Here is a 72,089-nt window from a genome sequence, read left to right as displayed (position 1 = left end):
GATATTGTGGGCGAATGAGGCAATCACCGCCGCGACATTGATGGATCCATTCCACAATGGGTCAATGCTCCGTCCGGGCATTCGAGAATCAACCATCACATACGTACGGTCCTTGTTACCCTTTGACTCACCGAGGCATGGACCGAGAGGGGACGCTGAAGAGGGGCACTCAAGAGGTAAAGAATTGGACTCTTGGCTACAGAACATTATGTGGAAAGTCCAACCAGCACGTGAGTCAACGAGGTCGGCGTGGGACGAGTTCAACCAATACCTAATGGAGATCGTGCCTAATGAGGGAGTGTTCACTCCACTATCTTGGCGGGCCAGCACAGGGGCGAAGTGTTTCCCCTTACTTGCAACCATTACAAGGGAGCTGTTGTCCGTGTGTGCGACAAGTGCTCCTACCGAGCGCATATTCTCGGTGGGCAACGCTATTGTCACGTACAAGAGATCACGTCTATCACCAATAAGCATCAAAACACTCATCGATGTGAAGTGTTGGCTCCGTGCAGACAACAAACGATGGTACATTGACGTTGAGCTGGTTTCGGATGGCGATAATGGACAAGATGGGGTAGTCGCATGTGCTCGAGGTACACATGAAGTACATGAACTACATTTTTTCCATTTTTTACGTAATCATCATTATTTATTTCTTATCTTTGGCTATGCAGATGATGACAAAGTAAGCACAAACCTCTGACAGAGTTGTGGGTAAATTCCTAGGGAAAGGGCGTGTTTTTGACGGTTATATATTACATAAGGCCTTAGTTGTAAATTTAGACTTATCCATTTATATAAAATTATATTTTAATTTATTGAATTTTGCAACATTCTCCTGAAAAATTATTGAATTTTCCAAAATTAATAATTCGCACTTAACAAAACAAGTAAAGTACTTAGTTCAAATCTTCATTTTATTTAATAATGTAAATAATGGTTCCACAACCCATGTTGAAGCACCAAAAAGTGGGGGAGAATTTATTAAATACTTTTGCAACATTTTCCTAAAAAAATGTTGATTTTTCAAAATTTTATAATTCACACTTTACCAAACAAGTAAATTACTTAGTTCAAATCTGCACTTTATTTAACCATATAAATATTGGTTAAATAAACTTATTGAAGCACCAAAAAATGGGGAAGAATTTATTTATTGAATTTTTCAACATTCTCCTGAAAAGTTGTTGAATTCCCCAAAATTAATAATTCACACTTAATGAAACAAGTAAAGTACTTAGGTCAAATTTGCACTTTATTTAATAATATAAATATTGGTTCCACAAACCATGTTGAAGCACCAAAAAGAGGGGGAGAATTTATTAAATACTTTTGCAACATTTTCCTATAATTTTTTTGAAGTTTCAAAAATTAATAATTCACACTTAACCAAAACAGTTACAGTACTTACTCGTATTTCTTCTTGCATGCTTCAGATTGGTCAGGACCAGTAACGAGGACGGTAGGATCCCTCATCATACGACACACAATGAAGAACAGATGATGGGGCAATAGGGGTGCATAAAAAATAAGAGAGGTCCATGGATGTGACTTGATTGCATCGATTGGATCCATTACATAGATTTGGTAGAAATTAAGGCAGAAATACTATTTTGAATCTATTTTCATAGATCAGCCTCATTGAGGCATTTCATAGATTGACATTTTATGCATTTGATTTTCTCTTATTTTTAATTTTATTCATATTTTATATTATTATAAAGATTCAATTACAAATTAAATATAAAAAATTATATGAAATGTAATATATTAATATAATCTATGAGTTACCCATTAATAATACATATACTTATCTCTTAACTATCGCCATTCTTCTACATTATCTTCTAGCTCTTTCTCTATCTGATTTCTTATACTCTTCCAAAAATTCAAATCTCACTCTCTCTCTGTCCCTGTCTCTCTGTCTCTATCTGGGTGTCTCTCTCTATATGTGTCTCTCTCTCTATTGCTCACATTCTCTCTCTCTTAATCTGAAGCTCTTATCCTATATCTATAATCTACATCACCCAAATAATCTTTAGAAAATTAGATAATCTCTTCCCTAATCAATCTAATTGTTATCCCGTTTCTTCTCTGTCCTTCCTTTTATCTTCTACAAAAGATAAATACACCTCCTCACTATTTTCAAAATCTTTATATCCGTCATTACTATATTTCTCTATCCTATCCTATATATAATCTTAATATCACTCAAAATAAATAATCATTATAATTAAATATCATGCTAAGCTTAGTATCCTTACTCTTGTATCTTAATTGTAAATCTAAAATAACCCTTCAACTAATACCTTACACTCTCCCCTTATTATTAAACCATCAGATTTATTATTCCTCTTACTAACTATTTCTAGTATCTATAAAAATTTAATTATATTATGCACTTTTCTTTTCATAAAACTCCATTATATTAATTTCGTTCAAACATTAATTGTAGCCCACAAAAATGTCACAATTTTGACATATTAATTTGGACATTTGACAATAATACGTCACAAGTATGTTGCAATTCCAACATATCTAATTTTTTCAAGACGTAGCATCTGTGGGCGCGCGCAATGGGATTTACATATATGACGGCTGAGGCAAATTTAAACATCAAAAGATTTTAGAAATTTCCCATATGAGGGAAACCGATATCCGGATATCGAAAACCGATAGCCGGATATCGAAAACCAATATCCGGCATCCGGTATCCGTCCCGGTCCCTCTACCTACGGTTTCTGGTACTGATATCAGTCTACCCCTCAGAGACGGATATCCTCTGGTATCCGATATCCGACATCTGGCACCGTCCCATTTTTTCCTAAATATCGGATATCGGTTGTCTGATACTGTATGACGGACTAATATCGATGGCGGGAACACTAAAACTACTGGCGGGCATTGATCGGAGGCCGGGAGGAATCGACATGTGGAATCTAAGCGTTGAACTACTCCAAGGAGTCAGCCGGGGAATCTGCCCGGAGAAGTGGTTTTCTTAGAGGGAGAGGGTGCGGAGGCGGTAGAGATGGCAGATTTCTAGGGAGATTGCGCCGGAGAAGGTGTTGCGGGCGAGATTCAAGCGGATAAGGTTCTTCAAGGAGGCGATGGAAGGGGAATGGGGCCGGAGAGGAGGTTTTCATCGAGGTAGAGGTTGCGGAGATGGAAGAGGGGGGGAGGGGGAGGGGCTCGTAGAGGCAATTGGAGCGGAGGCTGAGGGTGTCGAGGGTGGTGAGGTTGGTGATGGCGGGGAAGGTGCTGAGGAGGTTGGAGGTTGCTCTTTAATTGTTTTTTCTTTCTACATTTTTTAATGGTTGATTCTGTGTAATTTTTTTCAACATCTTCTTTTTTCTTTTGTTTTTGTATATCTTGTTGTGTATTTGATCCAATGGATACTTTCTGTTTTTTTGTTAGTTCCTTGAGACCTTCGGATTTTATCAAAGGAGTTCCCGTTGGTTGTCGCATGAATAAAAGGAAGCAATCAGTCAACCTGGGGACAGAAGACGCTAAATCGACAGATCTGAAGATAAGTTCTTTTTACAGATTTAGCGAGGCGGAGGGCAGTGACGCGGCTGGCGGAGCGGGCGACACAGTGCCAGGAACAGCGACGTGGCCGCGCTCCAGGTGAGGGATGGCCGGCCGACGGCGTCGCGGAAGGCGAGGAGCGCCACCTTGTTGGACTCCAGGTTGAGCCCCGCGGCTATGGCAGAGGCGGCGGCGACGAAGAGGGCGGCGGCGCTACGCTGCGCTCCCGCCATAGCCAAGCTTCTTCTTCTTCTACCCAAATTTCACATTTCAAATTTCAAAATTCAAAATTCTTCTTCATCTTCTTGATCTTCTTCTCGATCTTCGTCGCCTTCTTCTTGATCTCCTACTCCCCTCGCTCTCTATCGTTTTTGTCTACGAAGAAGATGCTGCCAAGTCCCAAGGCGAAAAAATGAAAAAAATGCAATAATTTTTTTTTAACGGCGTTGCAGGCGTATTTCCGATTTTGTGCAAATTCGTGCGATGTGTCGTGCAAATTTCCTCACGAGTTCGCACCACACATCGCACAGACGGTGAGAATTTTCGCACCCCACCGCACGACGTTCTCTATGGATGAAGGGGGAGAGGGGGGAGAGAAGGGAGAGAGGGGAGAGAGTGGAAGGGATGGAGAGAGAGGTGGCAAAAAGAGAGAGAGCAGGTGGGATGGAGAGAGAGGGGGGGAGAGAGAGACAAAGAGAGCGGGAGGAATGAAGGGAGAGAGAAAGAGAGAGAGAGAGAGTGATGGAGGGAGAGAGAGAGTGGGATAAATAGAGAGAGAGAGAGAGGGAGAGAGGGATGGAGGGAGAGAGGGATGGAGGGAGAGAGAGGTGGAGAGAGCGATACAAAATGACGCAATAGAAATGCTCGTAAATGTATGGAGAGACCGATGGTCTTCAGATATGGACATGGGGCTGGTATCTCTCTCTCTCTCTCTCTCTCTCTCTCTCTCTCTCTCTCTCTCTCTCTGTCTGTTGATTCATCAAAACTATGACAACAACACTAATGGTTTTCAAATCATAAATAAATTATTTCTTTAAGTTAGACTGTATATTTAAATTGTTATTTCTACTTATTTTTTAGACTTATCTTTATTGGGTCATCATATTGATGGATTCTGTTGCATTTGACTGATGGAAGGAAATCATATTTCATGTAGTGGAAGATATAAATCAATTCAGACCTTATCTATAAAATCACATTACCTTGTGGGAGCTAATCCTCCCCCCCCCACCCCCCCGACTTATCCTTGGAGAATCTATTCAAGGCCTTCACATCTCCAGCCTCCAGAGATCCACACGATCGAGGTGATGGCGGATCGCATCTTCTTATCCTCAAACTCTTGTTGAATATATAGTAGAGCTCATTATGAAGTCTTTCAAGTGGAGAGAGTGGAATGATAAGTGAAAGAAGAAAAGGGCCCCCCCTAGCGCGTGCACCTAAAATTGGTGTCCCCTCTATTAATACTTTTTCGGTACTTTTATGCAAAAGTCCTTACAACACAACGTCCAGATATTCTATGATTGTGTCCCTCTAGGCCCAAGTATCAGTCCAGTTTACACATATATTTATTAATCAAGGGTCAATATAACCCAATCAGTAGGTTAAGGTTCTATATAGTGGCCCACAAAGCTGCACCTACAGTAGAAGATACATAGTAGTGATTTGATTGTATCATGGAACTTTTACCTCCATTTTTTACCTTATTTGTATAATCCTTCGTTTGCACGAGACTCCCTAATGACTAAAGGTATGGTAAACTATGATCATTCAATTAGTACTGATGTATAATGGCGATCATTAGAGGATGTCTTCTCCAATATCTCCACTACCTTGATAAGGGATTTAATGTATCTTTTTCCTTAAGTTGTCTCATCCTATACTGAGGGCAAATGGTCTCATCTTGACCACTCAATCACATTCATCCATTTCTTACCATGTCTGAACTAAGACATGTTTGAATCGTGTGATAAGAAACTAGTACATCTTAGTCAAAACATAGCCATCTAGGTACAAGATCCTATTGTCTCAACTCCACAGATCACTTATTTGACTGTGACACGAATCAGGTTGATTGATGTTTAGATATAATACAATTTAGGGATTCAAGCAGGTTAAATTAGTGAACTCTTTCTCTAAAGGTCACCCACCATCTATCCGTAGTGTTTCCACACCAATGACCACATGATCAGTCATACTTATCATATAATTAGGATTGAATAGTGTCATTCTTTATGGATAGTTTGATGTCCATCTTGAGTATCCTTTGACTAGGAATATTTAGAATACATGTATTGTGATATCCTCATAATTCACTAAGGCATTGCATGAATTAATCAACTTCATAATAAACATCACATTATAAAATTCATGAATTCATGACATAGGAGTGTACTATGTGATGCCCACATGATGTCCATCACATATTATGTATTTGAATGGATCTAGAATGGTCCAGAGAGGGTAGAGTAGTGAGTCATAGTGAGGAGCAGCCTGCATGGAATCTGTAAATTTGACACATTATGGATTGAGTTAACCCATAAATATGTCGAGGGTTTATGACTAATTAACTAAATTTCAGGGTTTTTTATTTTAATTCATTTTTGGTTTTTGAGTTCAGTAAATATAATTTTTAAATAACATTACTCACTAAACTAAATAAAGCTAATGATGACAAAACTCTTTAAGAATGTTTGTAAAACTCTGTTAAGTGGTAATTAATGATATGGGACAACATACGTCTAAAATAGAAAGTGGTGATGAGTTATGTGAAGATAGTAGATGATGTTTATAGAATAAAATGAGTTATGGATGATAGTATATAGTGTTCTAGGGAGAGTATGGAAAAGAGATACGAACAATGAAGTGAGGAGACGATGATGGGTTAAGAAAGGGAATTGGGAGACACATGCAAGTGTAAATGTATGAATGGATGTGAATTTTTATGAGAGTTACATGAAAAGAGGATGATGAGGTGAATTTATGATAAGGGTGATGAGAAATGAGTAAATCAGAATATCATGTGATAATGATAAAGATATGTGTTAATAATGATGATGATTTTCCATGGACCTTAGGTTGTGCTAGAGGCAGACATTTGTGGTTTAGAAAAGCTTCTCCACTTCTATTTTTCTCTTCCTCAACCACCTAAGGCAGTAAAAAAATCTGGATGGATCTCTAAAACTCACTCTCTTTCAAATGTCCCTCAGATGTAGGAAGAAATTTATGGATGGTTTTTATGATGATTAGAATCTCATTTTATAGATCCAAGAACATGGATGGTAATTGGGGAGATAGATGAAGCTGAAATAAAAATTTCAGCTTGATTGGCCTTCTGGATCATCAGGTATCCAGTCTTGAAGTTGAAGGAATCCTAGCTGTTGATTTAACTAGTTATTATTTCTCCTCACCAATGTCCCTGTCACTTCCGATTTATGAATTGATAATTTTAAGTCAATATAATTTTCAAATGATGATGTCCTTGTGTAAAAAAGAGACAAAAATATTTTTTAAATGATGATGTTGTGTAACATGGGAATATGTCACCACATGAGTAAAAAGCTCAGAAATTAGGGTTTTAATTCGTGGTTGGAGTTTTTTGACTCTAAACAATAAAAATATAAACATGTACCCGCTTTAGTAAATCTAGATAGAGATGAGTACAAATCGTCTCCACAAAGAACGATGGTTGAGGATTTATAATTCTTCTAAAAGTGGTTAGTGTCATGATATGATATAAATACAAAATACAGAATCTAGAAACGAAAAGTGCGAGGTGAGACAGTGATAATTAGTCTATAATGAAGATGATTATAGTAATTGGAGATAGTGTTAATAAGGATTGTAAGAGATCGAGCAAGAGTGACGATTAATTGATGGTACCGAGAGGAAAGCGCAGAAATAGTGTAAAGAGTAAGTCGTGTATGGTGACTAACGAGTAAAATAATGATAAGACAATGATGTGAAAATGGTAAGATGTGATTAGAGACTGTAGGAATGCAATGTGATGGTGTGCCATGATGGTGAAATTGATCTAAACTAATCATGATGTCGAGAAGAACCATTGTACGGTGAAGATACTTATTGGTGATCCTTACGTTCCACCAGGATCATAGTGATTTTCAAGTCCAGATAAGCTCGCCCCATTCTATTTTGCCTGTTCCCATACTCTAAGGACACTAAGAACTTAATTTGATCATTTCAATCTTAATAATATGCATATATTAAAATTTCAATGCATGAAAATATGTAAAATACATTATCAATGACATTTAAATGTGTTCCTTTTCTTCCGCCCTCATTTTGTAGTGAGCTCTAAGAATGTGATTAATGTGAAACCACAAATAATGGAATCATAATGGACCTTCAAACCTAATGATCTACTAATTACTTTGGCACAAATCAGAACTACAATTTTCTTGGTTTCTCAAGCTGAAAATATTGTGTTCTAGGGTTTTGATTGAAGGCTAGAAAAAATATTTTCCAAGTAGGAGAAGATGAAAGTTATTTAAAATTTAAATAAAAAATAAATCAAACTTAGGGTAACTTGTAAGGAACTTTTCCCACCCTTAACTTTCACCCTTGGAGATTTTTTTGAAGCTATTCATATGTTTGACATCTAGAATTATCCACTTGATGAAGGCTCTTGTATATCCTCTTCATATTCTCCAACTTTTCTTTAATCTCTTATACATTTTATCATCATGAGACACTCTTCTTGGTTCAAGGGAGACAATGAGATGGAAGAAAGGGGGATGCCAGCTCTAGCAAAACCTAACTTCCTAAAATGGGTTCCCGTCTGCTATTTATACTTTAATTTAAATATTTCAACAAAATTACTTCTTAAGTACAATTATATCCACCAATGCTCCTTGAATTTTATGTGACCTCTAAGCCTAAAATGGGGGGCATTTCCTCCGATATATGAGAGTAATTTTCGGACCCTTTTTTATTTTTTTTTAAAATGGCGTGTGGGGGCATTTCCTCCGATATATGACAGTAATTTTCGGCCCCTTTTTTATTTATTTATTTATTTTTAAAATAGCGTGGGGGGGGCATTTCCTCCGATATATGAGACTAATTTGCGGCCCCTTTTTTTTTTTTTAAATGGCGTGTGGGGGGGCATTTCTCCGATATATGAGAGTAATTTGCGGCCCCTTTTTTATTTTTTTTTAAAATTGCGTGGGGGGGGGCATTTCCTCCGATATATGAGAGTAATTTGCGGCCCTTTTTTATTTTTTTATAAAAATGGCGTGGGGGGGGGGCATTTCCTCCGATATATGAGAGTAATTTGCGGCCCCTTTTTATTTTATTTTTAAAATGGCGTGTGGGGGGCATTTCCTCCGATATATGACAGTAATTTTTGGCCCCTTTTTTATTTATTTATTTATTTTTAAAATAGCGTGGGGGGGGCATTTCCTCCGATATATGAGACTAATTTGCGGCCCCTTTTTTTTTTTTTTAATGGGGGTGGGGGGGGGCATTTCTCCGATATATGAGAGTAATTTATGCCCTTTTTATTTTTAAAATTGCGTGGGGGGGGGCATTTCCTCCGATATATGAGAGTAATTTTCGGCTGCTTTTTTTTTTATTTTTTTTTTTTTAAATGGCGTGTGGGGGGCATTTCCTCCGATATATGAGAGTAATTTTCGGCCCCTTTTTTTTTAAAAAAAAAAAGGCGTGTAGTGGGCATTTCCTCCGTTATATGAGAGTAATTTGCGGCCCCTTTTTTTTTTTTAAATGGCGTGTGGGGGGCATTTCCTCCGATATATGAGAGTAATTTTCGCCAGTTTTTTTATTTATTTATTTGTTTTTAAAATGACGTGTGGGGGGGCATTTCTCCGATATATGAGAGTAATTTGCGGCCCCTTTTTTATTTTATTTTTTAATGGCGTGGGGGTGGCCTTTCCTCCGGTATATGAGAGTAATTTTCGGCCCCTTTTTTATTTTTATTGTTTTTTAAAATGGCGTGTGGGGGGGCATTTCTCCGATATATGAGAGTAATTTGCCGCCCCTTTTTTTTTTTTTTTTAAAATGGCGTGGGGGGGGGCATTTCCTCGGATATATGAGAGTAATTTTCGGCCACTTTTTTATTTATTTATGTTTTTTTAAATGGCGTGTGGGGGGCATTTCCTCCGATATATGAGAGTAATTTTCGGCCCCTTTTTTATTTTATTTTTTAAATGGCGTGTGGTGGGCATTTCCTCCGATATATGAGAGTAATTTGCAGCCCCTTTTTTCTTTTTTTTTTTTAAATGGCGTGTGGGGGGCATTTCCTCCGATATATGAGTGTAATTTTTGCCCCTTTTTATTTATTTATTTGTTTTTAAAATGGCGTGTGGGGGGCATTTCTCCGATATATGAGAGTAATTTATGCCCCTTTTTATTTTTTTAAAATGGTGTGGGGGGGGCATTTCCTCCGATATATGAGAGTAATTTTCGGCTGCTTTTTTATTTATTTATTCTTTTTAAAATGGCGTGTGGGGGGCATTTCCTCGGATATATGAGAGTAATTTTCGGCCCCTTTTTTTTAAAAAAAAAATGGCGTGTAGTGGGCATTTCCTCTGTTATATGAGAGTAATTTGCGGCCCCTTTTTTTAAAAAAAAAAATGGCGTGTGGAGGGCATTTCCTCCGAGATATGAGAGTAATTTTTGCCCCTTTTTTATTTATTTATTTGTTTTTAAAATGGCGTGTGGGGGGGCATTTCTCCGATATATGAGAGTAATTTGCGGCCCCTTTTTTATTTTATTTTTTTAAATGGCGTGTGGGGGGCATTTCCTCCGATATAGGAGAGTAATTTTAGGCCCGTTTTTTATTTTTATTTTTAGAATGGCGTGTGGGGGGCATTTCCTCCGACATATGAGAGTAATTTGCGGCCCCTTTTTTTTTTTTTTTTTAAAATGGCGTGGGGGGGACATTTCCTCCAATATATGAGAGGAACTTTCGGCCCCTTTTAATTTTTTATTTTTAATTTTAAATGGCATGTGGGGGCATTTCCTCTGATATATGCGAGTAATTTTCGGACCCTTTTTTATTTATTTTTAAAATGGCGTGTGGGGGGCATTTCCTCCGATATATGAGAGTAATTTGCGGCCCCTTTTTTATTTTTTTTTAAATGGCGTGGGGGGGCATTTCCTCCGATATATGAGAGTAATTTTCGCCCCTTTTTTATTTTTATTTTTTTTTAAATGGTGTGTGGGGGGGCATTTCTCCGATATATGAGAGTAATTTGCGGCCCCTTTTTTATTTTTTTTAAAATGGCGTGGGGGGAGGGGCATTTCCTCCGATATATGAGAGTAATTTTCGGCCGCTTTTTTATTTATTTATTTATTTTAAAATGGCGTGTGGGGGGCATTTCCTCCGATATATGAGAGTAATTTTCGGCCCCTTTTTTATTTTATTTTTTAAATGGTGTGTGGTGGGCATTTCCTCCGATATATGAGAGTAATTTGCGGCCCCTTTTTTCTTTTTTTTTTAAAATGGCGTGTGGGGGGCATTTCCTCCGATATATGCGAGTATTTTGCGGCCCCTTTTTTATTTTTTTTTAAAATGGTGTGTGTGGGGGGTATTTCCTCCGATAGATGAGAGTAATTTGCGGCCCCTTTTTTATTTTTATTTTTTAAATGGCGTGTTGGGGGCAGGGGTTTGATCCCACGACCTCCCACCCCAGACTTCCCCCAAAGTTAACTTGACCAACCCAGCCACTAACATTTTGCGAAGAAAAAGGATACTTTTATTTAATATAAAAGAACTCCGAAAACTGAATGCGGAAACGGATTTTGGAGATCCTAATGACGAAAATCATCACTCTTGTGATCAATTTTTGTCGATCTATCATGCTCTGATGCCACTTGATAGATCAAAACAAACAAACATACCTTCCATTTGGATCTCTTCTTTTTTCTCTTGAGGGTGGAGGGTCATTCTTGATCCTTCACCGAGGAGCTTCTTCCTCAAGTATGATGGCACCTTGGGGACTCCCCTCGATGGTGGACCAAGGGGACCCGAAACACCTTAAAAAGAATCCCAATAGGATTCGAAAGGGTGGCAGTTGCAAGCCCCTCCATCAAGGTCTTGCAACCGCCGGTATACCAAAGGTTGCAACCGTTAAAAACAACGGTTGTAGCCCACTTTAATGGAGGAATTCAAACAAGAGAGAGAGAGAGAGACAGACGCACACCATGACATAGACCAAACGAAAGAAACAGAGAGGAGAGTCCGAGAAAGAAACAGATACCAAAAGAAAGAAACAGAGAAAGGGCGAAGAGAATGGAGCAACACAGACTGAAAGAAGAAAACAGAGAAAGCGCGAAGAGAGAGAGAGAGAGAAAAACACACACGCGCATACCATGACAAAGTGACGAGAGTCTGAGAGAGAGAGACTTTGATAGAGAGAGAGAGAGATCCCGAGACTGAGAGACAAAGAGAGTGAATAAGTGAGTGAGAGAGAGAACCCAAGAGGATTCTCGAAATGCCTCGTAGATGAACTAGAAAATGCGGCCATGGATTGAAGGAGAAGAAGAAGATGCGGCCATGGATTGCAGAAATCGAAACGGACTCGCGCAGAGAAAAATGAACAAGAAAATGGAGAGAAAGAGGGAGAATATTCCACGGTTGCACGCCAAAGCCTTGCGGAAAATCCAAAAGAGAAAAGCAAAGGATCAAGATCATTACCGAGTCTGACGAAGGATTGGACTCGGCTCGGTGTTTGCGTCCACGGCGATCCATGGCGAGCGGCAGAGAAAGGCAGTGCTGGAAGAAGTGGCGAATTGCGTAGAAAATCAAAGAAGACGAGAGAAGATAGTGAAAGAGAGGGAGATTATGTTGATACCATGAGAGCCAGAAAACGAGGAGCGAGTTATCCGGGATCCAACGACCAGAGACGATAGTGGAAACTCTTTGACGCTATTTTTGCGGGTGCCATGAAGAACGGACGGCACGAATTGCAAGCTGATCGATCTCATCTGATCAATCTAGAGTTGTTAATGGGATGACCGGCCGTCTTCCGTCCTTGCAGAAGCCGGCATCCGTGTGCATCCGGAGCCAAGGACGGATGACTGAAGGATTTTCTTTCAGTTATCCGTCATTAGTCATCAATCATCCGTCACTAGGATGATTGATGACAGAAATGACAGAGAGTGAGAGAGAACATAATAGAGTGGGCGTGAGAGAGAGAGAGGCCTTATAAGAGAGAGAATCTGGTGAGATTTGGATAAAAGATAATGGAGAACAGAAGAAAAAAGGGAATATCAGCAAAAGGTGGTAGAAACTAGAAATGAAAGCTTTGGAATTCTCATACAGTGCGAAATTATAATTGAAATATAAGATGCTTGAATTTGAATTAAACAGTCTTAATGTCTCAAATCTAATAAATTTAGCTTTTTAAAAAAGTTAGTTTCAGTATGTAATTGTCAAATCTTAGTATGTAATTGTATTTCATTTCCATCGGCCTAAATCCAATTAAAATATGAAAATTGACATTTTAAAGGTGTTCATATCTAGAACCACGTTTCCCAATATCTAAGTCAATTCTACTTTAAACATTGCCTTTAAAATTTTATCTCAATTATATCTCAACATGATAACTCACACTTTATCAAATTTTACCTTACTTTCATTGAGATATCAGTCACTCATTTTTTTCTACTTCTGAATTTACCACTATTGTTTCACATTCTATCTTAATGTCTTCACTCTTCATTTCTTAAAGCCTGTCTATTTAAATTAGAATGGCAACCTATTTATTTTTCAGTACTTTTTTTAAACTCTCCATCTCAATATAATGATAGAGTTTTCATATTTATTCTAAATTGTTATATAAGTACAATTATAAAGTCAATTCAACGCTCTCATGCTATCGAATTTAAATAAACTAACTGTTAGATTTATTCCACATTTTATATTATTTAACTATTTTTCAGTACATTTTTTAAAGTCTACATCTCAATATAATGTCAAAGTTCTTGTATTTATTCTGAATTCTTTTATCAGTACAATTATAGAGTCAATTCAGCGTTCTCGTGCTATCTAATTAAAATAGACTAACTTTTAGATTTATTCATACTTTTATACTTATCTTTTTTTTAGAAAACTTATAATTTCTCCATCTCACTATAATGAGAAAGTTCTCATATTTATTCTAAGGTCATTATATAAATACAATTATAAACTCAATTCAGCTCTCTCTTGCTATCTAACTAAAATAAACTAACTTTTACATCTATTCCAACTTTTATATTTATTTTTCTATTCTTTAGTACATTTGCCAAAGTCTTCACCTCAATATAATGATAAAGTTCTAATGTATATTAGAAATTATTATATAAGTACAATTATAAAGTCATTTCAATGCTCTCACATTATGCGGTTTCAAATCAACTATCCTTTAGATTTGTTCCAACTTTTATATTTGTTTAACTATTTTTCAGTACATCTTTAAATTCTCCATCTAAATATAATGAGAAAGTTCTCATGTTAAGTTTAAAAGTGTTATATAAGTATAATGATAAAGTCAATTGAACACTCTCATGCTATGAAATTAATAGAAACTAATTTTTAGATTTAGTCCAACTTTTATATTTATTTATCTATTCTCAATACATTATTTAAATTCTCCATCTCAATATAATGAGAAAGTTCTCATATTTATTCTAAAATCATTATCTAAGTACAATTATTAAGTAAATTCAATGCTCTCATGTTATCTAATTAAAATAAATTAACTATTAGATTTGTTCCAACCAACCAAGAAATATATTTCATTTTATCTATTTCAGTATCCATTCGTCAAAGTACCTGATTTTTATTTATCATAATAGCTCTCTTTTTTATACATTAAACCAACTACACCTGCAAGCCGTAGCTGCGGACGCAACCACAGCCACGGTCGTCAGCCCACGCTGCCGCCTCAACTGCAGCCACGGCCGCCAGCCTGCGCCGCCGCCTCAACCGCAGCCGCAGTCGCAACCTATTGTTGCGACCACATCCCAGCCGCGGCCGCAAGCCACAATTGCCGGTCACAACTACGTGTCTCATCTTCGTCGACCATCGTCCCTCGCCACTACTACGTCGCCATACCTAGGCAATGCTCTATCGCCGTGCCTTGCTGCCATCGCGCCATTGTGTCGCCGCACCTGCTGTCACCGCGCCTTGCCACCAATGCGCTTTCGCGCCGCCCCACCCTATTAGGGTGCCGCCGCATCTTTTTGTAGCGCCTTGCCGCTACCATTCTGCTGCCCGGCTGCACTCTGCTGGCGCCACACTGCCAAAATCCATCGTTGCCGCCCTGTCACCTCGCGGCCACCGTGTCGTGTTACTATTGTTCCACCACGCCAGTTGCGCTCTGTCGTTGTCCCGCCCTATTGTTGTTGTGCCTTACAGCTGTCGCGCCATATTTTTGGTAAATTTTTCCCTTCAGCTGCTCTAAAATATTGGCAAAATGTTTACCCATTTGATGCTTGAACATTCTTCCTCGTTAGCAATATGTAAACGCCATAAATTTTACATCACACCCCCCATATTATAGGTGTTTTCAAACAATGGGAAGTATATTTTGGTTTTCAGCAAAATAATTTTGGTTTTTATATGTTGGTATTAAGCCTAGGATATAATAAATTATTTTACCTCAGTATACAAATGTTGGTCTACTTTAATTTGTCTTATAATTGCTTTCATAATTCTTTGGAAATCCTAACAAAATATGAGTAATTTAAGCCTTTTATAAAGCGCTAACTCGTTTTAGGCCAACTATCTATAAAATATGTAGCCTGCCTCCCTGTGTGTTTTACTGACAACACATCAATGTTTCACCCTAGCAAAGTTTTCAAATTTTCACTGTAAATCCTAGTCCACCTCACATGCTGGGGTTTATCCACTTTATTTCCTTTATGCATACATTCCTTTATCTACATATGATTCCCTCAAAAGCCTCTTGAGCCACAAGTCATATGATATAAAAATTGATGATGCATATGATATAACAATTCCACAAGTCACATTTGATACTCTGATCAAAGTAAAGGTATTATGTAAAGAGTCATCTTTAACTTTATATTGAAAAATGATGTAAGTTCTCATTTTTTTACTACATTAATCCTCAATCATATTCTCCTTATTTACTCTACCATTCTTCTATTGTGATCTTCAATTATATTCTCTTTTTTACTATATCATTTTGAAGGTATAGTTCAAGAAGAGGATTTAGATACGAACGTTGCTTATATTTTAAGGTCAAAGGGGGAATAGGATTGCCCAAGAAATGTGTGAACAAAAATATTTTAATTTCCCAATAAGGTACAAACACAACGAAAGGTCAGACTCATGGATTAGAATTAACTTACTTATCTTATCCAATAACCTACTATCTAATCATACAAAATTTATCATCAATAACATGGGAATAAATAAATAACTTGGTTTTCATAATAATTTGCTGATTTTTTCTGAGTTTGACTCCATACCAGTCATCCACTGCAGTAGAGGCCTTGAATTAAGCTTCTTTTCCTCCCTCTATTTGAAACAAAATCATAAAGTTCTTTATCCACCACAAAAAACAAGTCATGTACTGCAGTGAGGGTAGACATCCCTCAAAGAGACTAAAAACGACAACAATGGGGTAGACATTATGTCAATAAATCAAAATTTAAATATTATATTGCGAACAAGTTTTGTTCTATTCTTGGGTTCCATTAATAGATCACAAGGCACAGGTGATAAGCCTAAATTAGGTGTTTAAAAATGTCATTTTGATTTCGACTTAGGCAATAAAATTTATAATAGCTCTTCATCACTAAATAATATGTATGGAGCAAGCAAGGGGTCTAACCACAGGGAGGCACTCTGTGAGAATTTATCCTATTTCAAATGAATTAATTCAAGAACGAATTAATTTTGCATTTAATGGGCCTTAAATATGACTAGTTTTGTTTTGTAATTAATCAAAATTTAGCAAAGGTTTTATTTTGATCTTAATATTTTTACGGTCATGCCAATATAGATAGGATAATTTTGATTCTTATATCATATTGATGCAGATTGTCAAGATTCCAATGAAGATGATTTACGAAGATAATTGTTATTGCATTAAAATTTGGGAATTAATAAGCAATAAAGGGATTTCTAAAATTGGACTAGAAGATTGACAAATTTTTCGATGAAATTTTGGATTTAGGTTTTTATATATTGAATCATATTTTGAACCAATCAATTTCTAGATCTAGATAGAGAAAATAGATGAATTAACTTAGAGAGGGAAAGTAGAAGAATTTGGGAAAAATTAAATTAAAGATGAAATTTGACCCTTATCTAAAGATCTGAGATGCAGTATGACATGAAAATCAATGTAGAACTAAGAATTGAGACTCAGATCTTCAATCAAAATCAAATTGCAATACTAATCGCCATAAAAATAATCTCCAAGGGCATGTACATTTCGCCAATGCCTTGGCATTTTAGAATCGTTCAAGAAGAAGTTCAAATAGTGAAGAAGAAACTTACAGCTTTGAATAATGAACGAAGATCTGTCAATTTCAAAAGCAGCACCTGTGTCCTTATTGGCCAATTTCTTGGGGGAGAGATTCCAAAGTGATTTTCTCTTCACTCCCAACCTTTATTTCAAAATCCAACCGTACGGATTGTCAAGGGTGAGGAGACAAACCTACCTGCAAAATTTGGGCGCAATCGAACAACTAGATCTTAAGATATCGCCATTTTACTAGCGATTAATCCTGGTCGTTAGATTTATTTCATCTCTCCTCCACACATATATAAGTGGCATTTTCTAATTCGTCTCCTTGTTTTCACCGCCCTCGAATCGCGCGTTGCCATGTTTTTGCATGCTGAAATGGCACAATCATCGCCATTAAGAGAGATAAAAATGTCCGTTTATGTGGCTGAGATCACCCCACGTCGACCCGCATCAGCGCCTGTCATATAAAAAATAAAGGAATCTTATAGTTTTAATCAATGCACGCAGTTATCGCTTGTCACATGCAATCAATGCATGTAGTGAATTGATTCTGCGTATGTTTAATACAAGGAATAATATTCTTCCATAAATGCACGTGGAGATCAATTGCCCAAGTGCATTTATTGCACGAAAGAAGCCAATAAAACAGAAGACAAAATTTACCTTTTCCTCGCCCCCTGTGCCATGTCCTTTTTGAGATAATGATTTGCTCATTATGGCATTGTGCATTGCGATGCCATAATGTGACAATAAAACACATATTTAACGCATCTAATCATTCGCTGAATTTTTTGGGTGAATTATGTGGATAACACAAAATTCATCAAAATATTCATTTTAAAATTATAAATAAACCATAAACATATTATTTTAATTCTAAAAATTATTTCTTGGCTATATAATGGTCAGACAATTATAAAAAAATATGGAAAAATTCCAGAAAATTTACTAAAACTATTAACAACCTCTAGCCAAGTGTTTTATGCCCTGAAAAAAAAAAATTCTTCATTGCATTGAGGTTAATATTGTGTAAAAAATACTTAGAAATTAAAAACAATCATAAAACTATAATTCAAAACATTTATGTCCATTTAATTATGATAACATGCAACAAGGGCTAGTAAAAACACATACATGTAATGTAATATTCCTCAATTTAACATTATAATTTGCAAGTTATCAATCAGGGAGGGAGAGATAGAGCGAGAAAGAGAGAGAGAGGGGGGGAGAGATAGAGAGAGAGAGAGAGAGAGAGAGAATGAGAGAGAGAGAGAGGACCCTGCCCTGCTTGAAACTACATCTTGATTTTCTGATATCGAACTGAAGTTGGATAGATGCAAAGCATCATAATTATCTCCCTCTTCATGCAAGTCTGCACTGTTGGCTATGGTTGGTTTTAAAAGCCACACATTAGGCACAGAATGAGCCTTTATATCCCTAATGATGTCAAGCTTGAGCTACATCAACTTTTTTGCCTCAACGCATATTACACAGTAAAACATAATTGTAAAATCAAACACCGACATGTGATTCTTTAAGAAAATGTTCAATAATGACACCACTATGCTGCTTTTTTCATAAAATGCAGGACTATTATGGCACCTCTCTGATTTTTTATTGATTTATCCCTTGCTTAACCCAAGTATCTATGCATTTAAAACTAGCAAGTTAATCAGGACCGTCAAATTCAATAACCCAAAGATAAAAGAAGCCACATGTCGTTGTTCATTCTCAATCATGAATTAAGTTGTTAATACATATATATATATATATATATGTTTTTACCTTTCAAACTTCTTTAATAGATAGGGAAGAACAATTTCACAACTCTGTTGTGTTATGCATGAACTTGATTCATTAATGCATATATAACTATTCCTATAACCTCCATTTTTTGTATTTGTTTTTAAAGTTTTAATTTCTTCCTTTTTCATAGAGAATGCATCAATAATCAAGAAATGTCCCATCCCCCTCTTCTCATAATTCAAAGCAACAACGATAAACTTCAAGGCAGTACCAACTAAGGAATCTGTGTTGCCATCATATCAACTAACTTAAGTATATGGATACATGAAATGAATAAGTGAATTACACGATGATGTCAAAATATGATGATGATTAGTATTTAAACATGTGTCCTAAACATTCCTATTTGAAGGATGCTCGAAACAGATCAAAATATCCAAATTTAATATAATTATTGAGTCTGACTCGTATGATAAGTATGAATGCTCTCGTAGACTTTAGCTTGGTGTCACGCGATCAAATCTGAAGCCAGGAAAAATGCTCAAATTGGGTGCGTGCTGGCCTAAATGATTGGAATATAACATTTAGAAACCTTGATCCTTGCAGCAGAAGTCTTTGCAATAGTATAACTATGCATCAAAAGGTTTAGAGAAGAGGGTGGGGAAGATGATATCATAAAGAGATTACATTGTAGTAATGAGCATTCTATGGGAGAAGATGCGGGATGATACCGAAGTAAAGAGACGATGCACAACACACCTTGGTAGTGTCGCTCTTGCACCTTGAGGCCCACCGCTCTACGTGCGCGCCTCGCTGGCCTTGCCGGTACACACGTGCCCCTAGGCCAGGCGCCGCGCCCATGGGCCTGGCATTCACACATGCCATCCCAATCTTGGTGACCACACATGCCATTAGCACCCACACTGACACTAATGGTGACCACAACAACGCACCAGTACCGGACGTGCCTCCACCTTCTCACGAGATGTCCCGCATCATGACACGTCGCCAACGCCAACTTCAGAACCGTCCGTTGGCGTGACACGTTGGCATGTCACCAACGTCGTTTAATATTAGGGTTTTTTAAAAAGTTACGGTTATCTTATTTTCTCTTTCCTCCAAGGCCTATACACAGGCCAATGTTGTAAGAAAAACTTGGTGAATTTCTTTTGAAATTGAAGTTTATTCTTCTAAAAGGAAGTTGCCCTAGTCGTCTCCCATCTGAGCTGTCACCGCTGCCTCTAGCTGTCGCCGCTGCCTCTAGCTACAGCCGCTGCCATCGAGAGAAGGCCACCTGTCCTCCTACTCATGCGCACACTACCGACTGCCCGTGCCTGTCGTGTGCACTGCCGCCAGCTTGCGCTGGCCGCAAGCACAGCCGCCCGACCACGGGGTCGCCCGCCCACATAACCGCCAGGCGCAGCTGCCCGCCCACGCAGCCGCCACGCGCAGCCGCCTGCCCATGCGGCCGCCACGCGCAGCCGCCTGCCCACGCGGCCGCCACGCGCAGCCCCCCGCCCAAGTGACCGCCGCGCGCAGTCGCTTGCCCATGTGACCCTTGCATTCATCATCTAGGGCTTCAAATCCTATGTCCTGCAACATCGCACCTCGTTTACCATTTAGGTTTCGGGGTGCTTCCCCGAACCTTGCAAGGGGGCGACTCCCCCCTTGACCCCCGCCAACTGACTGCGTAGTTGGATTTGCGACACCCTGTCAAAGCGGACATCACTCGCCCCCGCCAACAATGCGTCGAGAATTTCCTGCACTGCCACAGCACACTACTCTAGTGCTGAGGTAAATTCTATCCTCTTTGGTGTCGGCGTTCTTCATCCAGTGTTCCTCGACTATTTTTCCATTGCCGTTGGATTATCTGATTTGGATTTTGAATCTTCTAGCGATTAGATTTTTTTAAATAGCAAAAAACACGGTGCTGAGTATGGCCAAACCCTGTGGTTGTGCCCGTAGTCCAATCCAACCGTGCCCTGAACGCCACCTAGGGGGATTTTATATATAAAGTGGAGTGTTTATCATTGATTATAGGCGTGGAGCAAGCATAAATATCCCAATTACACTCAGATCCCACTCGTCCATGCCAATGTGCAAGAAAGGAAAAGATACATAAATGATAACTAACAGGAGCTCGGAGAAGTTCACGCGTGCCGACGTCTCACTCGTGTGTGCTCCCTCCGAGAAAGTGGGGGCGGAGTGTGCGGTGGCCGTGGAGCAGCTACGATGGTGGAAGTGTGTGCAGTCTACCCCGCTATTGTGATGTCATAAGTCGTCTGATCAGGCGAGAGGTTGGGCGTGCCTACCTCAAGTGTTCCATGCAATCTGCCACTCCTGCGGGCCCTCCTTCGATAGCATGCGACGCGTACGGAGAGTCAGTAAGCCGAGGCATTCCACACGATAGCATCCCCGAGCAGAGGGAGTTAGGGCCTGCCAAGAAAGAAAAAGAGAGGAGGGGTGTCGTGTGTGTACCGCATGGTTGGCCAAGGCATATGCTGTCTGATTACCTTCTTGCAGCTGGTGACGTATACTAGTTGTGCAAGGGCAGCACCGCATGATGTCCTGCCATACGCAATGTAGGCGCCAGTAGGAGCATTTACATGCACGAAGCATGTCAACCAACACTTGTGAGCCTGATTCTACGACGACGTGGTGAAGGTTTTGTTCCTCGTAGAGGAGTAAACCATGACGTATCGCCATAGCCTCAGCTATTGTATTAGTTTGTATTCCATAGAAAGAGGCAAAATCAAAGAGAATACTCCATGTATGATCACGGAGGATACCACCTCCCCCTGCTGGCCCCGTGTTCCCTTTGGCCGCACCATCTACATTCAATTTGAGAATGCTGATTGGTGGTGGAAGCCAATGGACGACCTATAGCTGAATACGGACAGGGGCAAGGGTCATCAAAATACCCCAAGACCGAAGGAAGCCGCACGTGAGGGCTGACATGTGATCGCGAGGCGAGATGAGATGGTGGGTGCGCTATATCCAGAGCTTGACCCGACGCGTGATATCTGCGGCGCACATGGGAGTCTCTGTATAACGAGAAGAATTTCGCCCTTTCCATGTCTCCCATAGTAAGTAAGCTATGGTGATGTGTAGGATGGGGCTTCATTTATTCTAGCGATTAGTTGATTAGCCCTTTGAATCTTCTAGCGATCGGCCGTTTGATTTATTGAAATTGTTGCTTTATTTTCACCACGATGGTTGTAAGACAATACTCCTGCCCTTGAACGAGGAAAAGGGCTACACCATCAGTATTTACACCAGACTTAAATCTTCAAATTCGATCGTGTGAATTGTTGTCTGATTTATCCCACCCTACACTTTATAGCCTTTCCTACCCAATCTCCACTATCATCCTACAACAGACACCTATCGTGTGGTCTGCCCGGACGCCAACGTGATCGACGCCTCAAGTTGGGTGTTGCGTGTCCAGTAGTTCCCCCAGGGGCGCCATGCGCCCGCACCATCTCAACGCTCTCTATGCGCCAATGCCTTAGTCTCCTAACAGGATGCCTCCCGCCTCGAACCCCGCACATGTGATGCGCACAAGGCGGCCATGGCCCCGCAGCTCGCCCACACGACTTCGGGCATAATGTCACGGCACTACTGCACAGCCTGTGTGTCCCACGCACGCGAGCACGCGTGGGCCTCCCCTGGTCCATTACGCGTGAGCGATGACGGGCACGCACACCATAAGGCCAATGGCCTAAAAGATCAGGGTTGGGCGTCGTCGCTCATAGTGTGTGTTGTGATATGGCACTAAAGGACTCAATCTCCAAATCATGAGTCCTAGACATGGACATGTCCCCATAGTTAGCACGCATGCCTCTGTGCAGGAATGACACATTCTTTGAGCCTTACACGCCCCACCACCTGTACTTGTTGATGCCCTTGTTGACGCCAATTGCATCACTTCATAACCCCGTAGCTGGCCCTCAAATTGTCACATATCTGAGTCATGCTCCCTTGTCATTGATTTGGCTGGTTTGTTCTTCCACTTGATGAGATACTCAATCTTGTGCTAGCAAGTATGTCGTCCTCCCTGGTCAATCTCCATTTTTGTTAGGACCGCCTTTGCCTCCTGGTCGAAATGTGCTTGCACATTTGGTGGAGCACGCTGGGGCTGATTCATTGTTGCATCATTGGGCTTTTTCAGCACTAATACATGGAGGACCAGATGGACCGCCAGCCGTCAGGTATGTTGAGCCAGTAGGCAACTCGTTCGATCATTGCCACTACTTCAAATGGTCCATCAGAATGGGGTACTTGACGTTTGTGCCTTTTTGCATGTTTTATTTTTAACATTTGGGTGTTTGTCTTCAACACAACCAGATCACCCATATGGAATTCCACATCCCTTCTTTCTTGATTTGTGTGTTCTTCGTTCTTTTGAAGCTCATTCCCATGCCTCGCAAGCTTCCTCAATATGAGCATGATAATCGCAGAAAGCAGAAGGCCATGGGGAAGTGTCCATTCCCCTTTATTTTCATCACTTCAGTAGGTGTTAACCGATGTCTTCTCGTTGCAATCTCAAATGGCGTATGCCCATGTATCCAAATTGTGCTCTGATTGATATTGTGTGCAAATTGTGTGGCATCCAACAGCTCCACCCAATTCTCTTGGTTGACTGATGCATATTGTCGTAAATACTCTTCAACATTCACATGCTCTGTCTGGCCACCAATTTGGGGGTGGAAGCTCGTTGAAAACTTGAGCTTGAATGTACTTGAACAATGACTGCATGAAACGACCTGTGAATCTTGTGTCATGGTTGTTGATGATGTCCAATGGAAGACTCCAATACTTTGCCACGTGGGACATGAAGAGTCGAGCCACATCATCCATGTGCACTTCTGACGTGGTAGGAATGAAGGCCGCGTATCTTGAAAAACTGTCCACGACCACCAAAATAGCATCATGCCCACCAACACGCGGAATACGGGTGATGAAATCCATTCAAATGGACTCCCACAATCTGCTCGCCCTTAGGAGAAGTTCTAGCCTTCTCAATTTTATCTTGTTGACATACCAGGCATGAATAGACATAAGCCTCCACATCTCGCTCCATTACTAGCTAGTGATAGCTACTAGACAAGACTGCGAGCGTACGAGCTTGTCTTGGGTGTCCAACGTGGGGTGCGTCATGTGCTTTGTAGAGGAGCTTGTGACGCATCTCATCTGCGCACGACGCATACAGTTAGTTTCCTCTTGTGTAGATTATATCTTCAATCTAGAATCTCCTTGTCTTGCCTACAACAATGCATTTCATAAGGCGAACAGCTTTTGGATCATTTTTCATCGCCAACTTGATTTCATCTAAGATGCTTCCTTAGACGGCCGAACGTGCAACTACAAAAATATATGGTTCGTTGCGGCTCACGACATCGACAACTTGATTGGCATGCCCCAGCTTGTACTTCAAGTCGAAGTTAAACTCTGCCAAGAAGTCTTACCTTCTTGCTTGCTTTGGGGTCAGATTCTTTTGGGACTCGAAGCAACTGGTGGCCACATTGTCGGTGTGAACAACAAACTTACCTTTAAGGATATAGGGGCCACACTCTTCGGCAGTGTGCCATGGCTGTCATCTCCTTCTCTTGTACATCTAAAGATATTAATATCCAATACTGATATACCTGAACTTTTCATATTATTTTAAAGATGAAATTTTTGGCATAACGGCTCATTATTACTCTTAACATTTGAGAAGTATTTTGAACTTATGGCAAAATAGTAAATATAAAATTCAAAATTAAATGGATTCATGCTTCATATTGTCAAATCATAATCAATACATATGATTGTTGGACTGTTGAAAAATTATTATTATGCCCTTTCATATTTCTAAGTCCATATATACAGTTTTAAGCCCTAATTTCAAACCACCCTTTCTCCTTGCCTTTTGAAAATCGCAGTCTAAAATTTAGACAGATTTTTCAATTCATGAAGACATTTTCAAGTAATTGTTCAGCATTCCTACAAGAGAATATTTGTTGCTAACATTAATAAAAGTCCATACAACTTGGAGTCATGGTTTTTGGTGGAGAGTGATTCAAGATTCAAAGGAAAGAAGGTAGCCTCTGAATTTGAGATTTTTTCAAAGCACAGCCTCGACGTTGTGATAAGTTTGACATCTTTAACATAGTTTTTTTTAAAAAGATTTTTTAACTTATTAATAGTTTCTAAAATTCATAAAAATCTGTAGAAATTAGATCACATCTTTTGGTTGACTTTTGAAAGAGTTCCAAGGGTTTGAACTAGGACACGGAGGAATCTAACGGTCAACTTAGAAAGTGGAAATATTGACCTCTGGAGATTTTTTTCATTTAATTTTTAATATTTTTGTGAGATAAAAGTTCTTTTTAATTGTGTAATAAAAATATTCTCGTTAGAATCATGTCATTTGGTGTAAGAATGAAGAAGATATTTTAATTTTAAGCACCAAAGGTCAAACACGAATCAAATAATTTCACCCAAAGAGAAACTTTAAGCAGAAAATGATTTAAGGAAAGAACAACAACAAACAGGGAGGCATTGCTGAAGGAAGTAATAATTAATATTTGATCTAAAAAATTCATGTTGAAATAAATGCAATTTGGCTTTATCTTTAATAACACTGAGTGGTTAATATTGTGCTGTTGAGCATAGGATATTGTTCATAATTATATTATTCTTGCTATATCTTTTTGGTCATTTAGGTTAAGGCTTTGGTAGCCATAAGAAGAATGCTTTGGGGACCCATTTGAATTAGGTCAGACAAAGTCTTCCATGGAAGACTTTGGAGGTTGAGGACGACAAAGCTTCAGTGACTTTTTCCTTTTTTTGGTATCCTTGTTCAGCCCTATTACCAAGTGACTTGCTTGGAGGGCATTCACACAAACATGGTTAGGGCCAATCATCACCTTGGGATGGATACCCCCAAACAGCATTAAGAATTAGCTTAAGTTGTCTAAAGAAATAATTGTCTCTCCTATTTCCTCTATCTCATTTTCTGGTAGAAAAATCCTAGGTTAATTAAAAAAGAAAAAATAATATAGTTAGAGATCCTAGTTCACCCCCCTCTTCTTCTTCCTTAGCCACTTAAATTAACAGTATGAAATCATAAATTAGGCTTGACTTTTAAGTTAAGGTTCTGATTAATGGTAAATTAGGTCAAGGTTTGACTCTACAAGTGGCGGGTAATGGGAGATCAAGTTTTGAGTTCAAATTTATATTATAGTTAAACACAATGAAGGTGGAGAAAACTAGGTTCGAATGATGACTAAATATGTGTGTTTTTTTTCAAATCACTTATCCAAACTTGTATAATTTTTGGAATTTTCTAGAGCTCAAATAGATGGAAATAATTAAATCTTCCCTTTTATGGTTGATTGGCAGCACCACAAAGTGGTTTGGCTTCAATGGAACGCGGTGGACAAGTGGGTCGGTGTACACTGGGAAACAAACACAAATATATCGTTTAATGATTTGTGGTGTGAATTGAGATTGTTGAAGCTTCTATTGGAGCAAAAAAATGTCCATGGTGCTTCACTAAAGATGGCGTGGAGGTACTGACTCATAAACTCAAAATCAGGAATTTGATTTGTCAATGGTGTTTCTAGTTTAATGAAGAAAAAATAAACATGTACTCACTTAGGTAAATCTAACTGGTGAAGGGCACAACTCTGCATGGAATGGTAATTAAGGATTTAACATTTTTTAGGAAGTGATTGATAAGAAGAGACATGTATAAAATATGGGGTAGGGAGAAGATAAAAATGTAAGGTGAGAGGGTGATAATTATTATGAAAAGTAAGATTATTTAATTAATTAATGGGAATTATGATAATGGTTTTGAGATCATGAAGGGAATGATGATAAAGAATGATGCAAGGGTAATATGTGATTGAATGGTAAATAGACAAGTGTAACATGATGAAAATAAAGAATGATGTTAGGGTGATGATGGGTGAGATGATGAAGTATGTGAAAGGGGTAAGAATCGATTTCAGGTCCTCCTCTTCTTTGTTGCCTCCTCTCACACACCCATGAAACAAAGAAAAAGCTTGTGGACAACCAATGTGAGATACCAAAGATGTCTTGTGGATGGACAGTTGAACTTTGACTATGACCTACGAGTCCCTTCATGGGCTTCTAAATAGTCTTAGTTCAGGTGTATCAAGAAGTTTTCAAAGACAATTGAGTGGTCAAGATGGGATCATCCACCCTAGGTATACGAGGTAACAGCTAAAGGAACATGATACGATGAAGTCCTAGGCCAAGCCATTGAAATATATGAGAAGAGTTCTTTGATGATTTCTGGACGCATCAGTACTAATTCATATGACCGATTAGGGTTAACAATTGACTGCACCCTAAGTCATCCTCGGAGCAACAAGTGGATTTGGGACTATACTTACATGGTAACTGATGATGAACAGATCCCATGAGTAAGTTGATACACACTCTATATCTTCTAGAACACGAGGTGTAGCTTGGCATCCCACATGTTGGAGACTCAACCTATCAATTCGGTTAAATTGATCTGACATTAATTAATATATATGATGATATTGGGCTGCTTGAGTCATTAACTAGACTGATCCATGGATCTAGAGGGTCACAAGCAAATGATCCTTTGGACATCAAAAGACATACATAAGTATTGAGGGTTTTTATTAAAGTACCCACTCAGTATAAATAGGGAAAAGCTCTAACCAAAATTCACCCAGGACAGAATTGGTTAAGGGCCTTCCCCTTCTTGTCCTTTTTCCCCATGGCTCCTCTCCATTCCCGGTGTGATTGAGACAACATAACAATGGCTACGGATGTTGAATAGAGCTCGTTAACGTGAAGGAGGAGATTTGATGTGCCGAGGACTACGTGGATACTTCTAGAGGTTGCACACATAAGCAAGCATGCAACTCGTTCGAGCACTGAAGGAATTACAAATGCGATCCATGTAGAGGTTGTTCATTTTACGATTTTGTTGATGTCGTTACAATTCGTTTAAGTCTTCCACATATTTTTTTGAATTCTTAATCTTAATCCAGGTCTCTAGGACGTATACGAGCTGCACACATGAGCAGCTCCACTCGTCTCACTCTAGGATCTAAAAAAACATAGATGTGATCCATGAATAGGTGATTTGTCTCACGGTTTGTTGATGTCATTATGATTCTGTTATAGGTCTTCCGCTGCATGGAATCATCATGTTCATTCATATTAAGACCTCTAGAACCCAAGACAAGGCCCATGTATCAATCTAGTCAATAACTATGATGTCATGATAACAATTATTAGTCAATCTTATTAATTATAGATAACAATTATTTAACTATATGAACATATAGATTAATTACATAAGGACAGATTTAACCCAATGGATAGGATAAGCTCCAAGCATGTGGGTGCCACGCTATACCTCCTCTAGAGTATACAAAGTAGTATTTAAACTCTCCCGTGAAACCTTTACCATCATTGGTTACCCTATATGCATGATCCTTCATCCTCATGAGACTCCCAAATTACTTAGATTATTCTTAATCATCAAACCCTAATCATTCATTTAGGTAATATTGATGCATAATGGGGATCATTGGAGAGCGCCTTCTTCAATACCCTCAATACCCTTCCCACAGATTTAATTACACCATCTTCCTTGAGTCAATCTCCTCTTATAGTTAGGTTGGATGATCACATCTTGACCACTTAATCACCTCTGTGCACTTGTTACTATATATGAGTGAAGACTTATTTGAATCTTTTGAGTAGACTCCTAAGTCATAGTCAAAATATTTATGAATTCAGATAGTATTATTCTATTAGGATAATTTAATGTCCATGTCAAATGTCCATTAAAAGGAATATTTAGAATACATTTTTAAATGCTAGTGATCATTGTATTAGGATTTCATTTTTAAATTCTAGGTTGTTGCACGTACCCATGGACTATATTTTAAACATCACATTGAAAAGATACGAATAAAAAAGTATTTCAATGAACTCAATCAAAATATGGTGGTTCAATTGGTTTTACATCATTACTTAACAATCTCATTATTCTGTAGTGATGCTAATAAATATTATGAGCTAAGGGCTTCATTAGTGGGTTTGTTATGTTATTTGTCGATGGAACTCTTTCCATCATAATATCTTCTTCAACAATGATCTCCCTAATCAAGTGAAAGCAACTCAGAATGAGTTTCAACCGCTATTAAGACCCTGACTCTTTCGCTTGTGCTATTGCACCATTGTTGTCACACAAAAATTGAATTGGTTTTGATATAAAAGTTACAATACCAAGCTCACTAATGAACTTCTTCACTCATAATGCTTATGTGGCCACTTCAACGACTACAATGTACTCAGCTTCTATCAAGTCCACAATAGTACTCTACTTGGAACTTTTCAATGATATTGTGCCTTTGTTAAATATCAATAGTGATCCAAATGTAGATATACTATCATCTAAGTCTAATGGGAAACTCAATTCAGTATAACCTTGAAGCTTCAGCTTTTCTCCTCAATAAATTAGAAATAAATACTTAGTCCTCAAGTACTTAAGGATATATTTCACCACTGCCTAGTGTTCCTCTCCTAGGTCTGCATGAAATCTTCTCATAACACTTTATGCAAATGCAACATCATGCCCAGTACATTGCATTGTGTACATGATGGATCAAATAGTCGAAGCAAATGGGACATTCACTATCATCGCTCTAACTTCAAGAGTCTCAGGTGAGCGTTCCTTAAATTCATGAACTCCATGTCGCGTCAATGTGAATCTCTCTTAGAGTTCTCCATGCCAAACCTTTTGAGCAGAGTGTCTACATAAATGAATTAGGATAATCCTACCAACCTCCTCGATCTAAATAGGGATGCATAGGGATGTATGGACGACTGCATTTTGACTACGACTTACGAACATCTAATCATGGGATTCAGACAATTCATGGCTCTGATATATTAAGAGGCTCACAGAGATGATTGAGTGGTCAAGACGGGATCATCCGCTCTTGGTATAAGAGGAGATTGACTCAAGAAGACGACGCAGAAAATCCCTTGCTAGGGTAATGAAGATATTGGATAAGTTCTCCAATGATCCCTGTTATGCATCAATACTTATCGAATGATAGATTAGGGCTTTACAATAAACCATAGCCTAAGTCATTCGAGAGTCTTGTGCAGATGATGGATTATACATATACGATAACCGATGACAGTAAAGCTTCCATGAGAGAGTTCAAATATTACTCAGTATCTTTGAGAGCAGGAGGTGTAACTTGGCACCCCACGGGGTGGAAACTTAACCTATCAATTGAGATTAAATCGATCCTTAATTAATTAATCTATATCTCAATATTAATTAATAAGGTTGACCAATAAATGTTATTGGGCCACTAAGTTTATTAACTAGAATGATACATGGGCCTATAGGGTCACACACACTAGGTCATAAGGGCATTGGTGGATATATTTTACTTTTTAGGGTTTTTGAGAAAAACTTAAGTAAAATATAAATAGGGAAGGGGCACTCATTTCAAGCACCTAGCCCAGCCATATTTGAGGGGCCCTCCCTTTCTCCACTCTCTTCTCCACTCAACTAAGGAGAGTGTCTTCATGGTGAGAAGATCTTCAAGATTTTCAAGACGAGTTGAAGAAGAAGACGTGGCGATCCAAATGCCTAGTGATCGTGTGGGTACTTCTAGAGCCCAGACGCGTGAACAGCTTCAGAACAATCTCAAAGCGGCAAAGTCAAGGGTGGAACAAGTTCCCCACAAGGTACATTCGATGTTTGATTTTAAAGATTCATTATGAACCAACGGTGCTAAGCACGGAGGTTAGCATGATGGGCTATGATACCAATTTGATGTAATACGATGGTCGGGATTGACAACTTGTGTTATGTCTGAAAAGTAGACTCTAAATGCAATGAAATGACGTCAATTAACGTATATGATTTGAGAAAATATTAATGAGAATACGATGATCCTCACATGACCTGAAGACGCAAACCTGCTATACGACACGTGACAGGTTTTGTCACAATCAAGCTCCCAATGATCGATGTGAACAGATCAAAAGACGATGAGTGGGAGACGTTCTCGTCCAAGAGTGTCTGCACCATCAACGTAATTGAATAGTTCTAATACTGGAAAATAAAATGTCCTAACACGCCGGTGGTGATTAGATCTATAATCAATATGGAAATCTCTCGTGGCAACGAAGTAAACGAGGATGGCACTGAAAGACATAATTAAAATTGATCAAATGGAGGGGAGTAATTGGAAGTGACCTGAGGGTGCAATTTGGACACCAAGGCATGGTGACGAGAGTCGATGAGACGATGAACAGTTGAGGTGGTGGCACTTCCAAGAAGTATCAACTCAATGTTTTAATTCCGTGTAGCCAAAAGTGTCTTAGATCCCCGTTGATATATCCTCTCATTGTTGCGGAAGAGCGACTGACTCGATGCTTTGGAAATGCAAGAGGGAAGCCATTGAAGACCCCGTTTGGATTAACGAAAAGGATGAAACATGGTCATCACAACCAACACGGTTGGTCAACAGAAACGTAGACAGCCAGCCGGGGAAGGGAAACAATTGTGTCGGAGCTCCAAATCAAGGGCGCAGTGACGTTGGTGATCTGTTGACAACGGCAGACATCCACGCCCTAATTCAGACAGCGATGATGTTTAGAGAACCGATAGTTGCACGGAAGTGCTGTAGAGGGCGTCAGACGCCGAAATCGAGTCGTCTGGTCATCGCTGGCATGAGGGACTCACAGGGAACACCGTGGCTAACAAAGGGCATCACTATAATTCAGGTTTGACTGAGTGGCAAATAGTGGACAGCAACCAATCGATAGAACCACTATGACGAGACACAGAGAGTAAGGGTTGCAGAAGCTCCGCGATAAGCCATTTTGTGGCGGCAGAGGGTGTGCTGCGGGGGCGATCAGTAACAATTGATTGACGTCCTTTTCTTCATAACAGGCACTCCAAGCAGGTGAGAAATTTGGATTTTCGGAGCATGATAGAAACATGTACTTATGCGCCGAATGGTGATGAAACTCTTCGGTGAAGACAGTGATCCGATGATGTAATCTTCAAAGTAGTTTGAATGACAGACTAGGAAACAATCTTCTTCCCCTGGAGGGTGAGACGATGAAATTCTGACACAACAAAAATATATGCTTCTTCTTGGACTGGAAGGGAGTTGTAACTTGCCACTCTAATGCAATATTTGTTGAGATTTCTTCTATCAGCCACAACCCCTCTTTATTCTCCTCTGAAACTCTTCTTCTTCTTTCAAAAAAAAAAACACTCACATGATGAACAAGTATTGACTGCCAAACTTGAAATCTGATCTAGAATTCTTCAACAAGACGACATAATTCCCACGTCCACCCCTCCCCCTTTCTAATGGAGAGGGAGTGGCAGTTGTGGGTGGCCCAGTTGGGCCTCCTTTTAAGGGGAAAGCCTATTGGGCTTTCCCTTAAAAGGTGTATTTAAGGGGAAAAGAGGTCCAATAGGGATTTCCTCCCCCTAAAGGTTGCACTTATTCACAACTTAAAATAAAAAACACGCGTAGGAGGCCGGTACCCACGCAGGAGGGGCCTCTCAACAATCCAAATACGAAAAAATGAAAATTACAGAAAGATACACGACACGAAGTGAGACGGCACTATCACTTCTCAAACCTAATAGTGTAATTGTAGATTCTTCACGTCGACGTGGCTGGTGACGGGTTGGGGCGCAATCAACTGGATGGTCCTCCATACGTGAAGACCCATGGTGGCCACGGGCATACACCTTGGCAACATCACCCAAGGCAGTTAGGCGTCATCTAGGTACATTGACATTCCAAACAGATAATGTGTCTTACTACTAGTCCCCAAGGGTGACAATACTCTGGTAGCTTGGCAAAGTGGTAGTCTCAGTATGACCAATTTGCAATAATAGTTCGCTACAACTGATGGTGGGCATGTGCGAGCGATGCATGCCCACCATCAGTTGTAGCGCAACTATCGCTATTGGTGCAAATTGGTCATGCACAGAGACCTACCACTTTTGCCAAGAGCACACAGAGTATTGTAGGGAATTTCTTTGGAAGATTCAATGCTGTTTTTTGCTTGATGGTTTTATTGACGAGGAGTAGTGTGGACGTGGGGTAGGGAGACATCATTCTCAATACCATGACCTCTGGAAGCTACACATAAGATGTCAAATTCAGAGGAGGCATTGGAGAGCATCCTTTGTGGAAGACCCATAAGCACATGGTGTGACCAGCAGGATTGACAAGGAGGCATGCGTGTTGTAGCAGAGGAGTGGCCAAATTAAGACTCCAACCACAAGGCAGATGAAGGTGGTCTAAGCAGGGCAATGCATGTGCCTTCTTGCTCTCTACAATGGTGACTTGTCCCGGAAATCTTGGAGGTGTAAACCAGATTGTGGTCTTGCGAGCGCAATGTGGACTATAGTGGAATCGACCACGTGTGTGCACGTGTTGTGGAGAGATAAAACCAGAGGCAACACCTCACTTGTAAGTAAGGAGAGATAACCGGCTGGAATGAGGCGCAATGCATTTGTGCCAAAAATTGATGCAAGGCAAAGAATGTTTTTCCAGCCCACTCAGGCATGCAGCCAATTGTGGCCAACTCTGTAAACTCTCTTTCCAATAGGATACATAGTGTTATTTTTTGGGAGCCAACCACACTACTTCTTACCCTAATACACTCAAAGACTTATTTTTCAATGGCAAAGGTTGATTTATTTAAATATTAAAAAAATGGCCACCGTGTTGCTAGAATACATATTAAACCCTTGCAAGTTTAGCCACATAATAGTTGTCCTAAATAGTAGAAAGCATGTTCAGCTGCTTAGGCACAGTATTCTCAATGTTTTTTTCATTTTAAATTAACATTTGATAGTGAGAATGAGTCAAGGACTGAAGAATGAGGTTCGTGGGGAGTTTAACTCCCATCACTACTAACCTTTATTCCACTATAACAGCTTCAATATATGACTATGTACTAATGAAGACTCAACCATTTGAGCCCTTAATATGCTTTTTGATATCTCATGGCTCAAAGTCTTACTCTACTCATCAAATAATTCCACCAAAGGAAGCAACATCAACCTCTGATCCATACCCTTCATGTTACTCAACAATTAATTGCACATAGAAGCTAGCATGTAGCTCTAGACAATGGTGGAATCATATTTCCATTTCTAATGCTCTAATATCTCCATAGAGAGTGAGGGCCTAATGATAGACCATCACTCTCTAGGGCATACCCTATGTGATCTGAATTCATAAAAATCTTTAAGTTTTTGAGCTAGTCAATAAAGTTCAGAGTGGTCAAACAATGGCATCCATTATGCCACATATTGAGTTGCTCAATGGCATCTATGCTTGCACGAGGCATTTTTCTAATGAAGTACTCATTCAATCAGGTTTTAAATGTTGGTTTCTACGGATTTGACCTGGATAAAAAACTAAGAATGATTTTTAGTAGAAGGTTTCTAACGAAATTGTAATGACGTCAATAAAAACATTAAACGAATCATCTCTAAATAAATCACATCCCTGAGTCCTTTGATCCTTGAATGATTCATGTGGATCTGTTCATATGTGAATCCTTTAGAAGTATCCATGTGATCCTCAATATGTCAAATCTTCACCTTTACCATGACGACCTTTGTTCTCCCTCCGTCGTTGTCGTTACGCCATCCCAATCATAAGGAATGGAGAGGAGCAAAAGGGAGAAGGTAGAAGAAGGGGAAGGCCTTAAATAGATTCTGGTCTCAGTTAATTTTATTCATGACCTTCCTTATTTATACTAATTAGTTTTTTTATTAAAACCCCCAAACATTAAGTATATCTTCTGACTTCTAAAGGACCATTTACGTGTTGCCCTCGAGGACCATGCATCACTCTAGTTAATGACTCTAGTGTGCTAATAACATTTATTTATATTATAAATTAACTAACTATACCATCATATAGATTAATTAACTTTGATCAATTTAACCCAATTGATAGGTCGAGTCTCCAACACATGGGGTCCCAAGCTACACCTCATGTTCTAGAAGATACAAAGGAGTATGCATTGACTCACTCATGGAACATGTCTATCAACTGTTATCATGTACATAAAATTCCTCATTTATATGAAACTCCTCGGATGACTTAGGGTATGCTCAACTATCAAAAACTAATTGATCATTTGAGTTTTGTACTGGTGCGATCCGAAATCTTTAGAGAAATCGTTTCTGATATTTCTCTTCCTTGGCTAAGGACTTCACAGATTATCTTCCTTAAGTTATCTCATATTATATCGAGGGTGCAAAACCCCATCTTGACCACTCAATAATCTTCGCAGACTTCTTGATGAACCTGAACTATGGCTATTTAGAATCTCACAATTAGAGTCTTAGGTCATAATCAAAGCACAACTATATGTCCACAAGACATCTTTAATGTCTCAGGTTTAAGGACCACTAGCACAATACCATTCGGGGATTATTGCGGAGAAATTCAGTGAAATCTTTCCATTAAAAAGTACCCACTATATATCATTAGTGTTTCCACACTGATGGCTATAAGAGCGGCCTAACTCATTATATGAGAGAGACTAGATAGTGTTATTCTATCCTAATATTCAAATGTCCTTTTCCATTATCCTTCGAATAAGAATATTAAGAGCACATGCTTTAATTTATTGCATAATTTTCCTTTAGTCAATCTCCTCCTATACTAATGGTGGACAGTCATTGTGTCTTGTTTTGTATATCTGAGTGAAGATTTATTTAAATCTCATGATATGAGACACATAAGATCAATCAATCAACATGATGATTTTTCAAGGATCTCATGATAGTCCTTAGTGATCTCATGATCTCATGATAGTCATCCACCCATGAAATGTCCTCGGTGTCTCAAGTCAATGGATCACTTATACAACCATAAGAGCAATCAACATGATTGACATTTTAGATATAATATCATTCAAAGATTCATATGGATTAATTCACTGAACTCTTTCTCCAAAGATTCACTGAACTCATTCCGTCATCCAAGTTAGTACTGATGTTGGAAGATATACTTTAATTTGATGATTTTTATGAAAAATCTTTTACAAGTTTTAATAAAGGGGCAACCATTTTAGGTGCCCAGGAAAACCATATCAACCCCCCACTTTCTTCTTTCTCTACCTTCTCCACTCATTCCAAAGTCATTTTCATGGTGAGAAGAATCACAAGATCTTTAAGGAGTGGTAAACAAGGGGAGGAGATAGCAACCTTCTAGTCGCGTGGATACCTCTAGAGGTCGATCAATTGATCAGCTTGAAGAAACTCTCCTAGGAAGCAAGTCAAGGGTGGGAAAAGTTCTCCAAAAAGTATTAAATGCATTACATGTTTTGGATATCATTCATGAAATGATCTAATGCTTCTGACGATGAAAATAAATTTTCATGGATCAAAACTATAGCCCCCCAACCCACCACTCTTTCTCTCTTATCTATCTCGAACTCTCTTTCCCTCCTCCCTATCTTGGCCTCTCTCTTATCTACCATCATCCATGACTGATGTCCCGTGGGACATCACGTCACACATTTGATACCTGTTGCCAATCTCACATCATCAATGACCAATATTTCATCACATCATCCTTCACTATCACAACCTTCAAAAATTTTATTTTTTACCAGCCCATCATGTTTTATCATGAATGATGAAGTGATTTCCCTAGATGGAGCTACCCTCAAAATTTATCCTGAAGCTATTTTTGGATCCTAAGGTATCACATTTTAATGTTGGGCAAATTTTAGGCAGTTGTATTATTTCTTTCTTTCCACAATCAACACCATGTTTCACCAAATAATTGAAGCACAAAATTTCAAATTAAGAGAAAAATTTTATGCTGAGTAATCTAGATCTGCCATCTATCCCATGCTCAGTCACATATAAAAACATTTAAATCCTCATTATTTATCCTTTTGCCACTTGCTCTACACATTTGGATACATTTATTACCGTTTAAATCATTGATGTAGATCCTGTCCCCATATGTCTTTGTGCAATAAAGAGAGAAAAAACGAGTCATGATTATTGTATTATGCTACAGCCAATGAATGATCGCAGTTCAAATGAATAGCATCGCACCAAATTACATTCTAACATAAATCACAAAAAAATGAAATTTCAAGTAATAACATTATTTAAATAAATCCTAGAAAGTATTTGTTCTAATATACAAAATGAAATTATTATGAATTAGATGTCAGAATAATATATCAAAAACCAGAGTAGCAATATCATAGCATCATCCTAAAACTATGATTAATTATTTCAGCCTTAATAACATATCTATGGTCATTAGACTTATAATAAACATGTAAAAGATATGATATTACTGTAGTAATTATCATGTTATATGTGATCATTACATACCCCTGTGGCACAACATAATCGTTTGTAGTCCCTTAGAAACACACACTTGCTTCCCTTTAGATTGGCTATTCCCCTAGGGAAAAGAGACATGTGCATGAAGTTTCAATGAAACATGGTATTAAGGATCTAATAAAAGATTATATCTATGTGTAAATATGGAAGAAAGGCCTGAAAGGCTCAAAAGAAGGGAATTCAGGAAAAGTAAGGGGGGAAAGAGAAGGAAATAATATCATAAAGATATGATATCACAATAAGGAATTAAAAACTTGGCAGTTCTGAATATCATAATGCACACAATAAGTGAAACAAGGGTCCTAAAAGCGATGGATTAGCAAAAAGAATGGAGAAGTGGGAGATAAATGTAGGGTGAAGATTGTAATAAGGTTTCAAATTCAACTTTTAGGTGGATCAAAGAAAGGTCATTTTATGCTTGAGTCAATGAAATGCTTACCTCTACCCCAAATAATAATTTGCCTAGTGAGATGACAAATAAATAGAAGTGACTAATGAATTGTACTATGGATGTGAGTGAACAGTCGTCACTCTCCCATGAAAATGCTACTTTAAAACTTGATATTCATGTGTGTTTCTCACCCTACCTGATATCCTATTAATTTGGGAATCAACTTATGGAAAAACACGCGGACTGGAAAGCCAGTCACACACTGTATCTAATTCAATTTTCATTGATGTAGTGTATTCACTGTGATACACATGTAATGCTTGTAATAAAATCTATGCATGCGCTCTTGTTGTTCAAGAAGTTATTTGATTTAAAATGTGACATAAAAAATAATTTCTTTATGGAATCTAAAAAATAAAAATTAATAAAATAATTCAAACATAAAAATCCAAAATTAATGAGAGTGCATTGATAACCAGATTTAACGCTTAAGATGATGCTTGCTCAACCTAAGTATGCGAGTAATAATATGAGATTCGCTTTTCTAAGCGGAAAATAAGTATGGAGTCCTAATATGAAGAACTGAGCCATTGACTGTATTGTCAAGCATTAAACTTGACTAAGAGTTAAATTTGGAATAACCCACTTTGATCATTCATCAGTGATACGTTTCATAAATTCCAGTAATTCTGCATATTAAGTTTTAATATCAGTTCCGGAGCTATCACCTTATTGATCTATACCGAGTCTTTAGGTTGGCATAATAGGGTGCAAATTCTGGCTATGTCTAAATGGGTTGCAGTAGAGGACTACTGGGTTATGTGTGTAGAGAAAATAGACAGACCCCACATACCATGGGAACTCTCATGTCCAAACTGATAGATGGTCAGCTGGATTTTGGGATAGTAACCTTGGTGATCACTGTATTTATGACACTGGGAATTGCATTACATCTGAGGTTTGGCAGAATATGCTAACCCTCCCTTGGTATCCATGCCTATGTATGCTTTCTATGATAGATTTGAAGGAGATCATGAAATGAAAATATCAATAGCTAATTCATTTAATTAGAGTGATTCTCTATTAGCAAATTAAAAATATTTGTTACTGTTTCTTCTTAAGTAGGTACACTGTTGAAACATCATTCCATTAATCTTAATATAAAGAAATGTTCCCACAAATTGAGAAGGAAAGATCCCTGTGGTCCCTCCCCAAACACTGGAATCCTATAATAATACTACAGAATGTGGAAACGAAGTAGGTTTGTATTTAATACTGAATACTGAATAAACGAAGTAGGTCCCTGTGGTCCCTTAACTTGTTACTTATTCTCAATAAAAGGAACATTTCAAGAGACTGCCCATATTCACCATGTCAGACATTGACTCATAAATTTTTATTTAAAAATAAATCAATGGGAAAACTGATTTTTTACACAATGACAAAAAGCATGGTCTCAATATAATTGTACAATTACAAGAATGCTGTAATTATATTGCACGGATGCAGACGGGATGGTCATTTCTTCCATGGACGACAAAATTGTCCTGTCCAGAAGATTGGACGAATGACAGGATGTAGAATTGACCTCCGGTCTATGGACATGATGACAATCTCATCCATGGACAAAATAACTGTCCAGTCCAAGGCCTTGGATGTTGGACGGGACGGTTTCTTCGTCTGGTGGGAGTCAAGTAGGAGCCAAGAGGGAAAGCCGAGCGGGAGCTGAGAGGCCGAGAGGGGAAGCTGAGGGTGAGCCTAGCACAAGGGTAAGCCAAACGCGAACAACGCGTGAGCTGAACAGGAGCTGAGTGCGAGCTGAAATGAGCCGAGCATGAGTCGAATGAGAGCAGACAAGGAAAGCCGGGGGGAGTCAATCGTTTATAAGGTTGACCTATTTTTTTCATCCGGGACGTCGGATAGGAGGAGAATGTCACAGACGAGATGGGACATGCACGAAATTATTTGGGATGCGACGAACTCCGGACGGGATGGTTCGGATGAATCTCTGAAAATTGGGACACGGGATGGGGCGATTTTTGTCCAATCCCATCCTTTGTCTCATCCTGTCCTTGGTAACTTCCCATCATCCTTCGTCCCATCCCATCCTTCATCCCCGTCCTGGACAATCATGCCACTATATTATAATCCACCTCAAAAATAATTTTTAAGAAAATTTACAAAAAGTATTTGAATTTAATGGCTTCCCAAATCAAACTAAAGTTTCTAAGTTAGACTTTCATGGGTGAAATAGATGGCTTAATATAATCGTCAGTTCTCAAATTTCAAATTGAACTATTAAGCCCTGAAAATAAATCCATCGCTACTATAAAACATAAGATTCCAAGTATACCGAATGAAATAAAATAAGAAACCGAAATTATTTTAAACCGAATGAAATTCGCCTGGGCGGGAAGTCAAGGCGCACGTCAGCGCGATGTTCTAGGGTTTTCTTTCTTTCTTCCTCCCCAAGTTTTCTTCGTTTGACCTGCTCTCTCTCCCTCTGGTCTCTAGCTGTTCATACCTGTTCATCACCAAGATCGTGCGCGGGAGCATAGTGAACTTCGTCTTTCTGTTGCATTTGCTACTCTGAATCTGTTCGTTCTTTGTTGGAGTTGAAGAAATCGACAATGTCGCTCAGGCCAAATGCCAGAACGGAGGTGCGGCGCAGTCGGTACAAGGTAGCAGTAGACGCGGAGGAGGGTAGGCGGAGGAGAGAAGACAACATGGTGGAGATCCGGAAGAGCAAGAGAGAGGAGAGCCTCCTGAAGAAGCGGCGGGAGGGTATGCAGGCCCAGGCCTTGCCTCCATCGGCCGCAGATCGAAAGGTTAGAAAATTCGGCGACCCTTAATCTCGCCTGATTTATCGATTTCTTGAGTTGTACGATGATTGTGATCTCAAGTTTTCGTTGATTTCTGTGTTGTTTATGTAAAGCTGGAGAGTCTTCCGGCGATGGTGGCCGGGGTGTACTCAGATGATGGTGATTCGCAGCTCGAATCGACGACGCAGATTAGGAAAGTTCTCTCTATAGGTGAGTCGGGGTGACGTTTTTTATGGAATACTTGCCTTCTTTTTGTGTAATTAATTGAAAATTTATGCTTGCGTAGAGAGAAGCCCACCGATCGAGGAGGTGATTCAATCCGGCGTTGTTCCTCGTCTTGTCCAGTTCTTGACCAGGGAAGATTTCCCTCAGCTTCAGGTGCATAATTCCCCTCAAATTATGCTTATAATTTCTTGCTCTGATGAATTATTATTACACGATTACTTGATTGACAGTTTGAGGCAGCCTGGGCGCTTACAAACATTGCTTCCGGTACGTCGGAGAACACCAAGGTGGTGATTGACCACGGAGCGGTGCCCATCTTCATTGGCCTGCTCAGTTCTCCAAACGACGATGTTCGAGAGCAGGCATGTCTCAAAATCTTCTGGATGTTCCAATAATATTGCGTTGAATGCCATAATTTTTTTTTGAATGCCATAATTTAATTGATTGATGCAGGCTGTGTGGGCTTTGGGCAATGTTGCTGGAGACTCTCCCCGATGCCGGGATCTTGTTCTTGGGCATGGGGCATTGTCCCCGCTTCTGAATCAATTAAATGAGCACGCGAAGCTTTCTATGTTGAGAAATGCTACCTGGACTTTATCCAATTTCTGTAGGGGCAAGCCGCAGCCCTCTTTTGAACAGGTTAGTTCATCGTTTGAATTATCTAGTTTTTTCGTATTATTTATGGTTAATGTTACATTTTTCGTGGATCTTCAGACGAAGCCCGCCCTTCCGGTGCTCATTCAGCTCATCCATTCGAACGACGAGGAAGTTCTTACTGATGCTTGTTGGGCGCTCTCGTACCTATCTGACGGGACGAACGATAAAATTCAAGGCGTCATTGAAGCTGGAGTTTGCCCAAGAATTATCGAACTACTTCTGTATGTCTTGTTTAATTAGTCGGATCATACTTTGATGTTTTTGAGATCTCATCCCGTAAACTTTCTGCAGCCATCCGTCGCCATCAGTGTTGATTCCTGCCCTTCGGACAGTTGGAAATATTGTCACGGGAAACGATTATCAAACCCAGGTAACGGTCGCTCTCCGGATTTTTGAAATGCCATTGTTCTCGTAATTACCAACGAAATCTTCTTTTTTTCTTCATGTGATCTCTTGGTTTTCCCATAGCCTGTTGGTTTGATGCGAAAGTGTTTATTTCGGATTTTCAAAAACTTGCCTTTCATTGAACGCGTACTTGGTGATCTCTTTTTTTTTGAAGAAAAAATAATCTGCCTTAAAATTTGAAGGACTTCCTTATAATCTGCCGTACTTGGTGATCTCTTTTTTTTTGAAGAAAAAATAATCTGCCTTGAAATTTGAAGGACTTCCTTATAATCTGCCGTACTTGGTGATCTCTTTTTTTTTGAAGAAAAAATAATCTGCCTTAAAATTTGATGGACTTCCTTATAATCTGCCGTACTAGGTGATCTCTTTTTTGACTAATTGCGATAAATTCTTCGGTAAATTGTTTATGTTGGATTGTCGTAAATATGTACGGTTCCATTCTTTAATTTCGGCCCACCCTTTCCCCCGGATTTCAGTTCATCATCGATAGTCAAGCTCTTCCCTGCCTACTGAACTTGTTGACCAACCATCACAAGAAAAGTATAAAAAAGGAAGCTTGCTGGACAATCTCAAACATCACCGCTGGGAACAAGGATCAGATCCAGGTCTCGTAATTGTTTTATCTTCTTGCAAAACTTCTCTTATTTTAACTTTTTATTATATTATTTTTGTTCATTGAAGCCTCAAATTGACTCATACAGGCAGTAATCAACGGGGAGATCATCGGCCCCTTAATTCACTTGCTTCAGACCGGCGAGTTCGAAATCAAGAAGGAAGCGGCCTGGGCCATCTCCAACGCCACCTCGGGCGGGACCCACGAGCAGATAAAGTAAGTTATTCGTTGACCAGCCTCGTTGTCTTTGACCTGGTCGCCTTATCTCTTATCTTTGACCCGCAGGTTCCTGGTGGGCCAGGGATGCATCAAACCGCTCTGCGATCTCCTGATCTGCCCGGATCCGCGAATCGTGACCGTCTGTCTGGAGGGGCTGGAGAACATCCTCAAGGTGGGGGAGGCAGATAAGAATCTGGGGTTGACCGGGGGGGTCAACGTCTATGCCCAGGCCATTGACGACGCAGACGGGTTGGAGAAAATTGAGAATCTGCAGAGCCACGACAACACCGAGATCTACGAGAAGGCGGTGAAGATCCTCGAGACGTACTGGCTCGAGGATGACGACGACGCAATGCCCTCCGGCGACGACGTCCACATCCCCTCCGGCGGATTCAATTTTGGGTGAAGGTAAGCAGGTCTAGTACTGAAACTAAATTTCATCTCCATCCCCGATTGAAAACTCTGTAACCAGTGATGGACCGAAATACCGTCCCGTCTCGTCCGTCATTTCCGTTGTCCGAGTACGAGTCTAACTCGCTTCTCCCGATCGGCATGCAGGGGGGGGACTGGCAGGAGTCGAATTTCAGGCGCTGAGGAGAGTTTCTTTTTAGAAAAATAGTTTTTTGGAGCTTATTTTCGGCGGAAAATAAGCGGGCATGGTCAAACTGGGTCAATCCTATCCGCGCCGTTATCGTTGTCGCCGGCGGCGTCTCTCTGTGGGGAATTTGTTGCACGGAATGGCCCGCTGCCGTAAAAGTAAAAAAAAAATGATTTTTTTTTAACCTGGCGCGTTATAACAGGGTATGGCAGGGCTATTCTAGTCATTTCAGAGCTAGGGTTTTTATTCCGTTTGGCGGCAGCTCCGGCTCGCATCTCTCCCCCTCGACTTTCGGTCATATTTATTGACGGCGCCGGTTCTGCTGAGCCGAGACGTAGTTTCGTTCGCACTTGCTCTCTCCCGCCCTCGCGTTTTCTCTTTCCAGCGTTTTCCCTCCTTTCTTTCCCCCTCTTCGCTGTTTCGAGATCTACCCCACCCTTCTTCATCTCTCTCGAGCTCCTTCTCCCGAGATTCATCTCCTGGAGCGCGCGACGGCCGGCGGGGATTGGATGCGAGGCGAAGGAGGCGATGGATCACAGCGGCGATAAGGTAATGGCGGAGATGATCGCGGCGTTGATTGCGATCTGTCCGTGATTTGGCTGATCTGATGTGATCGCCGGTGCTGCAGAGCGCGGGATCTGTGGATTCGGAGAGGAAGGACAACGGCGAGATCTCCGACGAAGGGAGCCAGTTCCGCGAGCCCAAGTGCTGCACCATCTGCCGGACCACTAGAACGCCGCTATGGCGGGGCGGCCCGTCCGGCCCCAAGGTACTGTGGTTCCCACGCTCGATCGATCCGTCCGTCCGTCTGTTCTCCAGATCTGTGATCTTCGGCGGGGAATCCGATCTCGATCCGCGGATGATCAGATCTGTGCTGAGTAGTTTGTGCGTTTTTTTTCGTTGCAGTCGCTCTGCAATGCCTGCGGAATCCGGTATGGGAAGAAGAGGAGGGAGCTGCAGGGGCCCGACTTGACGGGGAAGGAGAAGAGAGAGAAGAGGCGGAAGAGTAGCGGGAAGGGCGGAATCCTGCGAGTGCTGGGCCTGGGCAAGGACGCGCGGCTAATGCCGGCGGCTCTTCTACGACTGGAGCAGAGATGGCCGTGGCGGCGCCTCGGCGAGGAAGAAGAGGCCGCTGTTCTTCTAATGGCGCTCTCCTCTGGTTTCTTATAGTCTCTCCCCCCCTTTCTCCCCATTACATTACAGCCTCGAGCGTGCACGCGCCCACCGATTTGCCGGCAACAGAGATTTCTTCTATCATTCGGTTTTCTTCCTTGGTCTTACCTTCGGCCATGGCCAGCAGGCACTGCCCATCAGATCTGATCTGAGACCTCCTGATCAGCTTTCTTCATGAAAAACCCGTCTCCTTCCTCCGCCAGCTTGGGCGCCCCGCCTGTCTCTGCGAGCAATTCTACGTCAACGCCCGCTGTCTCCCACCGTTGTTCATTAATCCGCCTCCTAACCTCCTCTTAATTCTCTCCACCGTCACTGACACAGGCTCTCTCTCTATCTCTCTCTATCTCTCTGAGTCGCAAGAGAGGGGTTCACGGGCGGGGTCCCCCATCAAGGCTGGCGGCGCCGCGGTGGGCCCGGCGGCAGGGCGGCGGCGGAAGAGTTTTCGTTCTCTGTTCAGGCGAGGCGGAGTTTAACGGGCTTTCAAAAGCTGTCAAATTTTACAGATCTGGAATCTTCCTTATTCCGGCGTACAGAAACGTCTCTACAGGGAGAGGAAGAGGAACAAGGAGAAGACGGCCGTTAAGAGGACGGAGGCGGCGGCGGCGCTCGCTCCGCCGGCGACGTTTCCGCCGCCGGGCGGCGGCGGGCTGTGGTAGTAGAAGGGGAAGTAGGGGAGAATTGGGTTCGGCGGCGGCGGCGCGGGGTAGCTCCTGTACGGCGGTGGCGGCGGCGAGGCGTAGAAGTAGATGCCCGGCGGCAGCGGCGCCGGCGGCGGCGGCGGGAAGGAAGGGTAGATCTTCCCCGGCGGCGGCGGCGGCGGCGGGCACTGAGACGAGGGCGGCGGCGGCGGCGGCAGCGGGTGGCACGGATTGTCGCAGGAGTAGCACATTGTGCAGGGAACGCCGTCTTTCGCCACCCCTTCCGCCGCCGCTGCTGACGTCAACGTCCAAACCAGCCCGACGAAGAACAAGCCTGCTCCCCCCATCTCCCCTCTCTCCCTCTTCGAATTGCGGCCGAGAAGACGATGCCCGCCGGCCTTGGTCTTGATTATGATGATATCTGTTGGAGAGAGAGAGATAGAGAGATGAAAAAATATAGAGAGAGGAAAGGTTACGGTCACCGCGCGGAGGAGGCCACTCACTCGTCTGTCGTGGAGCACATGCGGTGGCGATGGCGGCGCCGACGAGCGCCGCCATCCTATTTCACCGCAGCGCGGTGATCGCTGATTGACCGGCAGTGTTGACCGCGTTACAACGAATCTACCGTCCACGTGGAGCTACCCTGTTAGTTAATAATCAACCCCGACATACATGAAGATTTTATTAAGGGCTGCAGACATTAAGTGAGATGAATAAGGAATGATGAGCGCGTACCAATCTGCCGTCCATCATGCCTAATTTTCTTTTTTTTGACTGGATCTTGATTGACATGCGTCAGTCGTGCAATTAGGACAGGTACCTAATTTCGTACAGGAAATTTCCGCATTATCGTGAGTCGATTAAAATAGATTGAAATTTTGAAAATGAAAGATGGTGATAGTGAGAGAGAGTCAATGTTTTGTCAACGCAGGTCAGCGCTGGAGAATTCTTCCGAATTCCCTTTCGTAATTCGTTAATGCGGCTGTTCTTCGGTTGATTTTTTAATACAACAAATTTAATAGTGAAAAAAAAAGACGGACTAGGGGTACGATGGATAGGCGGGGCGGCCAGCCTGGCGGTACTCCAGCTGTCAATGGTTACGTGCGGACCAGCTGTCTGTGCCGACGTGGCGTTCGGCTCCCACGTGGCAAGCGGTGACCACATCGGGGGGAGGGGGTCTGCTCACCGCTGTAGCCTCTGTTATCAGAAGCAGTAGTGAAAATGGCGGGGAAGGAGTGCTAATCTACCTCTTCTTCCTCGACGCTTCTCCCGTTCGAAGATTGAAGAACACGATGCCGCGATTTTGCTCTGTTAGCGGGGCGTTCTGCGCCGGATTTCTCTTCTTTCTGATGTTTCCCCCTTTCCAAGCTTTTCCCCTCGCAGAGGCCGTCCGATCGTTCAAGAACGACGCACATCTCATCCGATCCTTCCAATCGGCGCCCTTGTTTCGCAATGCAGACGGTTGCGGCGGATCTCCGCCGCGCTCCGGCGAGGGAGACGATCCGTCGGCCTGCGACCGCCGTCTGATCCACATCGCCATCACGCTCGACGAAGAGTACCTCCGTGGCTCGATCGCCGCCGTTCACTCGGTTCTCCGGCACGCGCAGTGTCCGGAGAGCGTGTTCGTGCATTTTCTAGCGGCGGCCGGGACGGCGAGCCTGGCCGGCCTGGTCCGGTCTTCCTTCCCGGAGCTTCGATTCAAGATCTACTTGTTCGATCCGGACCGCGTGAGAGGGCTGATCTCTGCCTCGGTTCGGCAAGCGCTCGAGCACCCGCTCAACTACGCACGCAACTACCTGGCCGAGGTCTTGGAGCCGTGCGTAGAGCGCGTGGTCTACCTGGACTCCGACCTGGTGGTGGTGGATGACGTAGCGAAGCTCTGGATGACGCCGCTGGGGGGAAGCGCGGTCGGGGCTCCCGAGTACTGCCACGCGAATTTCACCAAGTACTTCACGGGTCGGTTCTGGTCCGACCGGCGGTGGGCCGGGACGTTCGATCGCCGGCGGCCCTGCTACTTCAACACCGGCGTGATGGTGCTTGATCTGGAGAGGTGGCGGAGATCCGGCCACACACGGGAGATCGAACGGTGGATGGAGGTGCAGAGGAAGGAGGGGAGGATCTACGAGCTGGGCTCTCTGCCGCCCTTCCTGCTGACCTTCGCCGGCCGCATCGCGCCCATCGACCACCGCTGGAACCAGCACGGGCTCGGCGGCGACAACGTGAAGGGCAGCTGCCGGGACCTCCACCCCGGCCCGGTCAGTCTGCTACACTGGAGCGGCAGCGGCAAGCCATGGCTGCGGCTCGACGCCGGTCGCCCCTGCCCCCTCGACGCTCTCTGGGCTCCCTACGACCTCCTCTCCCATGGTAAGTACATAAAATCAAACTAAACATTTCTCGCTCGCCCTTCTTCCCCACAACTTGTTATTATTCCATTTGATTCCTGATCGATCGATTCTTGGTCTGAGTGGGGGGTTGCATGGCATAATTGTATATAAAATTGTATGATGAAAAAGAAGATCAGGGAAAGTGGAAGCCGGTGGAGGAGGAAATGGAGGAGTCGAAGGTGGCGGAGCCGGCGGGGGGGCTGATGTAGACCCAGAGGAGGGAGACGATGGTGGCGAGGAGGGCGGACCAGACGAAGACGACGGTGGGGACGCGGCCGCGGCGGCCCATGAGGCCCTTGGCGAAGGGGTAGAGGTGGCAGAGGACCCAGCAGCTGAAGAGGACGCCGCCCATGAGCTTGCTCCACTGCGGCACCGGGCTGTACATGGCCCTGGCGACGCCCACGGCGATGGCGACGACGTTGAGCATCATGATGGTGATGGGCGGCACCATGAGGAAGCTCCACTTGACGGCGTAGAGGTCCGCCAGCGCGTCGTCGTCGTCGTCCCCGGCGGCGGCGGGCTTGGAGGTGAGGTTGAAGGAGATGTCCACCCCGGCCACCACCTTGAGCAGCCCCTGCAGCACGGCGGCGGGGTGCGCGCTGGTGCCGCCGATGAGCCAGAACTGCTCGTTGCGCCACCAGTCGTGCAGCGTGATCCCCGACCACTTGATCTCCAGCAGCGCCAGCAGGCACAGCGTCAGCGTGATCACCAGCAGGAAGCAGAGGAAGGTCGCGCTCAGCGCCTGCACGATGAACTTGCCCGAGAAGAGCGACGCCGCCGGCACCACGCAGTAGGCGAGCAGGAAGGCGGAGGTGAAGGGGTACACCCCCACGTTGAAGTAGGCCACCCTCTGCAGCAGCTTCATCCGCCGGCTGGCGAACAGAGCGTTGTTCCTGGAGAAGAAGATCTCCACCGAGCCGGTCGCCCAGCGCAGCACCTGGTGCAGCCGGTCCGTCAGGTTGATCGGCGCCGTCCCCCGGAAGGCGTCCCTCTTCGTCACGCAGTACACGGACCGCCACCCTCGGTTGTGCATCCGGTAGCCGGTCACCACGTCCTCCGTCACCGAGCCGTAGATCCACCCCACCCGCCGCCCCCACTCCGTCTTCTCCTCGAAGAAGCAGGACACGGCGGCGATGGCCTCCGCCACGGCGGCGGCGTCGAGCGGCTCCCGCGGCGCCGCCAGCGAGCCGGCCGCGCGCCCCCGGAGCGCGCCGGCCGTCCCCTGCAGCAGCCGGCCCTGGAACTCCGCCACCGGGATGGACTCCACCAGCGCCCTCGACCCGCCGAACCGCTTCGGCAGCAGCAGCCGCCGCCGCCGCCCGCCGTCGTCGTCGTCGTCGTCCCCGTCGAGGAGCGGCGGGAGCGGGTCCTCCTCGTCGCCGGCGGGGCGCGTCCGGGTCTTGGTGCGGCCGAGCCAGCCGGCGCGCTCGGTGGCGCGCGGCGGGGAGAAGCCGTAGAGGGCGGTGCGGCGGAAGATGCAGCCGGTGCCGACGTACATGGGGCCCTGCAGCCCGTCGAGGGCGCGCATGCTGACGTCGAAGAAGACGGTGTTGTGGTTGGCGTAGCGGTCGTTGGGGTCCACCCCGTCGAACCGCTGCGGGAACTGCACGAAGCAGACGCGGTCCCCGCCGCGGTCCAGCATGAAGCACATGCCCTCGCGGAGCGCCGCCGAGTTGTGCACGTAGTGGTCGCAGTCCAGGTTCAGCACGAAGGGCCCGTTGGACATGATGGCGCTGGCCCGCACCAGCGCGTTCATCGCGCCCGCTTTCTTGTTGTGGTCGTACCCCGGCCTCTTCTCCCGCGACACGTACACCAGCATGGGCAGCCGCCGGTCCACCCCCGCCAGGTCCACCGTCTCCGCCGCCGCGCCGGCCTCCGCCGGCTCCGGCGGCGGCGGCGGGAGAATCACCTGGATGATGCCGGTGTGGTCGCCGCGGGCGTGGTCCGGCGCGGGGCGGAACCACGTCCCGGGCCAGGGCTCCCCGTCGGCCATCCACGTCCGCCCCGGCTGCGGCGGCGGCGGCTCGTCGCGGCGGCGGCGCGCCCTCTCCAGCAGCTCCTCCCTCGCGTTGAGCGCCTCTGACCGGCGGCGGATCGCGTCGGGTAGGGAGTTGACCCGGACTTTAAACTCGTCGTACTCGCGTTTGACTCGGCGCCGCTCCCTGACGAAGTCCACCCTCAGCTTGTTCTTCAGGAAATCGCGCTTCTGCGAGAAGTAGGCCTCCGGGCTGCGCGGGTCGACGGCGTGCTTGCGGCAGAAGGGCACCCAGAGCTTGGCGAAGCTGGCCGTCTCCGCCATGGCCTCGAAGGTCAGAAGAGAGCCGCCGTCGTCGGACACGTAGCAGGCGAGCTTCTCCACCGGGTAGTCGGCGGCGAGGATAGAGAGGATGGTGTTGGCCGTCACCAGCGGGGGTTCCTTGTCCGGGTCCGCGGTGGAGACGAACACATCGACCCCGGGGAGGTCGGACCGCCCCTGCGGGTTCCTCGGGCTCGGCGACTCGAACCGCTCCCGGAGCACGGCCAGGTCCGCGACCCGGTTCACCGGGCACACCTTGGGCAGCTGGTCCAGGAGCCACGACCCCGCGAACCAGAGCTCGCACGTGACGGAGGTGCCCCAGAGCCACATGGCCTCCCGGTTCGGGTGGCGGAGCCGCCAGGCCAGGAACAGGCCCAGCGCCGCCAGCCGGACGCCCATCAGAAGTCTGTAGGGGCTGATGATGGCCGCCGAGACGGGGATCTTGCGGGTGAGCGGCCGCCGCGACCCGGCCGCGAAGTCCGGCGGGTCGAAAGGCTCGACCCCGGTCTTGGGCCAGACCGCGTTGCCGTACCCGTACGTGCCCTTGGTCTCGTACAGCCACCGCGTGTAGTCCATGTCGTTGCCCTGGTTCGGCGCCTTGGTCGACCTCATCAGCGACAGCCGCCGGCTCATGGACGCCAGCGGAAGCACGCCCCGCCGCCGCCGCCGCCCTTCGTCGTACTCTCCACCGTCGTCGTCGTCGTCCTCGTCCGGGAGCTTGACGGGGCCGTCGTCTTCGTCGCTGCTGCTGCCGTCCTTGTACGGCTCCTTGCAGCCGGGGCAGCGGCCGGCGGCGCCGCCGCCGTCCTTGTAGCAGTCCTTGCAGACGGGGAAGCCGCACGCGCAGGGGAGCAGCGCCGTTCCGTCGCACCCGTTCATGGCGCACGCGGCGGGGTTGGGCGGCGCCGCTGCGTCGGCGGCGGAGATCGCCGAGACGTGGCCGCGGGTGACGGAGTTGAAGCCGCCGGTGAAGATGGTGCCGGAGACGAAGCTGGTCCGGCTGGGGGAGAGGAGGGGGTGTTCCGGAGTGGGGGGAATGTGGACGGTGTACTGCGCCGCCGCGTCTCCGGGGGTCTCCTCCGGCTCCTCCGCCGTCGTCGTGGCGGCGCCGCCGGCGGAGAACCGCCGGGGTCGGGGACCCGCCGGGGAGTGGCCGGTCGGCGTGGACCGGGTCGCGGGGCTGGTCAGCCGGTCCGCGCCGAACCCGCCCGTGGAGACCCGGATCTTAACCTTGGAGGGAGATGTCGGATGAACGACCATGGCGGCGCTCGAAGAGAGAGAGAGGACGTTTGGATAAGGAGATTTCAGTCGTCTCCGCCCCAGAATATAGGGGGATGTTTGAATGCAACGGTCGTCTTACCCTGGCGACCCCAACGGTCGGAAAATTCAAACGGGAGAGGAGAAAATGAAACGGCAGCGGGGAGTGGGGGCCACCCGCAGCCGTCACAGGAAACGGACGGGACCGCGCTGCCAGCCGGCGTAGATCACGTTTCCAACGCGCGCGAGGCGAGGGGTAACGGAGCTCCATGGACGGCGTTGACGGGACGGGACGGGGAAACAGAGGGGGCGGGGGAGAGGGGGAAGCCGTTAGCAGCGTTGACGGGACGGGGCATGGCGCTCTCCTTGCTCTCTGGCCGCTGGAAGCTGAACCCAAGAAGCAGACGTCAATTATCCGACCCTCTCCAAAAAGAGCAAGGACAAGATGGTGATGGTCATTATGATAATGAAGAGGAAGAAGAATATCAGGACGATGATAAAGAAGAAGAATATGATGATGATGATGGTGAGGTTTGGTGAGTTATACTACTGATAAGAAGATTGTGATGATGATGATGATGATGATGATGATGATGATGATGATAATGATGATGATGATGATGATGATGATGCGGTTTGGTGAGTTATACTACTGATAAGAAGATTGTGTTGATGATGATAAGAATAATGGGTTAAAGTGCAGAGAAAGAAGATGAAGATTATGATGGTGATAGATGAAAAAAGGAAAATGAAAATGATGAATATGAGGCTGATGATTGTGGGAGAAATCGAAGAAATGGCAGAAAGTGAAGCAGAATATGACGATCATGATCATGGCGATAGGTCTAGATGCAGGGGAATGAGAAGAAGATGATGAGGAGGATGAGGATGCTGATAGATGATAAAGATGGTGATGCAGGTGAATAACTTCGCAGATGATGATGATAATAAGGATGATTGTAGGCGGAAGATAATAAGGATAAAAAATAACTAGACAAAGATAGTGATGATGATAAGGGATTGATATTAATGATAAGAAGAAACAAAAGAACATGACTGATATGATGGGGATGGGGATGGGGATGGTGATGGCCATAATGATATTGTTGATGGCCAAAATGAAAAATTTTAGATCCTGAACCTTTCCCCTCGTCCATTCTTCTCTGTTCTTCTCCAAGCATTCCCAAACAGAAATACTCGTGAGGAGTTTCAAAGAGAAGATGATATGGAAGACATTATGAACCTTGAAAGGAAGGTAATGTAATTATTTTTGAATGTACATTTATTTTTCTGGCTTAGTTATTCCAACTTGTGTCACGGTCCCTCTTGTGACCTTTGTACCACCTTAAAATGATGTTACTCTATGGACATAATCAGTGATGACTTTAACACCTCCCCATAAAAACAATGGTTGTTTCCATTATGAGTACGAACCTCAGTAGAGTATGTCCAGCCTTGGTAAAGTCTTGGTAATCGTATCTCCAAGTTCAATTTGAGGAGAGACAAAGGATAATTTAAGCCATCTTGCCACCATTCATTCTCATATAAAAATGATAACCAATCTCCATGTGATTCAAACTTGCACAAAACACGAGATTAAGTGCAAGATAGATAGCTCCCTGGGTATTGCACCATGAAACAGGTTTCGTGGCATCTTCACTCCTATCTCTAAGACTTGATTCCAATTAAATTCATTTTGTAGTGGCATTACCCACTAATTTATCTAAAGCTTATCAAGCCAATATCACCTATTTCTTTCAAAACACGATATAAGTTGGTTGCATAGGAAAATCAAGTATCCGCATGTACCCTTGCTCGAAGTAAGTCTTAGTACAGATTGAGTTTCGAGCTAGATTTTCATTGAAGAAGAATCCTTAATTTAGGGATCCTTTTTGGGAGAACATCAAGTGTCAAATGTGTGTTGGTGCATGCCTAGCATTCATTGTTGACACTAATGATGATGTCTAGCCTAATGTAACTCCCCAAGGTACAAGACATTCTCACGTGGAAGCATGTACGCCAACCACGCGGAGTGCACAAGTGGTTCACCACAAACTTGCCCAAGGGGAAACATTGGATGCTTAGACTCTAGATCACAGAAGCCAAGTCTGTCGTGTGAGCATAATGCACACCACAGATGGTGACGCTCACCGGCATGCATGTGCAATGGATCAGGGGCCATATTTGGCCAATGCCAAGGCACGTGCGTGCCTCGGCGGATGTGGCCATGGCACACAAAAGCGCCGAGAGAGATGCGGGACATGTGCTTTTCCCGCGCGGGGGGTGCGCAAGGGCAAAGGCTTGGGGTGCCAAGCATTGCGACACCAATAAGGAACAAAGTGGAAGAGGTGTTAGTGTGGGTGCTAGAGGTGTTGGGTTTTGTATCTTGGCTCAATCATGAAAAGCATGATTTTCATGAAGCGGAAGCGATTAATCGATTCATAATCGATCTTTAAAACAATACATCATATGTACCTTTTGGGGAACTTGTTCCTCCCTTGACTTGCTCATTATGAGATCATTTTGAAGCGGTTCACGTGCCCAGCCTCTAGAAGTATCTACGTGATCATGTTGCTCTTGAATTTCCAACTCTTCTTAACAATATTGTAGACCATCTCACCGTAAAGAATAAATATTCTTGGATGAGTGGAGAAGTTCCTAGAATGAAAAAAAGGGGAAGAAGCACCCAGCTCTGGCTGGCGTGGGTACCTAAAATTGGTGTCTCTTCCCTTATTTATATTTCACTTAAGTCTTTCTCAAAACCCCATAAAGAAAAATATATTCACCAATGTCCCTATGATCTCATGTGTGTGACCCTCTAAGCCCATGTATTCACCAATGTACATAAACTCGGCCGAGCTAGGCCAGGTCAACCTGGTCGACTCGGTCGACTTTGGCCAGGTCGAACCACTCGATCCAGCCGAGTCGGGCCATGACGACTAGGCCAAGTCAGGTCAACTCGACCCCAACATCTTGGACGATTCAGACCGGGATGACCCAATTGACTCGGGGCGAGTCAGCCCGAGTTGACCTGGTTGAGTCTGGCCAAGTCAACTTGGTTGACTCGGCTGACTCAGGCCATGTTTATCTGGTCAAACTGATAAAACCGATCGGGTTTGACATCATCGACCCGGCCGACCCCGACCGAGTTGACCTTGTGGAATCGGCCGACTCAAACCGGGTAGCCTCAGTTGCATTAGGCGACCCTCAACTGGCTGAATCAGCCGACCCCGACGCGGTCTTACACGCTGCTCCCGATATCAGTTTAGCTTTTGTCCTTGCTGATTTGGTCAAACAGACGAGTGGACCTAATCAGACTATGAGCGAACGGGCTACACAGCTTGGACATGCATGTACTGGAATAGGGAGAGACAGACATATAGACAGATCGATACCGGCGATGACATGGGCGGTGAGCGTTGATGGACCTATACCAACGACTAATGCACAACCACCCCCGAAATCTGTACTTCCCCCTCATTATGATGACATGACCCTAATGCGAAGTTATACTGAATTTGAGGGAGTGTGGCTTTATGCATTCACCAAAGAGGAGGTCACAAGAATGGCCGCACCATTCGCCTACATGCTGATAGTGAAATTTGAATATATCTAGCACTAGGGCACTTTCTCAAACCGGTAGTCATCAGGGCACACACCATCAAAGTGTCTATATCCGCTTCCAATTGGAAGCCAATTTTTGAAGAGCTTGGAGCTGTACCACCTAGAATATTAACTGCTCCATTACGCATACATACTAATGGACTGTAGAGCAATCGAGCACCTCATGTGATCATGCCCCCCATTTTGTCCTAATGTGGATAGGCTTCTCGGGCATACTACCTCATCTCTTCACGCCCATTGCCTTGGAGTCATTGGCCGGTGCTGTAAGAACATTTACACTTCTTGACAAAGCCATACATCTGTTCAACTACTCGGGATCCGAGCGGGTTTGTGTAGAGATCAACTTATTAGCTCCTATCCATCGCATGATTCTTATTAGGACTGGGATGAGATGATTCACCAAACCATAGTGTACAAGAACCTCCCACAGTTCTGTACACAGTGCACACTTCTGAGACACACCATTAACACAAGTCACCAAAAGGTGACACGTGCCACTTCAGCCCCCCTGACGGACTACCTCCCCCCGTTGCCCCACAATGATTATATAGTAGAGGCTAAAGCCATTACCCAAGGGTGTCGCCCTAACCAGAGACTGTTGACTATTGCATGACCGACCCCCTCACAGCAGGGTGTATCGAGTAGGTCGCCCTCCCCAGCCCAAGGCCCCGTGATAGTCAAACTTATTTCGGTTTGACCTACTTTTATAGGGGCATAGTGGACGAAGAAGGGTGCTGAGAAGGGCTCCAAATCTAGGGCACAAGATGCCCCATCTACTGGCCACTTATTGGGAAAAGGAAAGAGGTTCGGTCCCCTACATTGACCTCGAATGCCTTTTCTCTTTTAGAGGTAGTAAATGGATCTGATACTCATAGCCGCCTTGAGGTAGGGGTGAGTCGTGTTAGTGCCCCACATGTTGCCCCGACTTCCCCTTCCCCTAGTCCCTCTCGACTTATATCTTCCCAGCCCTCCATACCATCTCCTAGTCCCTCTCGACTGATAGCCACTCCATTCTTCCACTCTCTCCCCAATGAGTCCCGATGCCCTCCACCACACATACCCCTCGCTGCCCATCTCCTAGCCAGCCTACGCCTCCCAGCTAGCCCATCCCTTGCCATCCCCCCCACCCATCTTCCTACTCACCCCCACTCATTGGTTCACTCCCCCGCCCCCTCCGATATACCCCTCTGTTTCTCCCCCACCCAATGGACCCACTAACTGATCCCCACCAACCCCAAATACTAGCTATGGAGGAATGCTTGAATGATCGTCAAGCCTCTCTCCCTAGTGATGGCACATGTGGGGACATTAGTGGACTCGCTTCCACGAGCGAGGAGGATGACAATGCCTCCATATCGGAGGACTCATATACAGACAACCCGCCACTTCCAAGACATCACTCAGATACACCTCACACTCGTTGCATATATAACACCCGATCGAGGGTGTGCCATGAAATTTGATAGTACTATGATTCCTAGTCTCATCTGGAATTGTCAAGGGATAGGTAGCCCTCTTACCCAGTCCCACCTCCTGTCCCTCATCAGTAAGCATAAACTAGGAATAGTTAGGCTTATTGAACCGATGACTACACCAGATAGCACTCACTCCATTATGATGAAACTCAGAATGGATCACATCTATTGCCACTCCTCTAATAAGCTCTGGTTATTTTGGACATGAGACTACTCTTTAGAGCTCCTTAGCACACAGACCCAATATAGTCACCTTTGCCGTTCAATCCTCCTCGATGCCTTATACACTCACGGTAGTCTATGTCCATCATATACAAAACCATCTGCGTCTTGTCGATCTCTCGTGGTTTATAGCGACGGATTTTGACTGCATACATGCAGTCATTGAACACCAAGGAGGTCAACCGCCAAGGTCGAGATCCATGCAAGTGCGAGAATCCCTGAAACTCTTATCCTACAAAAGCATGTTGTAACTTCTGATGATCCCTCTTGGTTCCCGCTGCTTATTTATAATATCGACCACCCTCTCTATACCTCCCTATCTCTTGCTCTCCCTCTCCCTCTTCTTCTCTATGTCTCTGTACCTCTCAGCCTCTCACTCTTTATCTCTCTATGTGTCTCTCGCTCCCTCCTTCCCTATCCCTCTCCCTCTCCTGCTCCCTCTCCCTCTCTGTCTACCTCTTTATATCTCTCTCTGTCTCTCGCTCTCGCTCTCCCTCTTCCTCTCCCTCCCTATGTTTTAGTACCCTTTTGTCTCTCTCTCTCTATGTCTCTCTCTCTCTGTGCCTCTATAACTCTCTGCCTCTCTCTCTCTATCTCTTCCTCTCTCTTGTAGAGTGACTATCTAATGGAAATAAATAGAGACACTCAAACAAATCATTTTCATAATCAACATATTAATCCTTTCTAATTGAAGCACGTATTTCTCATCACTTTCAAAATAAACATATCACTTATGTATATGTGATTCGGATACAGATACATTGCCGGCCCAATGCTATGTTGCTATTGATTCAAGAATGATACCTATGAATAGACAGGTATCGTACACTACATCTTTTTGCTCTACGTATTGTGGAGGCGAGTTGGCTATATAAAAATCCTCCCACCTGCAAAGATTGATAAAGCAATGAGCATAAATTCATTTATAATGAATTGGCAAAAAAAATAAGAACTAAAAATTGAATGAAAAATTAAAAAGTCAGACAAAGGCGCAAAATCAGAGTAGAGAGCTTATGCTATTGCCTGAAACTTTAAATCCTGGGATTTAAGGCCATGGAAGGGGCGCCACATAGCTTCATCATACGGATTAGAGCCAGCAGAATGTTCGAGAAAATGACATGTCTGCTCTGGTCTGGTGTTTTATAAATAATCCATAATAGTACAAGTGCCACGAAAGATGTTTTGCAAAATGAATGCTCCATTGCCATCGTAAAACTTTGTAATCGGCTGTGCATCATTCCTAATTTGGAAAAAAAAACATGAGTACTCTGGAGAACATGATAATGGACAGAGATGAAATGAATAATCATGCCTGCCTAAACTTACAAAATTAGTATTAAAGAACATACATGCGGACGTGGAGATCAAAAGATGGGTAAGTCCCAGGTGGAGAAGGCCTCTCCTCTAAAGCTTGTAACTATTGAAGCTAATGAGAGTCAAACTCATCAAAACGAGGACCCTCCAACTTGTCCAAGCCCATTTGGATCGACCAATCAGAATGCTCTTAATGAACTGTCAATCTCAGCAGACCACTTACCCCACAACTGCGTCAATGGCTAGTCGCAACTAGTTGTTAAAAGTAATACACTGACGCTCGTGATTACGTCTAACGGCTAGCTAAGCAATGGTCATACGCTGCATATTCTATTTAAAGAGAATCTCAGAACTGTACATTTGGGCGTTCTTGAAATTTAACGTTTTCCTTTCTCTTCTATCTACCTCTTCTTCTTATCCTTCATCTTCACTTCCTCTCAATCTATTTCTACTTCCTTCTGTCAACTTTCAAGCTATGTCGTAGAGTCAAGGAATGGACTAATCTCAACATGGTATCAGAGCCATGACTATGCCAGATGGGAAGCTCGCCACCTGCTGGTTCAGTCCAATCAGTACCATGCCCGTCGACCATGTCCCATTTGTTATCCCTCCAGGAATGACTGCGTCAACCAAGCTGCACGCGGATAACTATCAGTCATGTAAGGGCATTTTCCTCCCTCTTTTGAATGGGTACGATCTACACAAATTCATTGACGGTCCTTCTCCCCTTGTATCAATCACAGATCAACAAGGAAACATTGTTGATAACCCTGAATTCAAGCTATGGTGGAGGATCGATCAACAAGTTTTTGGCTTTCTACACTCAACAATATCTGAAGCTGTCCTCCCGTGTGTAACCAAGGCCAAGATGTCAAAGGAAGCATGTGACATGTTAGAAAGAACTTTTGCCAGCAGACTCTAGTCCAAAGTCATGGAGCTACATCGGAAATTTGATAATGTGGGACAGGGATCTATGACAACAGATGAATATGTCAAGCATGTCCGCTCCCTTGTTGAAGCCCTAAAAGCAGTTGGCAAACAAGTAAGTGAAACGTCGATTATATTCACCTTCTTATGAGGCCTAAACACTGAGTACTCTCCATTCGTAATTAGCATAAATGCCAATCTTGACCATATGAATTTTGAGCAAATTGTCGCAAATCTGAACGCTCATGATGCATATCTAATGCATCATCACAAAGTCAAAAATGGAGGATTTCCTCTAATGGCAAATCCAGTTCAATGTCACGCCCCTCAGACATCTGGACATTATAATTCTAGTCCAAAATGGGAATACACCGAAAACTACTCCAAAAATTTTGATCAAGGCAGAGGCCAAGGCAGAAATCAACGATTTCAACCTTGGTGTCAAGTGTGTTCTCCGTTCGGACATCATGCAAGAGAGTCTCAAGAATGCATCAAGCTCTCCCAACATGCTTCACACTCACGCATTGGACCTCAGCCACATGCTTACTCTGTGGAAAGCCCAGGCTGGCGGGTTACCAGCCTCATCATGTCATGCATCATGTCACAACTGATCCCACTCTCCTTCAACAAAATCAAGATTACCAAGGGACCGGTCAGCTCCAAATTGGAAACGGATCAGGTTTGCATATCCTTGCCATTGGCTCATCCAAAATCACTACCAGTGATTGAATTTTATCTCTTCGAAATATTCTACATGTTCCTGAAGTAACAAAAAATCTTTTATCGATCCAAAAGTTAACTACAGATAACAATGTTTATGTTGAGTTTCATGCCTCTCATTGTCTTGTGAAGGACGTTGTAACTCATCATATACTTCTGCGAGGAACAACTAGAGGAGGACTTTACTACTTGTCCTCACCGTTGCCCAAATGTGTCAACCTCGGCGAAAGATCCACTCCAGCAATCTGGCATTCTCGTCTTGGACATCCTCAACTGAAGATTTTAAATACAATCATTTCAAAATTCGGACATCCCTTTTCTCATTTTCAAAAACACTTATTGTGTGACGCCTGCAATGTTTCTAAATCTCACCGATTACCCTTTTCTCCCACTGGGAATTCAGCCCAATCCTGTTTTGAACTTATTCATTCAGACTTATGGGGCCCTGCTCCTCTTTTATCTCTCTATGGTTACTCATATTATGTCATCTTTGTGGATGATTTCAGCAGATACACATGGCTTTATCCCCTAGAAATAAAAACTGATTTGCTTCAGATTTTCCAAGTCTTTTAAAAACGGGTTGAAAATGAACTCTCTTCAAAAATTAAAATTTTGCAATCTGACTAGGGTGGAGAGTATCAATCCCTCCACACTTACCTTCTGTCACAGGGTATCACCCATTGTATATCTTGCCCTCACACTCCTGAGCAAAATAGCACAGCTGAACAGAAGCATCATCATCGAAATTGCTCTTGCATTGCTTCACCACGCCTCTATGCCGTAAGTCGTTCTAGGATGAAGCTGCACTCACCGCCGCCTATCTTCTGAATCGACTTCCGACCCCTGTGCTACATGAAAAGTCCCCCTATGAAGTCTTGCTTAACTGCTCACCTAACTATGTTTTTCTCAAAATTTTTGGCTGTCTTTGTTATCCATTTCTCAGGCCATACACCAAGCACAAACTCGAGGGCAAATCAGAAGGTGCGTCTTTCTTGGGTACAGTCCTTTTCATACAGGTTATCGATCTCTTTTGCTCCACACAGGTAGATTCTTTATATCTCGCCTTGTTATTTTATTTGACAATATTTTTTCTTTATTATAAAAATTCCTTTATCGCAAGTTATTCATTAATCATAAACCTTTTCACATAGTATCACGATCTTAATACACCCAAAAAGATAATGATGGTTTACGTAGGAAACCGGTTTGGTCCAAAGATATTGTTAACCGGTGTGTTTGACTCGTATCAGTTTCTTAAAGATAAGAAATATGAATTCGACTCCTTTATTGCTGTTGAGTTCATCTTATTTCAGAAACTCTTGCTGAAATCAGTTCAATGTGTGCTTTCACTGCATCATCGCTCTTTCTCAAGAAAATTTCTTTGTGGCCTTGGCCTTAAATTTGGGGCAAATTACAATAAGATAACTAGATGATAGAATTTAATGTATTTTTCTCTGATAATTGCTTTATTATTCTTCATAATTGATTGTCAGTTAAATATGCCAATTTCATAGAGGACTTGAAGTGTATGAATGAGGGGATGACTAAATTTGAAACCTATTTGGCTGACCAAGGAATAATAGAATTGAATCTATGTTTAACTTTGAGTTTATAAAGTTCTCTAAATAACAAATTTTCTGCTATAAAAGATGCATTGTTATGTAAATTCTATGATCTGGATCTTGCGAACCAAACTAACTGGCGTGAATGAAGAGGGTTGGGATTTAGTATGTTTAAGAGGATGATAAATAGATAGTATTGCTCGCCGATCTTCTGGAATGGAAAAAGGGAGATGTATCACACAACAAAAAATTTTAAGTACCTGCATCAATTAATCAGTGAAGTTCATAAAATCAGGTAATGCAGCCGGTATAAAGGTAGAAGTCCATTAGTGATCATCCATTTGAACCATGGGATCAGAATATGTCATTACAATAATATGTATCATAAAATACTTTTAGGATACATATAATCTCCCAACTAAGTGAGCAAGTAACTATAAAAGATAAATTTGCATTTCATTTAATTCGCACAAAACCTTGAATTAGTTTTTGCACAAATAAATGCAAGATTGTAACGTACCTTAGTTTAGGCCAAAATATTATAGTGAACCCGTATTTATATAAATGAATACGCATGTTTGTCAGTTATTGAGCTTGAATAAGATAGTATGAGGCTTCAGAGCGTTGTTCCTATAATAAAAGGAAAAATATTATGGAATATACATGGTATTACTTTCCCTATTGAACATGGGACTGGTGTTAATCCTTGATCATAGTCATACAGACCCAATGATTAAATATTTGCTATTTTTTTCTCTAACTTGGATCATTTCATTATACATACAAGTATAATGTGATTACAGATGCAATTAACGAGTCTACCATGTATTCATCACCACGACTGTAAGTTTTTAATTATCATTAAATTAATGAGCACCGCCAAGTAAGTACGTATAGAGACAAATGAATAACTAAATGAACATTGACAACTGTAGCATTCACAATACTTCCATCGAGTTTTAAGTTTAAGTTTCATAAATTAATATATTACTTAGTGAACCGTAGGTGCCAAAGTTCTTTTTCCACGCCATGAAAACATGAGGATGTCAACACAATACTAAAGCTAATAAATGTAGTGCAACGTAAGAGCAAATTTTCAAGATATAGTTCATTGAAATAGATGGAAATTTCATTTTTGAGTTTCCCATACTAATCAATTAATCTTAGAGGGAGGGAGCCTCCAAAGCAAATAATAATACACTAACTTTTTAATCTCTTATTTTACCTTCGGTTTTCTACTAAATTTTAACAAACTCCCCTTATCAAATGAGTCCGACCTCCAGATGTTCCTATTTGCTCAAGAGTGATTTTGTTTCTAGGAATTCCAGGTGCTCTCGACGGAATCTTAGGTTCCCAAAAACATAATATATATTTTTATTTTTAAGCACAATTGACAAATTGACTATTGTTTACTTATCATAGGCTTCTTCAAACCCTTTAATAAGCAACTGAGATTGATTGTAGAACATCGATGTCTCGTGAATGAATAAGTTAGATGTGTGAGAGTTTAGAGAGACATGGAGTGTGTATTATATAGGTAGTAAATGATCAGTCCAAATTTGGGGGTTAATGTCGTTGTTTTAATTCAGATTTAACCAACAATATTTATGAAACATTCCGCTTAAATACTTTACAACTAGTGCAGAGCAAGTAAGGGGTCGATCCATAATGAGGCAGAAGTTTAATTTCAGACTTTTTCTCAAGCTTGGAACCAACAAAATGAGTTTAAAAGTGAATAATGCAATTTATTTGATTTTTTAGATTTTTAGTTAATTTCTATAATTTCCAATGATTTAAATCAAAGCAGAAATACAAATCAAAACACTAAAAATATTTTACACTAACTTTCATAACTTTTACTAACAACAAAAAGAAAAAATAAATATTTTTAGAATTTTCTGGAATTTAAGTTAGTCCAAAACCCACACAAAATATTAAAAATGAGAGTTTGAGATACTTTAGATTTTTTTTAGATGTTGAAATCACTGGAAATCGATCCTATGATTTTTATTGTAGCCCTAATAGATTCGCAGAAGTGTATTTGAATGTAAAGAAATGCAGAAGATGGTGATGATGAACACCAAGCCGATGATGAACACCAAGCCGATGATGAACACCAAGCCAATAGAAAGAGAAATACAGCAGCATAATTTTCTCGTGTGCAACTCAAAATGATAAATTTTCTCGTGTGCAACGCAGCCGCCAGTGGTCGCCCACGGCCGATCTGTGCCACCGTCGGATTCCGGCTACCGCTGGACCTCTGCGTGCCCTTACGCTGCTCCCCGCGCCTCAAATGTAGGCCACCGTCCACACCGCCGTCGTCCGCCCCAACGCTCGAGCTCCCACATCAGGCCACAGTCATTGCCGACATCACCCGCACCGCCGAAGAGCTGTTGTCGCACCGCCATGCTGTCCGTGCCGTCCTCGCTCACGCTCCTTGATGCCCATGGTCTGTATCGTACATCGCACGCTGCGTTGCGCGCCGATCGCCGCTGCTATTCACTGTGGTAGCACGGCGTACATGGTCTGCGGTCCACGCCGTGTCGCCTCTCTCCTTCCGACTTTGCTCCAGTGTCACCGCTCTTGAGCCTCGCCACACGCAATGTATCTAGGACAATCGAGCAACGCCAGGCCGCCACTAGCACAGCTCCACCGACCCCGTCTGCATCGACAGGCATACGACTCCACGACGACGTCGCCAAGAGGTACCTCGCTCCTCTAGCTCGCCCAGTAATTATCCATTGTCGTATATGCCCTTTGATTGCACTCCACCGCGCTCGGGATAGAGTAGGTGAGAGTATACATGGACACGAGAGCGTCCATCTGTTACGTGAGAGCACCGATGGATTTAATCCGCGTGGCGTTTAGACTCTTTCGTCACTCCGACGATGGTCAGGAGGTCACCGTCACCATCATCGGTCGCCCACCCCAGAGCACAGAGCCTAGCGAACCCCACGAGTCGGGGCCTGCACGTACCGTCACCTAGGGTTTCATCGTATCACATAGTCGCATCTCGGCATGTCCACACCGACGGACAACGTCTTCAATGATTTCAACGTATCATCTCCCTCGGTATCCGAGCATCGCCCTCGGATACCCCTCTCAGGACGACGACTCTGCCGTTGTCCTGCATCAGCCATGATGGCCCCTTACAAGAGGGTCCATTGGCCCATTAAGAAGGGTCCAACTTGGAGGGTCCTTTCACACAAGGACCCTCCTTAGAACAACTTTAAAAAGAAAGAATAACTCAAAGGACAAGTAGACTCCGATGACGAAGATGAAAACGACAAAGGTGAAGATGGAAACAAAATGATAAGACGATGATGATGACGAAGATGAAAACACCAAAAGAAAGAAAAAATCAAAACACGAGAAAGATATGTACTTGCTTTTCACCCGGGGTCGCTTGAACCCGGGTGCCTTTGTTTGTGCCTTGGCATGCCGGTCAGGGGGACGCGAGCTGGCATTCAAAGACACGGCGGCGATCTCGGGCGGGCGATCTCCATCACCTTGAGTGAGTAAATATACTTTATTTTCCATAGCTCCCGTCTAAAGGAGTTTGACTTTTAAGATGGGTTAGGTGGCATGTTAAGAAAGGAGGTCCCAAATGGAACTATATGGCTTGTAAGACAGTTGCACTTCCATGTCTCATTTCTGGTAATTGAAAAAAATTGTATTCCTCAGTATTGAGAGGTGACACTGAGAATGAAGTTGAGGAATATATGAAACGATCATTCAATTATAATATGATCATAATCATTTATTTTAAACATTTCATTGTAAATATTCCCTTGCAAATGATATTCAATATTGACATTGAAATATGGATACAAGAGCAGTATCTACTCCAATTTTATGAGGATGTTGATCCTACAATCATTTGTGTCAAAAAATATGGAGGGCTAGTAGTTTATGATGACATGCATTATTCATAGGTGAATATAATGATATTTATATTTTTACTCGCAAAAATTAGTTTGTATATGTGTTATGAAGCCTACAACGATTAAATCCCTCTTGAGGAAGATGTTTCGAACTTTGAAAATTTTATAGTATTTTCAGGGGTTTTTCTAATTTTGTAATTTGATATAAAAATCAGAATATATTTTTTCCAAAATATTTTTTATATCATATTCATAAAGATATGATTTTTCTTGGTTGCATTATACCTTTAGTTATATTTTTTAGTTTTATAATTAATTTTATATCAATTATTAAGTTTTTTCAGGTTTGAAATATTCCATGCCATGTGTTGCCATTCAATTCAGTGAGCAGATACTTGTAGACGATTCCAGTTAATGATTGCCATCATCCAATCATTAAAACAAAACACTTATGGCATCACAACTAGTGATGCCATGAGGGCATTAACAACTAATAAATTTTGTTTTATTGCCTTACTAAAGATGATGATGTGGCCCAATAAAAAAGGAACAAATTTTTGGGTAATAAATGTGTGTATAGAACAAGTTGGAACTTAAAAAAATATTTGTTATTACAATTTGAATGGTAAAAATATTGGCACCGATGACGTGTCATGAGACACATGGCGTCACATGAACATGCGGTATTGATGTGTCTGGCAATCATTGGAACAATTGAAAATGTGTGTTAACGCAGTGCACATGACGCCACATCATACGCCCTCTTTATTTAATATTATTATACCATTATTCAATTATTTTGTCTTTCTCAGGAAGTAACACAAGGCATGATAGGGAGCTGTCGATCAAGGATGATGTGGGTGAATCTGAGCCAATCATAGCATTTCATTTAATGCTAAAGACAAAACCCTAAAAATGATGTGATAACGCTAATGATAACGAGGAGAGAGAAATATGTGGATTGAATAAATGGCTAGGAATTGTCCAACTTTAGGGCTTGATATGCAACGATCCAGAAGATTGATAGATCTGAAATTTCTAGGGTAGCTGTGTCTTTCTTTCTTCAATCCATATGTAATTGGATTTATAAACTGGGCCACAAATCTTTGTTAAAAATATCTTTAAAATCCCTTCATCCTGGAGAGGTATATTGAAAGAGTGAGGTTTTGAAGGTCCATGGAGGGTTTTCTTGGTGTCTTGTGTGTTTGGAGAAGGTCAATGGAGAATAGGAGAGGGTGATATGCATCATGAAATCACCCTGATTCCATGGGTTAAGGGTGATAAGCCAAAAATAGGGGTAAAAACTATGCAATTTTTAGCCCTTGTCGTTGTGGATTTTGGCTTATGCAATAAAATTTATAAGAACTCCACTTAAGACGTATAGTGATAAGTACGAGTGTCGTCCAAAGGAAGCTAGTAAGGAATTCGATTTGGTGATTGTATTTGTCGTTTCACTCTGATTAAACTGAATTTGATCTTCAATGAGGATCAAGTCACCCTAATTAGATGAGAATTTAGAAAGGGGGGTAGAAGAGTTGAGATGAAGAGAAGAAATATGGAGCTCTAAATTGGCTTCTTTGATCCTAATAAAAGGATCCAAGAGGTCAATTAGAGAGGTTAAAAGGGAATTTTTAATTTGAGTTTGGTTTGTTTTTGCAACTTTGATAATTCAGAACTGAAATGGGGGTAATTTAATCTCCTAAGAATTAAAACTAATTTTTATAGAGTTTTTCTTTGGAATACAGTTGAATGCTTAGTTGAATCCCTCAAATTCTCCTCTCAATCCTAATCAGGGCTTGTACATGCCGCTCAAGCCAAGCGATTTAGAATTTCAGAGCAAAACCAAGAAGAAGAAACAAGAAATTGAACTAATCTCATTCAAAATGCACAAATCCAAATACAATCAAGGAAAAAGTACCAGATAACTTGATCCAAGGTGGGACTCCGCTCTGTCTTGCAGCTGTGATAGAGAACCATCAAGAATAAGCTCCCCCTCTCGAAATTTAGCTTTTATACTTAGGTTATATGGTAAAAATCACCATTTTACCCCCGTTTAGTACTTAATATTTATCTATCAATGTAGGCTGGATCTGAATGATCCAACCGTACAGATAAAAAGAGGGGATCAAGAAGAACAAATCCAAAAAAAATCATCTCAATCGGACTTCAGGATCAAAAGTTATTAATAAATCAATTTTAAACCAATTTAATCCATTGGATTTAAAATTGATTTATTTATTAATTTCGTTTTTAAACGCGCAATGACGTGTCGCTCTCTCATTCGCTGGCGCATTTTGAATCCTCCTTTTTGCAGAAAAGTCCTTAAAAAGCCTGGAATTGCTTTTAGACGCCGCCCAAAAGTAATTACGTATATGCCCCTGGCGCACTCTCTCTCCTCCGATTTCTCCTAAAAGCATTAAAAATATATATTAAAAATTGAAAGAAAACCCTGTAAAATTTTAAATTGGATCTTTACGCCTGCAGTGGCGACCGAGAGCTGTTTTCAGGGTCTTTTTGCAACGAAAGTTCGTAAAAAGGCCCTTGAAAGTTCAAAAATAATAAAAATAATTTTTTTTCTATTATAAATATACTTTTTTTCCTTGAAATAAATACATTTCCTCTTCAAATAAATCTCATAAAAATCCTAAAAATTCGTAAAAAATTCTAAAAAATTTTAGAAAATTCACTGATTCATTCCCATGCTGATAAATGTCGAAATAAAATATTAAATATGCCATTTTCATTCAAAAATAATTATTTTGAGCTTCCATAAATCCTTTAAAATTCATAGAATTAACAGAAAATTAGAGAAAAATCAGAAATCACTTGAAACACTATTTTCATGTAAATATATGATAATAACCCCATTTTAAGCTCTTTAAATGCATAAAATTGTGCTAATAACATGAAATAAAGACAGAAATTAGGGTGTTATCAAAGGGGATCTAAGGTTAGTCTTTTGCCTTACATTGGTTTTTCTCCAACACATACATTTCCAGATCAATACCACCTTTCACATCACCATTTACCATTATCCATCATCAGCCCTCATCATCCATCATCTATGTCACACATGACTCATGTCATCATGATCTCATCTCATGTTCTCCCCTCTGTTTACCTCAAAAACCCTAAACTGCCATCTTCCTCCATCACATTTCTCACTCATCTCCTGTATATACCATCATCCCCTCTCATTTTCACCTATTTTACTCCATCATTTACACTCATCTTATTAACATCATCCTTCCTACATATCTTCCTATGACATCACGTGTTGTCACACCCTATTTAAATACTTAATACATTCTATCTCATCTCACCATTTCCATCACATCACTACCTCTTAACTTATAGGTATCCTTTCTCATCCAACCTGAATAATTATTTAGAGAAAATTAAATCCCTAAGATACATTTCATGCGGAGATCACCTGTACTCATCCACTCTCTAGAATTATTATGCATTGTCTCAATTTCTATTGATTAAACTCACATCAACAACATAATTTAACACTGAATTTGAGTTTATCAGGTTCTCTTTAAGGAAACCATCCACTAATGAATTTTTACAAACCCCTTAATGCTGTTATAGCTAAATTTGAATTGAGCTGATTTATGCTACTGTTATGCAAATGATCCTAAAAACTGAGACACCAAATACATATTTTGAATGCATAGTTATATTATGAATAAGATTCATGTGTTTCTAAGAAGGGAATTATAAATCCTCTTAACCCCGATGCAGCAATAAGTCTACAAAGACAAGTTAGTGGTCAATATAGGACCTTGCACCCTTAGTATAAGATAAGCCAGATTCAAGGGAGATGATGAAATGACACCATCAATGGAGATAATGTGAATGCTAAGAAAATATTTTCTGGATATTTAATAATGCATCAGTCCTAACTATGAAGATTGATAAGGTTTGGTAATTGATCATACTCAAAGTCATCATATGAGTATTGCACGGATGAAGGATTATGTGCTCGGTTCTATGGGATTGATCGAAGGTATGAAATTGGTTCCTACAATGGAAACCACTTTTGATTGAGAAATAAAAAATATATGATCATATCACTTTATGTGAAAATGCTTCTACTCTAAACTTGTGCGAGGAAGAGTACCTTAAAGCCATTCATGTGTTCACCCTCTAGAAGTATCCATGCAACCGTTCTGAAAATATATTTCCTCTTTAACTTATTCAAACATTCTTGAAGATACAGTTGATCTTCTCACCATCCAGTCTCACTAAAAGGGTGACAAATCTGATACAGGGAGAAGACGGGGAATTCCACATCTGGATGAAATGGGAACCTAAAATGGGTGCTCTATTCTATTTATACTTAATTAGGAGCTTTTCGCATCAGCTCTAAACTTTAACTATCTGATACTGTCCATATATCATGTACCAGTGACCCTGTAGGCCAGTGTATCATTCTACTGAAAACATTTAATGGCCCCATAAAATTAATTCATTGGGCCTTATTAATAAACTATATCTCCATATAGATTAATTTATCAATGATCGATTAACCCAATCAATATGTTAAGTATTTGGTCGTGGGATGCCAAGCTACACCTCATTCTTTCAAGGATAGAGAGGAGTATAACAACTCTCTTATAGAAAATCACAACATTATTCTAAAAATAAAGGACACTATTATATCCCTGATAACATGTCAATAAGTTAAACAATTGTGTGAACACATATCTCATAGGTGTAACTAGTACAATTACCCAAGTTCATTTTTTTCATAATATAATTTAATTTATTTAAGCTCATTTATAAAATTAAAATTTACTAAGTTCGTGTCCTTTTAAATCAAAAGAATAATGTGTGCCTTCATTATTTCACACCATAATTGCATTTTTTAAAATTAAATTTAGCTTAAGATACAAAGTAATATGTTCTCCCTGGCATTGATTGGTAGTCATAAACTTAAAATACATGTTGGTGGAGTTATGGCCCACAACCCAACTAAATTTCAACACATACTTCACATTTGGTGGCAAATGTCATATACATTATTATTCATGCCTAATTTTACTAATCAATATTAAGCATGTGCGTACAGATGATCGTATTATAAGTGGATTATAATTAAAGTCTTCTCATTTATGACTTTGTATCCCTAATCACTTATTCTTTATAGGAGTGTTAAGAAGGACATCTCATACATGGATACAATAGCATTATCAACTCCCTATCACGTAATGGAGATGGTTAACCCCATAACCATTTGTGAAGACGCTACAGAGGGATAATGGGTGATATTTGAGGAACCAACTTATTAAATTGACCCCTATGAATGCCTAGATGGAATGATGATTAATTAATGAACACTTAGTTCAAGTCACATATATATATTTTTAATTGTTAGAGCCGATATACCATATGTATATGTTGAATGGATTTTTTGTGTTTTGATTATGATCCTCGTATCTCTATTTGAGAGACTCAAAATAGTCATAGCTCAAATTCAACAGCAAGTCCATTTAGGTGATTGTGTAGTCACCTTGTATGCCCTTTTTTTTAGAAGAATCAAACTCTAATAAGACAATGCAATCAAGTCATTGGTAAATGCAACAAAAAGATATTTGAATGATTATTTTTAACAATTTTTCAAGTCATTGTGCTTGAGAAAAATGTTAGATTCAGATGAATATATCAAGTGCAACATACAATGAACTGGGAGACATGAATAAGGGTACACCTTTTTTTGGGATTAAATCAAGGTCTCCTGTGCATAGAATAATTGGTAAAAAGTTGAGATCCTTATTGATCCATTAGGTTTTTGTGGCATTCATAGTAGTCTGTATTTCAAACTCACTTGTCATCAGTTTGAAATCGGAAAATATATTAAGATCAAAGTATAATTGTATATTACCTTTCCTTCTAATTTTTCTCACTCACATGACTAAATACCTTTCCATCTTCCATTTGAATTTTATTCTTTAGTCAAAACATATTCTACTCTCATCCAAAATTCATCGGACACAAAAACTGCATAAAACCAACATTTTATAGCCAAAATATAGTTTGAAAATCTAATGTATAATTTAATGTATATTAAGTCTCAAACTTCTATGATGTCTGTTATGAAATCATTAACCATTAATTATAATGCAGTCATGAAAGATAACATTTTGTTTACGAAAGAATGGTCATCCACATTGTTTAAAAGCATGGTTCATGTTCATTGTTAACAAAGTCATAACATCTGATGAAATATTAAAAGTTGATATTCACCTTCTAATGCTTCCTTTTATCCTAAATGAATTTTTTCACCACATTTAATTAGTTTATTTGTATTAGTGTCCTTGTGACAAATCATTCTCTTGAAGTTATAATTTCAATCCGAAGTTCAACATAGATAAGTGTTAACAGAAGTCAGCGTTGTTGAAGAGAACTTCAAAAGGCCTGCATCTATTTATTCCAATAGTCGTAATAATTATCTATACCTTGATATTCGTAAACCATAATTATGATCATGGAATTTCCCAGATTCATTTAACAAAACTAGTTATGCAATTGTAATTATATAGATATTCAATACTATTTTTGTTTACAGACATGCATATTTACATATATTAAGTTGTAAAAGCAAAATAGTAATGCTTGTCTTCCTTATTTTTGTTAACATAAGTAATGTCTAATCATGTCATATAATCATTAACGGCATAATACAGATAGTTATTCAGGCTCAATTGCATGCTCCGGTAGTGTATCTTTTACATCAAGATATAATGTATTTGTAAAATAGATTAATAAAATTCAACTGACAACATCAATTCACATTACTTATATAGAGTCATATCTATTTAATATCAAATATATAATAATACCTTTATTACTCTGATGATATAATTAGGTCCTAATTGGTCCCTAGTCCACTTTAAGCGCAATAAAACTAACTACACAACTCCAATTGCGTCGATTCTTAACATAATCTTTAATATACCATAAACCACATATATATACCATTGAGTCAAAGTTTAACCTAATATATTATACATCTAGGTGCATACATTACTATTCTACAGTACGCAATTCTATTTACAATTGTTATGGTTCAACTTAAAAATCAACGTCCTTAAAACAAAACCTATCAGACCCAAATGAGTGAATAAACGACTACGTAGAGAAAGCCCACTAAATCTTGAAACCCAGCTGACGACCATGGCCAGGGCCATGCTCTGCATTTATAAATAAATGCAGAACAAGTTCCGGGTAATGTCCGAGTTGAGGGTTCATTTTCGCCAATTGCTATTCTTTTTTCTTAAAAAGATAAAGACAATTAGACCTTCAAAATCGGACCAGATAGATCGATGATCGGATCGTCAAACTAATCATGATCGCCGATCGGATCACGGCCTTCCCTCTCGCGGATTGTCAATCAAAGCACCGATCAGGCGGATTGATCGAAGTGGGCGATCAAATCATGATCATGCGATCGACGATCGATTGAGATTTTCGCTGAGGA

The 72,089-nt window shown here is 41.9% G+C and overlaps 4 protein-coding genes and 1 pseudogene across 4 annotated transcripts; 3 read left to right on the top strand and 2 right to left on the bottom strand.

Moving 5' to 3' along the window:
- The first annotated feature begins 40,010 nt into the window (after window positions 1–40,010).
- On the top strand, window positions 40,011–43,311 carry LOC144707242 (importin subunit alpha-1a-like). Its single transcript, XM_078580406.1, has 11 exons — window positions 40,011–40,416; window positions 40,524–40,620; window positions 40,697–40,788; window positions 40,866–40,997; window positions 41,089–41,274; window positions 41,350–41,513; window positions 41,584–41,662; window positions 42,174–42,302; window positions 42,399–42,526; window positions 42,596–42,937; window positions 43,088–43,311. The coding sequence occupies exons 1-10, from the start codon at window positions 40,219–40,221 to the stop codon at window positions 42,933–42,935; spliced, it is 1,545 nt and encodes a 514-aa protein (XP_078436532.1). The 5' UTR covers window positions 40,011–40,218; the 3' UTR covers window positions 42,936–42,937; window positions 43,088–43,311.
- Window positions 43,312–43,437: 126 nt separating this feature from the next.
- On the top strand, window positions 43,438–44,384 carry GATA15 (GATA transcription factor 15). Its single transcript, XM_078580408.1, has 3 exons — window positions 43,438–43,676; window positions 43,756–43,896; window positions 44,034–44,384. The coding sequence occupies exons 1-3, from the start codon at window positions 43,656–43,658 to the stop codon at window positions 44,295–44,297; spliced, it is 426 nt and encodes a 141-aa protein (XP_078436534.1). The 5' UTR covers window positions 43,438–43,655; the 3' UTR covers window positions 44,298–44,384.
- A 381-nt stretch (window positions 44,385–44,765) lies between these two features.
- On the bottom strand, window positions 44,766–45,380 carry LOC144707244 (hydroxyproline-rich glycoprotein family protein). The gene has a single exon (XM_078580407.1). It carries the CDS (start codon window positions 45,283–45,285, stop codon window positions 44,842–44,844), a length of 444 nt encoding a protein of 147 aa, XP_078436533.1. The 5' UTR covers window positions 45,286–45,380; the 3' UTR covers window positions 44,766–44,841.
- A 728-nt stretch (window positions 45,381–46,108) lies between these two features.
- Window positions 46,109–47,384, top strand: LOC144707243 (putative galacturonosyltransferase-like 7 pseudogene; annotated as a pseudogene).
- Window positions 47,385–47,406: 22 nt separating this feature from the next.
- CSLD5 (cellulose synthase-like D5) lies at window positions 47,407–50,897 on the bottom strand. Its single transcript, XM_078580405.1, has one exon. It carries the CDS (start codon window positions 50,876–50,878, stop codon window positions 47,456–47,458), a length of 3,423 nt encoding a protein of 1,140 aa, XP_078436531.1. The 5' UTR covers window positions 50,879–50,897; the 3' UTR covers window positions 47,407–47,455.
- Between the last annotated feature and the right edge of the window lie 21,192 nt (window positions 50,898–72,089).

Source organism: Wolffia australiana, chromosome 8 (genome assembly GCF_029677425.1).
Source record: "Wolffia australiana isolate 7733 chromosome 8, ASM2967742v1".
NCBI lineage: Eukaryota > Viridiplantae > Streptophyta > Magnoliopsida > Alismatales > Araceae > Wolffia > Wolffia australiana.
The sequence above is the reverse complement of the archived record's forward strand: the minus strand, read 5'-3'. Positions and strand labels throughout refer to the sequence as shown.

Excerpts from the sequence above, each read along its gene's own strand:
- LOC144707242 (XM_078580406.1), top strand. The coding sequence starts at position 40,219 with ATGTCGCTCAGGCCAAATGCCAGAACGGAGGTGCGGCGCAGTCGGTAC. Across the intron at positions 40,621-40,696 it reads TAGGAAAGTTCTCTCTATAG|AGAGAAGCCCACCGATCGAG; the intron begins GTGAGTCGGGGT and ends ATGCTTGCGTAG. Across the intron at positions 40,789-40,865 it reads AAGATTTCCCTCAGCTTCAG|TTTGAGGCAGCCTGGGCGCT; the intron begins GTGCATAATTCC and ends CTTGATTGACAG.
- GATA15 (XM_078580408.1), top strand. The coding sequence starts at position 43,656 with ATGGATCACAGCGGCGATAAG. Across the intron at positions 43,677-43,755 it reads TGGATCACAGCGGCGATAAG|AGCGCGGGATCTGTGGATTC; the intron begins GTAATGGCGGAG and ends CCGGTGCTGCAG. Across the intron at positions 43,897-44,033 it reads GCGGCCCGTCCGGCCCCAAG|TCGCTCTGCAATGCCTGCGG; the intron begins GTACTGTGGTTC and ends TTTTCGTTGCAG.
- LOC144707244 (XM_078580407.1), bottom strand. The coding sequence starts at position 45,285 with ATGGGGGGAGCAGGCTTGTTCTTCGTCGGGCTGGTTTGGACGTTGACG.
- CSLD5 (XM_078580405.1), bottom strand. The coding sequence starts at position 50,878 with ATGGTCGTTCATCCGACATCTCCCTCCAAGGTTAAGATCCGGGTCTCC.